The sequence below is a fragment of the Polypterus senegalus genome, chromosome 12 (assembly GCF_016835505.1).
Source record: "Polypterus senegalus isolate Bchr_013 chromosome 12, ASM1683550v1, whole genome shotgun sequence".
NCBI classification, from domain to species: domain Eukaryota; kingdom Metazoa; phylum Chordata; class Cladistia; order Polypteriformes; family Polypteridae; genus Polypterus; species Polypterus senegalus.
The window spans coordinates 125710500-125782588 of NC_053165.1; the positions used below are offsets into that span (position 1 = coordinate 125710500).

At 39.3% G+C, this 72089-nt stretch overlaps 1 protein-coding gene across 3 annotated transcripts; it reads left to right on the forward strand.

Annotated features, from left to right (window-relative positions):
* Positions 1-3866: 3866 nt before the first annotated feature.
* On the forward strand, positions 3867-53783 carry LOC120541598. Of its 3 annotated transcripts, XR_005636042.1 has the most exons (8): positions 3867-4416; positions 8146-8275; positions 17009-17194; positions 36175-36345; positions 37247-37645; positions 40150-40209; positions 40330-43772; positions 53753-53783. XR_005636042.1 is itself a non-coding variant. In XM_039773384.1 (6 exons), exons 1-5 carry the CDS (start codon positions 4270-4272, stop codon positions 37633-37635), a joined length of 1023 nt encoding a protein of 340 aa, XP_039629318.1. In that variant the 5' UTR covers positions 3867-4269; the 3' UTR covers positions 37636-37645; positions 39799-39820. The 3 variants fall into 3 exon arrangements, 2 of the variants coding, with proteins under 2 accessions (XP_039629318.1, XP_039629317.1); XM_039773384.1 differs by lacking the exons at positions 40150-40209; positions 40330-43772; positions 53753-53783 and adding an exon at positions 39799-39820; XM_039773383.1 differs by lacking the exons at positions 40150-40209; positions 40330-43772; positions 53753-53783 and having other exon boundaries at positions 3868-4416; positions 37247-37961.
* Positions 53784-72089: the final 18306 nt, after the last annotated feature.

The window sequence follows — 72089 nt, forward strand, 5'->3', positions numbered from 1 at the left end:
ATTGCATGTTTGAAAGTAAATGGTGAGTTTATGGAATCACATTTCTGAAAGTCACCATCATATTGTAGCATCAACAGTCACCTTTATTTCTGACCCTGGCAAAATCATGAACTCCTCATAGACTAATACGTGTGCTCTGTCTTAAAATCCAATATCCCTTTGTTAAACCTCTAACATGGATCTTGCTTCGGAATTGTGGTGTCCACATCCAGAATTATTGTGTGCATTTTTGATATCTGTGTTACATAAAAAACCATGACAGCACTAGAAAAAGTCCATATTAAAAGCGTGAGGTATAAGTAATGAATGAAGGAGATAAATACAAAAATTAAGAGATAACTTGTTAAAAGTGATCATGAAGAAAACTGAACAAATTCAGCTGTTTCACTCAAATTATTTATTCAAAAATAACATAAGATTAGGTGAAATTTTACACCAATTTTTTTCCTTTACATTGAGAACTATAGGTACGTTAACAAAAAGTGTAGCATAACATAGTACAGTACTTAGAGGACTTTCAAAACTTGACTCGGGTGAAGTTTGGTGAATTCATTAATCTTATAGGGCTGAATGTGCTGTTGTTGTCAAAACATTCATTTTATTCCTATGAAAACTTAAACTAAACCTACACTATACAGCATTATACTATAATATAAATATCATTTCTGATGTGTTATTCCAATAGTAAAAATGCAAAAAGCTTGAATGATTTGTAATTCATAATTCTAATGCCTGTTGTTTACCCAGACCAACCACTCTTGACTACTGGCAGTATATTTACGAGAACACTGTTCCAATGTTAAAATCAGTAAACCAGGAAATATGCTTTTTTCTTAAACAGCTAAACAATTTCTTTTTTGAAAACTAAGAATACAACTGAAATCCAAAAGCAGGAGGACTTGGAGGGCTTAACCATAATCATTGTAAGGAAAGTTTCTAAAATTCAACCACAGCTACAATGCCAAAATCCAACCAAAAACAAAAAAGCAAGAGTCAATACCAGAATTCCAAAAATTTGTCTTTTAGGAACACTTGTTTACTGACTGAATCTCTACCTTGAGCAAGCAATTTATCTGCTTACATCAGTACAGCAGACCCTAGCAATCAGCAAGATCCCATAGCAACTATTATCTATCTATAGTGGCTTTCAAAATTTAAATAAAAAAGATAAACCTGTTATGAACAAATAAATAAAATTTGAACTCCAAAGTTAAACTTTAAAAATATAGAATTAACATTCCCAATACAAAAAGCTCTTTGCACCCCTGACCTAGATGAGTGAGTTAACAGTTATGATTTGTTCAGCTCTCAATAGTTGAAAGTGGTGGTGGGCCTTAAAATGACAATCAGACCAGTAGCCCCACACTTGTCTGAACAAAAAGTATAGTGCTCACCTGCCCAAATCAGCTAGGATCTCAGAGAAGCACGCTTTAATGCCTGAACAGGTCACAAGGAATGAAGGATTTAATTGTCTACAGAAGGGACAACTCCTGGCCCCCAAAAACTAGAACAAATCTGGGATCCTGAGATGGTTTGTCATGTGGTGGGTTCGGCAACACGTTGTATCAGTGCATGTTCCTAACCTCTCTCTCTCTCTCTGTGATATGTTTTGAAACAGTTATTGTACCAACGCACAGCCCGATGTCACAATTGGGACAGTGAAAGAGTGTTTTATTGCATGCTTTTCTTATATTTTTTCTGTTGCTTGCACATTAGAGGGTAAAATGTCAGTGCCTGACCTACTCCCCTTGTATTATTGTAGGCTACCAAAACGCAAGGCTTAGTGACTTTAACATTTCACTGGAAATGGTGGGTTGGTCGGCTATCATCTTGATTGTCCTTGCACTTTTTGCCATGCAGCTACTGTTGCACTATAATTAAGTGTCGTGTGATTGAATTAACCAGACATATCACTGTGGTTTGGTCATATTGTGCTGTATCATGTATCAGATTCACTTTCTGTGTTAGTATCTGATGACCAGTTCGCATCATCATCACTATCACTCAATTCAAGCCATGGTTCAGTTTCAATTCATTATGAAACTGCCTTTCATTTGTCTTTGAGTTTTTAGTTGGAGGTTTCACCACATTCAATAAAATCTATAAGTTACTTTAGAGTGGCAAAATGCATAGAAATATTCATGATTTTTTTGCAGCATAATGTTATTTTATCCACTGGATGGCAGTAGAATACTGTCCTGAGCTGTGGATCATCAAATGTCACCCCGATTATGACTCATAGTTAACTGTAATTGCATAGAATTGCATAGAGTCCAAGTCACTTTATGAGTTAATGCTAAGGAGGTTAACATAATACAGAATCACAAAAAGATAATAAACATTATAAAATTCAGTTAAAAAAAAATCAAAAACATATTCAATATCATAAATCCCATAAAGGAAAATTAAATACAGTAGGTAAAGAAAAGACCCTGGCAATACCATAAGAATATTGTCTTGTATTGTCCATTTTTTGCCTATTTTAGGGTGCAAATATGTTCTGTGCAAGGATTAAATAATTAGAGATGGATATATGATAAAACAATCTGTTTTACAGGAAATGTGCAAAATGGAAGCGCAGACATTTTTGGAATTGGTGGTGTCATGATCTTGTATTCTAAAAATATGAGTACCATAAAAATGAGTACCATAAGGTCACCAGTAAGTACTTAAGTGATAAAGCTTGTCCACTATAAAATTCTGAGTTAAAAATACAAAATATTGTCCTAGATTTATTCTGCATTATAAACTTGCATAGCTCTTGTTTAGTCATTCATATGACCCAGGGTGATGATTTATGTCCACAACAATGCCAAACACTAAAACACAAGCAGGGAGAAAAACAGTGAAAACTGCCAAAGTGCTTCATAACACAATCAAAACAACCCTGAATTCCTTACACATCCCAATAGACAGCTTATTACTTCAGGATCATAACATGAAAGAGCTGGCATAGTTGTGTGGATAAAAAAAGCATCTGTTGAACCATATGGTGTGGGCTGCAGAATTTAAAACTGAAACTTAAAGCAGCCTTTTGTATAGTCCTGATATTGGTTAATTCTATCCTCGCCTCAGATTTATTCTCTAGACAGACAAGTCTGAAATAAAGAGGAGGACTACTGACAAAGATAGACTAAGAAGAGAATAATCTGATGTAGAGCATCTTGGTAAGAAACTGCAACCAAGACAACAGCCTTAACATTCTTTTGAATAAGAGCTCTTATTGTCAAATAACCTTAACTTCATTCTAATTCTCACTGCTAGACTAAAAATGTATCTTGTTCTTTGACAATGAGCTCCTTCGATAAATGATCTTTCACTCCAAGTGTAACACAGTTGTTCCTTTCCTTGCTGTCACATAGGTTTAGTGTCATCAGTGAGAAATGTGAGTGTTCATGCTATAAATACTGCACATGTGCTTAGGTATCAGAATCTTGCAATTCAAAGTCTATGTTAAGGTTTATCTGACCCCTACTCTCTCTTCTGTTTCTTTTTGCCGGTTTCTTTGAGGTGGTGGCCTGCGCCACCTCCACCTACTCAAAGCTTCATGATGCTCCAACAATGATGGATGGATTAAAAGGCAGAAGTCTACTTGACCATCATCATCAAGTCCTTCCGTGAGAACCCTAAATCCAAAGAGGACTGTTTCACTCTTTCACAGAGGGGACTGGGCGGTCTCATGGTCTGGAATCCCTACAGATTTTATTTTTTATCTCCAGCCGTCTGGAGTTTTTTTTTCTTTTTTTTCTGTCTCCCCTGGCCATTGGACCTTACTCTTATTCTATGTTAATTAATGTTGACCTATTTTGTTTTCTTATTGTGTCTTTTATTTTTCTATTCTTTATTATGTAAAGCACTTTGAGCTACTGTTTGTATGAAAATGTGCTATATAAATAAATGTTGTTGTTGTTGAAAGCTATAACAAGTCTACTGTTTGGCTTTTTTCTAATCTCCTTAAACAGTGAATGTTTTTCAAAATCTACCATATGTGTTGTATAAGTTTTATACATTATATTAACATGCAGTATTTCTATATTCTTCTCAATCTTAACTTTTTCACATGAAGAAATTTCCCGGTTAAATATTGCAGTGTTATTTAACGCCACAATTGCATGCACTAATGCCCAGAGGTCATATGGGTGTGTGTGTTTTTTTTGTTTTTTTTATTTCCTTTTCTTTTGTTGCTAAGCCTACTTCCTTGTACAGAACAAACTGGAACTTTTTTAGATTAGACGTCACTATTGCAGTTTCTGAACATTCTGAATAAAAATGGATATATCTACAATCAGGTGGGGCGTAACCGAATACACTTTAAAGGATTTTGTAAATAAGTTTGAGAATTCCTTTCCAAAAATAATTAAAGTGACAGAAGGTTTTTTGGGGCGACAGGAGTTGGACAGCATCAGTTCAAGCACAGTAAGTTTAAATATAAATTTAAAACGAATATGAGGTCCTTTCAAATGTAGGAATCACACTGGGTTTGGGTATTATTTTTAGTCAAACCATGCACGTTCATTTCTCTTGTCTTTGCAATTTTTTTTTATTTTTTTGCATTTGCAATTGTGATAAAGTGTTCTTTAATTTCAAGTGCTGGGCAATTATTTTTACAGATACAGTGTGAGTCACTTTTAATGCAGTTCATGGGTAGGATTATTGAAACATTCTTACAAATATCAATATATAAATACTTTAAATTAGTGTAAGAGCCTTAGAAAGTTAATGTGTAATATTACAGTCATATAAGTGTTTTCTCAACATAAATAGAATATCAGTTTCTCATAATTACATAGAATATAATATAGTCTTTTACCCCCTATAAGTTAACATGAAATATAACTTTCTTTGCCTTATCTCTAAAACTGAGTGTTCATTAAGCCAGTTAGTAAATAATCTCATTGCTAGCATGAATTGTTCAATAAGTTTGTAAATGGGAGATTCACATATAATTTTCTGACTGTTTTTAAAATGAAAGTTCTAGACGAAATACGACTGTATGACCAAACTTAGGGAGAAATGAACCAAGATAAATAAATATTAAACAAGAACTTTTCTTTTCTTTAGTATCAATTTTTTTCTATTTTTGTGTGAACTGTTTTGCTTTAAACTTACTAAAACTTCTAAAACAAAAATATTTAGGCTTAGGAATTATTCAAGAAGGCATCATGATATTGCCAGAACCTATGAAACAAACTAAAAGCTACATGACTTTCATAATTTTGAACAAATGCAGTTACACATAGACAATATTTTGAAATGTGTATTTGATTGCTATATGACTTAACTGAAAATCAACTTTAATCATTTGTAGAGAAGTTAGTGATAGCATGTCAGATGCTGCTTAGAATGTTTTTTTAATATACTGAATGTAACAGAAAACAGAATGATGAAAATACAACACAAAATCAGAAAATGTTGGGACACTATGGAAAATGAAAACAAACAAACAAAAAAAAACTCTTAAATTTACTTTGACTTTTATGTCACTGCAAACACCATGAACCCAAGATTATTTCATATTTAGTCTGTTCAACTTCATTTCATTTGTTAATATTCATCCATACCTGTATTTCAGGCCTGCAACAAATTCCAAATAAATTTGAGACGGGGGCAAATTAGGGTCAGTAATGTGGTAAAATAATTAAATAATGATATGATTTCAAATAGGTGATGTAAACAGGTGATTGTAATCATGATTTGGTATAAAAGCATTATTCAGGAAAGGCTGAGTCTTTGTGCAGCAAAGATAGGCAGAGGATCTCCAGTTTGTCAACAAATGCATGCGAAGATTATTGAAATGTTTAAGAACAATGTTTCTCAAAGAAAGATTGGAAGGGATTTGCATATTTTTTCCCTTTAAAGTGCATAATATCATTGAGCATTGACTTCTCTGAGCCAGGAGGAATCCGGGATGGGCCATCTCAAACTGGAAATGTTTATTATGGTTAGATGAATCAGTATTCCTGATCTTTTTTGGAAGAAATTGACACTGTGTGCTCCAGTCCAAAGACACAACAGACCATCCAGACTTTTATCAGTAACAAGTCCAAACATTAGGGTCTGTCATGGTATGGGGTTGTGTCAGTGCACTTGGCAAAGGTAATTTATATATCTATGATGGCAACATTAATGCAAACAAGTACACTGAGATTCTAGAGCAACATATGATGCTTCAAGACAATGAAAAAAATCACATTCTGCACACTTTACAAAGACATGGCTCTGGAAGAAGAGGGTAAAGATGCTAGACTGGCCTGCCTGCAGTCCTGACTTGTCCCCAGTAGAGAATATGTGGAGAATTTTGAAATGAAAAATGCAACCCCGTACTGTTGCACACCTTAAGATGTGCTTGCAGGAAGAATGGAACAAAATAATACCGAAAATGCTTCATTGCTTTGAATCCTCAGTGCCAAAACGACTTTTAAGTATTGTGAGAAGGAATGGCGACATTACAAAGTGGGGAATGTTTTATCATCCTAACTTTTTTTGGAATGTGTTGCAGGCCTAAAATCCAAAATGGATGTATATTAACAAATAAAATGAAAGTTAACCAGATAAAACATGAAATATATTGGGTTCATAACGTCTACAATGAAATAAAAGTCAAGGTAAATTTAAGAATCACTGTTTGTTTTTTTAAATTTGTGTTTTCCATGCCATTCCAAATTTTTCTAATTTGGGGTTGTATTAATTAAAATATGCAAAAATTATGACACATAAAAAATAATTATGAAGAAAATGAAAAGGAGAATTTTGAGAATCTTTATCAATTGAAATTTCAGCAAACTATTTTCATGTTTTCAAAGATTTAATTTTATTTGATTTACAATATAAGTCTGGAATACTTATAATAAATTGAAGATTAAATTGCAAGATTTGTGGGGAATGAAATTTAATAAAAGTAAATGCAATGTATTACATATAGTAAGTAAACATTTAGATTTGAATACACAATAGGTGGTTTGAAAGTTCACCTGATATGAAGGACCTAAGAGTTGAAGTGCACTGTTCACATAGCCAGACAATGTTTTTATACTGCTTGTGTACATCAAAATTGTTCTCGTGTTTTACGAATTCTCACAAAAATACCAAATCACAATCCACAATTAATTTAACACAAACTTAATATAAATTCAATTCAAGCAACATTAATATTTTACAAAGTAATTATTTATTTGCCTCTTGGTTTTTTATTTTTTGTGCAATTTGAGTTTGCACTTCTAGTCAACTTGTTTGAGAAAAGTTGTTAAACATATCCATTCAGTTTCATTGTTTTGGCAAATCAATCTCTGAATACACAATGTAGCTGAGTATAGGGAGGGTGAAAAGAGGTAATCCTCAATTTAACATAGTTTTGTATTGCATTTTTACAAACTCCCTTTAATTTTTTACTACTTAAGGAGTCTAAGTAACTGTGTAGTAATTTTACAATTACTATGTTTTATTACTAGATATAAGGGTTAGTCCTTTAATTTCACAGCTCCAGGGACCTAGGTTCAGTTTCTAGCCCACTCACCATATGTATGCTATTTGCTTCTATTCCCACACCTAACAGGTGAGCCTGTTAACCTAACTACTGACTTTGTTGCCCTATGGGATTGGAAGTATGAACTTGCTTTTCAATTGATTGTTTTATTCAAGGTTGTTTCCTGTCTTTTACTAAGTACTGCATGATGGTTTAATTGTATGCTTTGGTACAAATACTCTTGATAATTTAGGTTGAGAAATGTACTGTTCCTCTTTTGACTTAAAACTTCATGGATTATTGCATTTATGGGATACTCTTGTTCATTTTCCAATACATGGTGCAAAAACATTGTTAATGAACTTAACAAATTTATGACTTATATTTAACTGCCTGCTGAAGACAGTGCAAAGGTAGTTCCTGTTTTGTATCCAAAGGTGCCAGAATACGGTCAAGCTCCTTCAACCTGAAATTGACTAGCAGGTTTGAGAATGTTATATTTATAAAATTAAAATTAAAAATAAAGTAATTGATTTTAAAGAAATTTCATGAAGCATTTACTTTTCTGTCATTATTCTCCTGGCAAGCAGTGTTTTTCAGTTTCAGTTTTTCATCATGTAAATATCATCATAAGAAGTGTGATTCAAATTAAAATGAAAAGCATCAATTCATATTGTTCACAGATTCTACGTGTCCACTCACTTTATTCTCAAGACAGAGCTGTTGTTGAAAGCATATCTGGAAAAATATTTTCTCTGCCTGCCAAAATGAAGCAAGTGTTGTTCCTTGTCATAAGACCTATTGGAAAGCCAGGTACTTGTATCTATCTATCTGTCACAAATACTAACAGAAATGTGGACTCTATGGTGAACTTTTCATGTTTTATTATTGCCCATATTTATTATTAACAGGTATTTTTTCTGTTGTTCTCTTCAGTTTTTGTGAACCCATTACTTGCTTTGGATATACATTATATACTGTATGTACATTATGCAGAATATGTGTGTATATACACTCACCTAAAGGATTATTAGGAACACCATACTAATACGGTGTTTGACCCCCTTTCGCCTTCAGAACTGCCTTAATTCTGCGTGGCATTGATTCAACAAGGTGCTGAAAGCATTCTTTAGAAATGTTGGCCCATATTGATAGGATAGCATCTTGCAGTTGATGGAGATTTGTGGGATGCACATCCAGGGCACGAAGCTCCTGTTCCACCACATCCCAAAGATGCTCTATTGGGTTGTGATCTGGTGACTGTGGGGGCCATTTTAGTACAGTGAACTCATTGTCATGTTCAAGAAACCAATTTGAAATGATTCGAGCTTTGTGACATGGTGTATTATCCTGCTGGAAGTAGCCATCAGAGGATGGGTACATGGTGGTCATGAAGGGATGGGCATGGTCAGAAACAATGCTCAGGTAGCCCGTGGCATTTAAACGATGCCCAATTGGCACTAAGGGGCCTAAAGTGTGCCAAGAAAACATCCCCCACACCATTACACCACCACCACCAGCCTGCACAGTGGTAACAAGGCATGATAGATCCATGTTCTCATTCTGTTTATGCCAAATTCTGACTCTACCATTTGAATGTCTCAACAGAAATCGAGACTCATCAGGCCAGGCAACATTTTTCCAGTCTTCAACTGTCCAATTTTGGTGAGCTCGTGCAAATTGTAGCCTCTTTTTCCTATTTGTAGTGGAGATGAGTGGTACCCGGTGGGTTCTTCTGCTGTTGTAGCCCATCCACCTCAAGGTTGTGTGTGTTGTGGCTTCACAAATGCTTTGCTGCATAACTCGGTTGTAACGAGTGGTTATTTCAGTCAAAGTTGCTCTTCTATCAGCTTGAATCAGTCGGCCCATTCTCCTCTGACCTCTAGCATCAACAAGGCATTTTCGCCCACAGGACTACCGCATACTGGATGTTTTTCCCTTTTCACACCATTCTTTGTAAACCCTAGAAATGGTTGTGCTTGAAAATCCCAGTAACTGAGCAGATTGTGAAATACTCATACCGGCCCGTCTGGCACCAACAACCATGCCACGCTCAAAATTGCTTAAATCACCTTTCTTTCCCATTCTGACATTCAGTTTGGAGTTCAGGAGATTGTCTTGACCAGGACCACACCCCTAAATGCATTGAAGCAACTGCCATGTGATTGGTTGATTAGATAATTGCATTAATGAGAAATTGAACAGGTGTTCCAAATAATCCTTTAGGTGAGTGTACGTTAAACATTCATAGAATCTTCACACTTCTTCACACTTCAACATATTATATTGGCCAAGTGTGCTTAAAAAAACATTTTTCAAAGTTGTCAGTCTTTACCTCTATTTTTTCTTTGATGGAGAGAAAGGGAGCTGCTGTTTTCAGAGTGACTGCCTTCCTCATTAAATGTATTGGAAAGCATCGAATTAGAGAAGTATCCAAGAAACATCCAGGGTTTCATGGAAACTGAATCATTTGTCATTTTGAGTATAATATTTAGCGAGGTTTAATGGCCAAAATAACATATATTTGTTTGGACTGATAAGATTCAACAACACATGAGTGACCAACCTCTGCTACTCTAAGTGTAAGAAAGATTGTAACTTTCTGAATTTCTGAGCGAGAGAGAGAGAGAGAGAATGAGAGAGTGTGTGTGTGAGAGAGAGAGAGAGAGAGAAAGGAAAACCACACCCACCAATCTTTTTTGTTGGCTGTTCTCTCTCTGATTTATTAGAATTAAAGATTTCTGTTGATTTCCTTTAATCACTCACTGTATTTTCTCTTCACCTTTGGGAAAGTCATTCAATATAGGGAAATCTGTCTTGATACTGGGTGTGTGATAAAGGCACAAGCAGAATTCTTTCAGGATAAATCATCCATCCATCCATCCATCCTCTTCCGCTTATCCGAGGTCAGGTCGCAGGGGCAGCAGCTTGAGCAGAGGGGCCCAGACTTCCCTCTCCCCGGCCACTTCTTCAAGCTCTTCTGGGAGAATCCCAAGGCATTCCCAGGCCAGCCGGGAGACATAGTCCCTCCAGCGTGTCCTGGGTCTTCCCCGGGGCCTCCTCCCAGTTGGATGTACCCAGAACGCCTCACCAGGGAGGCGTCCAGGAGGCATCCTGATCAGATGCCCGAGCCACCTCATCTGACTCCTCTCAAATGCGGAGGAACAGCAGCTCTACTCTGAGCCCCTCTTGTATGACTGAGCTTCTCACCCTATCTTTAAGGGAAAGCCCAGACACCCTGCGGAGGAAACTCATTTCAGCCGCTTGTATTCGCGATCTTGTTCTTTCGGTCACTACCCATACCTAATGACCATAGGTGAGGGTAGGAACATAGATCGACTGGTAAACTGAGAGCTTTGCCTTACGGCTCAGCTCCTTTTTCACCACGACAGACCAATGCAGAGCCCGCATAACTGCAGATGCCGCACCGATCCGCCTGTCAATCTCACGGTCCATATTTCTCTCACTCGTGAAGAAGACCCCGAGATACTCCTCCACTTGGGGCAGGATCTCTCCCACAACCCTGAGAGGGCACTCCACTCTTTTCTGGCTGAGGAACATGGTCTTGGATTTGGAGGTGCTGATTCTCATCCCAGCTGCTTCACACTCAGCTGCGAACCGATCCAAAGAGCGCTGAAGATCTGCAAAAAGCAGATCACCTTATAATTATCTATTCAAAATTTTGTTTAGCAGCAACAGAAAACAAAACAGCACAGTTTTATGAATTATAGAAAAAACTATTTTTAGTTTTGTATCACTCTTGTTGAGCTGCAAATGGCCTTAAATGTGCTTTAAAAATGTGTTTTATATAACATCTGTATTATTTATATACAAGTAGAAAGCTCAGAATACAAAATTATGCAGGCCACCTTTAATCTTATTTGAATCTTTTGAATTTTCTTGTTTTCTTCTTAAGACTCTTTCTGAGCTTAACCTGCTGATATTTGTTTATTAGATTTGACTGTTTGTACAATAGGGTCACGAACTTTCCAGCTCAAAAATATATACTTCAATTAAACCTGTGTTTTTTGGCTTAAAATAATGTATCTCTGCTTTTAATTAAACTGACATTTTTTATTTTGTCAATATATAGTTTTCAGTTTTGCAGGAAGCGCAGGTAAACTATTTAAAGAGGGAACCCCGAAAATTATCTAGATAGTGGCTCACTATAGTAAGTGGCTTAGTTTACCTATATATATATATATATATCCATCCATTCATTATCCAACCCACTATATCCTAACTACATGTTCATGAGGGTCTGCTGGAGCCAATCCCAGCCAACACAGGGCACAAGGCAGGAAACAAACCCCAGGCAGGGCGCCAGCCAACCACAGGGCGCGCACACACACACACACACACACACCAAGCACATACTAAGGACAATTTAGGATCGCCAATGCACCTAACCTGCATGTCTTTGGACTGTGGGAGGAAACCGGAGCACCCGGAGGAAACCCATGCAGACATGGGGAGAACATGTAATCTCCACGCAGGGAGGACCCGGGAAGTGAACCCGGGTCTCCTAACTGCAAGGCATTTGTAAAATATCTTTATTCCTACAGTCGTACGTGAAAGTTTGTGAACCCTTTAGAATTTTCTATATTTCTGCATAAATAACACCTAAAACATCATCAGATTTTCAATCAAGTCCTAAAAGTAGATAAAGAGAAACCAATTAAAAAAAATGAGACAAAAATATTATACTTGGTCATTTATTTATTGAGGAAAATGATTGAATATTACATATTTGTGAGTGGCAAAAGTATGTGAACCTCTAGGATTAGCAGTTAGTTTGATGGTGACATTAGAGTCAGGTGTTTTCAATCAAAGGGATGACAATCAGGTGTGAGTGGGCACCCTGTGTTTTTTAAAGAACAGGGATCTATCTGCTCTTCACAACACACGTTTGTGGAAGTGTATCATGGCACGAACAAAGCAGATTTCTGAGGACCTCAGAAAAAGAGTTGTTGATGCTCATCAGGCTGAAAAAGGTTACAAAACCATCTCTAAAGGGTTTGGATTCCACCAATCCACAGTCAGACAGATTGTGTACAAATGGAGGAAATTCAAGACCATTGTTACCCTCCCCAGGAGTGGTCGACCAACAAAGATCACTCCAAAAGCAAGGCGAGTAATAGTCGGCAAGGTCACAAAGGACCCCAGGGTAACTTCTAAGCAACTGAAGGCCACTCTCACATTGGCTAATGTTCATGTTCATGAGTCCACCATCAGGAGAACACTGAACAACAATGGTGTGCATGGCAGGGTTGCAAGGAGAAAGTCACTGCTCTCCAAAAAAAACATTGCTGCTAGTCTGCAGTTTGCTAAAGGTCACTTGGACAAACCAGAAGGCTATTGGAAGAATGTTTTGTGGATGGATGAGACCAAAATAGAACTTTTTGGTTTAAATGAACAGCATTATGTTTGGAGAAAGGAAAGCACTGCATTCCAGCATAGGAACCATATCCCATCTGCAAAACATGGTGGTAGTAATATCATGGTTTGGGCCTGATTTGCTGCATCTGGGCCAGGACGGCTTGCCTTCATTGATGGAACAATGAATTCTGAATTATATCAGAGAATTCTAAAGGTAAATGTTAGGACATCTGTCCATGAACTGAATCTCAAGAGAAGGTGGGTCATGCAGCAAGACAACGACCCTAAGCACACAAGTCGTTCTACCAAAGAATGGTTAAAGAAGAATAAAGTTAATGTTTTGGAATGGCCAAGTCAAAGTCCTGACCTTAACCAATCGAAATGTTGTGGAAGAAACCTGAAGTGAGCAGTTAATGTGAGGAAACCCACCAACATCCCAGATTTGAAGCTGTTCTGTATGGAGGATGGGCTAAAATTCCTCCAAGCTGGTGTGCAGGAATGATCAAAAGTTACTGGAAACATTTAGTTGCAGTTATTGCTGTAAAAGGGGGTCACACCAGATACTGAAAGCAAAGGTTCACATACTTTTGCCACTCAACAAATATGAAATATTCGATCATTTTCCTTAATAAATAAATGACCAAGTATAATATTTTTGTCTCATTTGTTTAACTGGTTTCTCTTTATCTACTTTTAGGACTTGAGTGAAAATCTGATGATGTTTTAGGTGATATTTATGCAGAAATATAGAAAATTCTAAAGGGTTCACAAACTTTCAAGCACAACTGTATATAAGGCCTATACTTTCATAAATCTGGAATGGTGATCTATACCTACACACTTGCAATTAATGAAGTCGCCAACCTAAAAAGAATTCAAAACACCACAGCAGTAGGTTATGTTGAAAAGCAAATAATCCTGTTTATCAAGTTTATACCCAGTTATAAAAGATCATTTTTAATTAACATTTTATATTAAACAATTATGTGATGTGTTTTTAAGAGCAGACACATGAATCATGTAATCACTTCAGTGTATTTTACAGTATGACACCATAGTTGTAGCTAATTCTGCAGAACCAGAGAGCTAGGTTCAAATTGCTGTGTGCGTCTTAACCTAATGTCTACAATTTAATTTGTGTATTCTGATTTACTTCTCATACTCCATACACCAAGGATAATTTGTGATCCCAAATTGGCCCTTTGTGCTTGTGAATATGTGGGTCAGTGTGTAATAGTTAGAGTATTAAAGAAAATATGTTTTGTCCTTCAGTGGCCTTCTCAAAAACTATACTAACTAAAATTCAGTTGTTTTAGCAACAAAAGACAAAGAAAGCATTTTCCCAAGATGTCTTACAAAGCAAATAATGAAAACAAAAAACAAGATGAAAACAGTGAATTCCATGTACTGTACAAAGATTGACATAAGCAATACAGGAAATGATGAACAGAACTTAAAGAAATGACTGTGTCATTTTGGAGAAGAGATTTAATATACAATAGACACAGACAGGTTCCTATCATAAAACAGGTTTCTCTTGATATGCTACTTTCAAAAGTTTACACAAAGAGAAGGAAATTTGTAGTCATTGCTTTTGGATGGCATTTCTTTATTACAATTATGCAGTTATTATGGAGATCTAAAGTAGCTTTGTCTAGAACCAGACCTGGGGAATAAGGGATAAGCTGGGTGTCATTCATCTCTGTTTTGCAGGTATAGGAATAAGAGAGGAATAAGAATTGATAACCTTAGAGTTCTTAAGATTTCCAGTGCAGTCCCAGACCTCTGAGCATAAGAAGCGGTGATGCTGCTTTAACAGGTTGATCAGCTGTTCTAGGCACAACACTCCTTTCATACTATAGTTGTCTTCTCTAACACTGCTTTACCCTTCAATGAAGGGTAAGTTGACAGCCCCTCTTCTAACCTTAACCTGTGAGAATCTAAAAAAATAAGTTTCTATTCCAAATTTATGTTCAAAAGGGCGTATTTATTCAAGTACACAGCATAAAAACATGATTGCATTAGTTTGTATAGTATAAAAATGATCGTCTTTCCTATATAGCATACCACGTTGCTCCTTTAACACAGTTACGCATAAGTAATAAAGAAAGTAGGTCATACAATACGTATCACTGTTACTCAAAATTTGCCTTTATTTTCTATCTTCAAAGTAAGAATGTGTTGAATGAACAATCTTCTGGTCTTAATAATGAAATTCTTAAATTTTGGTTTTTAAAAACCTTTAATCTTCAAAGAGCACCCTTTTAAAAATATTTTTGTATTACAAGGGTGTTGTACCATGTTAGCTATTATGGATGTACTGAGAAGTCAAGCAAGATGACACCTTTTATTAGTCAATAATAGGAGTCATCTTGCTGGACTTCTCACAAAACACTTTGGTTGTATCTTAGAAACTTCACTACTACCTTTCTCAGGTATCCTTAATTTAATAGTAAGTATGAAAAGCAATCATAATTATAAAGAATAGTTAACTGCATGATTACTGTTTAAAATATGTTTTCTTCATTTTTGTCAATTTTTGTGTTTACAATTAGCAAAAAGTCTCAAGCTTACTAAAGCATGCCAATTTAATATACAAAAATATATTAATTACCTTTTCATGACTTAATAGAGCATAATATGTCTGAAGTAACAGATTATAGTACTTAATAAACTGCAGCACACAAAGGAGGCACTTATGTTCTTGGTTTTACATAATTTGTCAAGGACACTTGTCAGAAATATATCAATAATCTGGCTCAGCATGTATTTGCTTCATCCTAAAACTTTTCAACTAAAACCTCAAAAGCATATAGGCATTCTTTTCTTTTTCATGCACTGAGTATCTTTAATCTATTATTGATCTGAATTGGTCCTGGCCTAAGCCTTTGTTGGTGGACAAAGGTGGCTTGACTTCTTTAAAGCTAACTTTATTTTCCCAGGTTCTTTTATACACTCTACTGAGCCATACCATGGTACCTTTCAGGACACAAACCAAATCTTGTCTATTCTCTTCATAAAAAAGGCACCAAAAGGACAAAAGCTGAAGATAAACAAACCAAGCAGAACGCATTGAAGCCTGGTATGCCTAATAATGTGGAGGTTTTAAACAAACTGAAAGGTGTTTGATTTCTTCTTCGCATTGTTTCAATTACAATATACTTCATGATTTATATGTCCAGCTTTTCAAAATAGAAATTAAGGATTTTGACATGATTCTACCCCTTTCCTTTCTAATGAATTCATTTTGTATTATTAATTAATGACAAAGGGAGGATATCAAAGCAAGTTGTTTTCCTTGAGCACATTTCAGATGGTAAAGCCAGATATTACCTTTTTTTCTGCTGGCCCTGGAAAAGGAACTCTGATTCAGACATTAGCATTGTTCACAGAAGAACCAATATGAGGCCTTCATTGTATTGCATGCTAATCATAGAATCTAACCTGCCCTCTACAGTAGTAGACTATAGAATGGCAATAAAGGATTGGGTGGTCAGTTGGCTTAGGTCATTTAGAAAAATTATTTGTAAATACCGAAGCTTGTGTGCCATTAAAGTCTTGTGAAGAATTAGTAACCAGAAAAAAAAAGCACAAGTGGAAGTAACTTAGAGAAAAACATGTAAATAGGAGTGTGCAAACATCTTTGTCTTTGGACAGATGGGGTCAAAATACTGAAAAAAATTGTCAAGGCCAGAACCATAAAACTAAAGTTATGGTCACAATTACACAGCAAAAATGTCATCACACTGACTTTTTTTTCCCTCTAAACTAACACTAATTGTTGCTGCATGTTAAACAGCGAATTTGAAAATTGAATTATAGAAGCTGTGTGTTGCCATCCTAAATAGGAGGGACGTGATGACATAATGTATCATGTGACCAGGAACGTGCATCACAATCATTAACAACATCACTACAACCATGGAAAGATCATCATAAAATAATGATGAAATAATAATGAGCTTAATTTAAATAAAGAATAGCATCAAGAATCATTATGGACAATAAATAATAGATGGTCAAAACACAGTTTCAAAACGCTAGACTAGTTAAAATGTGTTTTTTCTTTGGTCTGAAATCTTCGAGAACATGTATTATATTTTATAATAGTTTTACATGCAGGGTAAAATTAAAGGAAATGTTTTATTTTCTCTGTTTTTGGACTAGAGGGACCTTTTAATCTGTTGAAAATTCTGGAGGAAAATGTTTTACCTGTCACCATAAGGCCTACACAACCATTAACCTTCCAGGAAATGAACAATCCTACCAGTGCTTGCCACAGGGTGGAACTGCTAACTGTTACTCAAGTCTTCAAGGAAACATTTTTGCTGGGCCACAGTATTAATAGCAAAGGTAAGATGCTTTACTGTGTAATAGCAATGCTAATGTACATAAGAACAAAAGAAATTTAACAAGCAAGAGGAGACCATTCACTCCATCAAGGCTATTTGTTTAGCTAATAGCTAAGCTGTTCTAATATCTCATGCAGATATTTTTAAAGGTTGTCAAGGTTTCTGGTTCAGTTACATGTTTGTTCCAGAGTCCCACAACTCTTTCCATAAAGTGCTTCCTGGCTTCAGCTTTAAATTCACTTCCCCTTAATTTCCACTGATGTCTTATAGTATGTAATTTATCCTTAAGCCGAAAGAATGTTGCTGGATCTACTTTATCAATGCCTTTGAGGATTTTAAATATCTGGATTAGGTCCCCACACAGTCGTTTCTGCTCAGAAATGAACAGGTTTAATTCTCTGAGTCTGTCAGAGTAGGACATGTCCTTAATTCCTGGGATGCACTTGGTTGCTCTCCTCTGCCCAGCTTAAACTGCTGCTGTGTCTTTCTTGGTCACCAGAAATGCACACAATGCTCCAAATGCAGTTTTACTAATGCATTATATAATTTGAACATAATGTAATAGGAAAGGAATATCATATTTCAGCTTATGACATGTTTAAAGATTTAAAAAATATTATAGAGTTATATGTATTACAAGCAACATTGAAAGACATTAATCATAAGCTGAAGTGCACAAAACTTTGCTATGTTTCTGCTTGTCTGCTTACAGCTTTTTAAAGCTGATAAAATACATTTTCTGAAATTGTATCCCCCTTTTCCAAAACCTTAAATACAAATAAAAATGAAATAAAGTCTCCAAAATGCACATGTCTACCAAAAGTAAAGAATTGGTTCAAAAGCATATGAACTTTGCACATAATTAAACTTTGACTGAAAAATACACTCAGATTCATTCAATGCAGTTCTGAATATCCAGTAAACATGAGTGCAGTCAATTAAAAAAGCTGTTATCAAATATAGAAATGAAATGGAAACAACTCCATAAAGAAAAATGAACAAATATGCATGTCAGTGAAATCAAGAAGGAACAACACAATACAAAATAATATATCCAAATTATTAGATTTATTTATGGAAGTGTAAATGATTTTTTGAGAAAAAAACTAAAAACCATACATTGAAGTTCCACAGAAAGAATCTGTCCATTAGACATGATTTAATTTGCTTCACTCTTTATATCATCAGACAGACAGACAGCATAGGAAATAACCTAATACTGTGGAAAATCTTCACTTGACATGGCTCTGCGGTTGAGTCCTAGCTTAGAGAAGATTTCACAAATTCTTTGTTGTATTTCCTGGTCACCTCATCTCACCTACCAAGTGAAAACCCTGGTGGATATAGATAGAACTTGTAGACTCCACACAAATAATTACCAGACTAAGATCCCAAACAGTTTGCAGGAGATAAGTGGAAGTACTATGTATTTTCTGTCTGTAGATAGACATTTAAATATTGTAATACGTTATAGGTCCATCAGTGTAGTACTGCTAGACCTGAGTGATACATGTGTTTTGTTAAGAAGTAGTGTTTAAGGTCATAACATAGCATTTGTCTGGAGCAAATCTGAACTTTCATTTGAGCAACCAATTGCAATGTACAATTGCTTATGTATTTGAGTCATTTTCTTGTTGTACAACCCAGCTGTGCCATTGCTTCAGTTCATGGAAACTGAACTCACTGTTACTAAACACAGTTACTCAAGTATTTATGCAGCAATGCATTCAAAAAACATAACAACACCCCAACTATACTTGAGTGTTGCCATGAAGTTCTTACTGCAAAATGCAGAGTTAGTATATCTTCAGACATACAGGTAGTGATGACCATATTTAGCAAAATATTAAATTTTTAACTCAATCTATAGAGTACTCTTCTCTCACAAACATCATTCTTTTATATTGAGCAGAGAATTTCATCTTGCTGCTCTGCCATCAATCCAAAATTTTATTTACTGCCTTTACCGTCTTTCTGACAATTGTGGAAAAAATAAGTTACAATATTTTAATTTAACAAAAGGAGGTCTTTAATAGCATTAAAGCTGATCCAGAAATTTGCATTAAAGTTCTGAATATCAGTTACTGTATTCTCCAGTTTTTTATAGCTTAGAAGTCAACCCCACAACACTCTTGCCATAAATATTAGTTCACACTAATGAGAGTTAGATCATGTCTGGTAACACTTAGTTAACAAACATTTATCTGCTTTATTGTTTACAGAGATTATTAATTGTCTTATTCTTACTTGCTTGACTTTCGTGATAAGTCAAGCAAAATTACACCTTTTATTGGCTAACTAAAAAGATTACAATATGCAAGCTTTCGGGGCAACTCAGGCCCCTTCTTTCACGCATGCCCATCAGAGGGTCAATTTGCAGGCTTATTAGAGGTAAGCATTACCACCGTGAAACACCAGATGCTGTGATCACTGACCCTTCTGTCTCTTTTTTCACCTACAGCTCTGATAAGATGCCCACTGAGGGCAACTGACCCTACCCCATCTAGTCCACAAGATATAAAAGCAAGGAGCATATGGAAGGAGGTGTCCTTCCCTTAAAATACAGCCTATGTCTACAATTTGCTTTTGTTTCTTTGCCAAACAATCTGGCTTTTGTTAATCTGAGCCAATTTTATAATCCCAGTAAACACCTGGTTGGCACCCCAACATTTCATCTTCACTCCTGACTCCAACAATAAACAAAAATGACATATATATTGCAGTATCCCTTCCCAGGCAGGCAAATAAATCTCACAAGCAAGTGGTGGTAATTGTCCAAAAAAAACCAATGGTTTTATTTCTTTTCTTCTGACTTAACTGACTCAAAACAGCATAGTCATGACAAACAAACAGGCATTCAACAAAAACCACATACAAGACCGAGTCAAACACATTCTCTAACAGAACCTCCTTCCCAAAGTCCCTCCTACCCCAGCACCCCAGAGGCTGCTTATTAAGAGTAGTTGTGTCTCCTCTGCCCGCCCCTCTCCACAGCACTCCGCGCAGCCACTTTTTAAAATTTTTAAAACACACTGCCACAGTGGCAATTTCTTTCCCAGACCGTTACACTGCCCCCCATTATTTCCTGAAGACAGCGGGCATACTCAGGTCTAGACTACTGTTCTCCCCTTTCCAGTGGCAAACCATATTCGAGAGAGACTGGGGTTCTAAATTCCTGGCACAGCATCAACATGGCAGGGGTGCATTGCGTAGACTCCTGCACCGCTGTCCGGCATGCCAGGAGAGCCAAGGGCAGTTGCTAATTCCAGTTGCATTGGTCCTTGTTTACCACCATAGCAAACTGAGCAGATAAGGTACGGATGAATTGCTCAGCCAAACCGTCACTCTAGGGGTGAAGCGGAGTGGTGTGCGTGTTTTGAAAGTGTAGGAGGTCGCACACATGATGTAAAACTTTACTTTCAAAATTATGCCCCTGGTCTGAATGGATTTCTAACAGAATACCAAATTTACTAAACATGCCCTCAAACAGGGCAGTGGCCATGGTTTCCGTATCTTGGTTAGGAATAGGGTACGCCTCCAGCCACTTGGAGAAATAGTCTACCTCAACAAGGATGTACCTGTTCCCCTGTCGAAAATGGGGAAAGGCCCCAATATGTCTACCGCAACCTGCTCCATAGGTAGACCAACTTGATATTGCTGAAGGAGGACAAGTGATTGCTCAAAGGGTCCTTTTTGTGTGGTACACACATCGCAACAGCGGCAGTGATCTTCAATAGCTTGTCGGCACCACCCCCAGTAAAACATCTGTTGGAGCTGCTTAAGCGTCTTACTGACCCCAAAGTGGCCTGACCCCACACCCCCATGCACCGACTTAAGAACATCATCCTGTTTCCCCTTTGACACCATCACCTGCCAAGTGACCTCTCCAGTAGCAGGGGCTTGCTATCTTTTCATCAGCACCCTGCTGAAATAAGCAACTACTCATTCTCCCTGGGAGTATAGTTGTGACAGGACGGCCCCTTTCTTTGTTAGCCAGTGGAGGGGTGCAGCCTCCGTAGCGAACCCAGGAACAAAATGCCGGAAGTAGGATGTCAATCTGAGGAATCCTCAGATTTGCTGTACATTAACTGGAGTCATGAATCGCTTGAGTCATACTGTCTTCTGTGGCCCACCCCCTGTCACTTACTCGGTGCCCCAATTAGGTGATTTATATATATATATATATATTGTGGACGCTGGCCCGGACACAGACAGACGGACATCGTATGTTCACCCAACACACTCATTTATTTATAGTAATATTTATATTTACAGCCAGTGCACGTCCCAGTGCCTCCAGTAATGTTCCCCCAAAGTCCAGGGCACACAGTCCAATTGCTTTTCCTTCTGGCCGCCTCCAGTCCTCTCTCCAGCTCCGTCCTCTTCCACCCGACTTCCGCTCTGAATGAAGGGAGGCGGCCCCTTATATAGGAACCCGGATGGGCTCCAGCTGCTTCCCGGCATTCCTCCGCAGACACGCCCCAGTGTGGCGGAAGTGCCAGCTGCGCACCCGGAAGCCCTCTGGGTGTCCCCTGTCTTCTTCCCCTCAGCACTTCCTGGTGTGGCGGAAGTGCTGGGCTCCAGGGTTGTTAAGGCACCGGGGCGCCACCTGGTGGTGGCCATGGGTTCCTACAGGGCTGGGCTTCCAAGCCCTCTACCCGTGGCCCCCAACGTAACCAGGGCGGTCGCCCCCTCGCGGTCTGGAGGAGGTACAAGCCCTCCTTCGGTCCTCCTGGGCGTCCCGGCCGGATGCCACAATATATATATATATATATAACTGCGCAAAAAAATGAAAGGAACACTTGAAAACACATCAGATCTTAATGGGAAAAAAATCATGTTGGATATCTATACTGATATGGATTGGGTAATGTGTTAAGAATGAAAGGATGCCACAACGTTTGATGGAAATGAAAATTATTGACCTACAGAGGACTGAATTCAAAGACACCCCGACAATCAAAGTGAAAAAATGATGATCCAGGCTTGTTCATTTTGCTGAAATTTCATTGCAGCAACTCAAAATTGTACTCATTAAATTGTATGGCCCCCCATGTGCTTGTATACATGCCTGACAATGTCTGGGCATGTTCCTAATAAGACGATGGATGGTGTCCTGGGGGGATCGCCTCCCAGATCTAGACCAGGGCATCGCTAAGCTCCGGGACAATTTGAGTTCGAGGTGCAACCTGGCGGCACTGGATGGACCGAAACATAATGTCCCACAGGTGTTCTATTAGATTTAGGTCAGTCGAGTGTGGGGGCCAGTCAATGGTATCAATTCCTTCCTCCTCCAGGAACTGCCTGCATACTCTCGCCACATGAGGCCGTGCATTGTCATGCACCAGGAGGAACCTAGGACCCACTGCATCAGCATAGTGTCTAACAATGGGTCCAATGGTTTTCATCCTGATACCTAATGGCAGTCAAGGTGCTATTGTCTAGCTTGTAGAAGTCTGTGTGTCCCTCGATGGATATGCCTCCCCAGACCATCACTGTACCCAACACCAAACCAGTCGTACTGAACGATGTTACAGGCAGCATAACATTCTCCATGGCTTCTCCAAACCCTTTCATGTCTGTCACATGTGCTCAGGGTGAACCTGCTGTCCTCTGTGAAAAGCACAGGTCGCCAGTGGTAGACCTGCCAATTCTGGTATTCTATGGCAAATGCTACTTGAGCTCCACGGTGCCAGACAGTGAGCACAGGGCCCAATAGAGGACGAATGGCACTCAGGCCACCCTCATGAAGTCTGTTTCTGACTGTTTGGTCAGAGACATTCACCCTAGTGACCTGCTGGAGGTCATTTTGAAGGGTTCTGTCAGTGCTCATCCCGTTCCTCCTTGCCCACAGTAGCAGATACCAGTCCTGCTGATGAGTTAAAGACCTTCTATGGCCCTGTCCAGCTCTCCTAGAGTAATTGCCTGTTTCCTGGAATCTTCTCCATGCCCATGAGACTTTTCTAGGACACACAGCAAACCTTCTGGCAATGGCATGCATTGATGTGTCATCTTGGAGAAGGAGCCTCTATCACCTCATGATACCAGTAGTGACACTGACTATAACCAAATGCAAAACTAGTGAACAAACAGTCAGAAAAGATGAGGAGGGAAAAATGTCATTGGCCACCACCTGTCAAACCATTCCTGTTTTGGGGGCCATCTCATTGTTGCCCCTCTAGTGCACCTGTTGTTAATTTCATTAACACCAAAGCAGATGAAATTGATTAACAACCCCCTCTGCTACTTAACTGACCAGATCAATATCCCAGAAATTTCATTGACTTGATGCTGTACTCTGATTAAAGTGTTCCTTTAATTTATTTATACAATTATACAAATTTTCCTGTAGGTCTTTTGCTGTCAAACAGGGGTTTCAATTTGCCTTTCTAGCAATCCAATGAGCAGTTTTTCCAGAAAGCTTTCTTGGTTTTCCAGACTACAACTTGAACCTCCACTGTTTCTGTTAACTTCCGTTTCTTAGTAACACTACAAACTGAGGAAACACCAACCTGAAAATGGTTTGCTGTCTTCTTGTAGCCTTCCTCTGCTTCCAGAGCATCAATTACTTTATTTTTCAGAGTGCTAGGCAGCTACTTAGAGGAACCCATGGTGACTGATTATTGGGACAAGGTTCGAGGAGTCAGAGAATTTATACAGCTTTGCAATCACATGGGGTTTTCTAATGATGACTGTGAACAAGCCGTAGACCTAACAAGCTAATTAAGGTCTGAGACCTTGGTAAAAGATATCTGAGACCTCAAATATATTGATGCACCCAAACATTTCCATGATGCTTGTTTCCTTTTTTTCACTGCACAATTTCACAAAACATAAACAATACACTCATCTTGCATAAAATGTTGAATAGAAATATATAATTTTTTATGTTATAAGTTTTGGTGATCAGTTCATCTCCTGTTCACTTAAGTATTCTCAGTAACAGGCATTTTAAGCAAGAATGTCCAAACTTTTGCATGTCACTGTACACTTAAAAGTATCTGGATTGAGATTTGATGCCATGCTGTTTATGCTGTTCATCAGCAAACCTGAGTGAGGGAAGAGTAAAGGGCTTCACAAGTGTCTCCAAAGGTATAGGTGCAAACCTGTTGACTACTCTGTTTTAAAACATCAAGCATTTGAAGTTAATGCATGCTACTACAGTGAGCCAAAGTTAATGATCTGAAAAGAGGAGTGACAAGACAGATTCCTTTGTTAAATTAAGGTTGAGTTTTCTTAACAAAATTACTATCAAGCCCTTTTACAAATGCATTAGTAAACGTTGAGCTCTTTTATCTTACTCCTACCCACCTCTTGTCATGCTCTAGAAACGATGGTATTAACCCTAGAGTTCTTTTCTTTTGCACCTCACATTGCCACTGAAGATCACATGAATAACCAATATAGTCCACATACAAAACTGCAACAATGTGTGTATGTACAACCAGTATGTTTCATACGAAAAACCGGTATAGTACCCAAATAAAACCTGTTCAATTCTCACATGTTAATGGATTTAGTACATACATAAAAGTGCATAAGCAAAACCAATATATTACCTACATGAAACCAATATTGCGCATACACAAACCATTACTAGACAATCAGACCAGTAGTATATGAACACAAGCCAATATAGTTCATACTTAAATCAATAATATTCATGCAAACCAATGCAGTTCTCTCACAAACCAGTAACAAACATACCTGAACCAGTGATATACAAGTTCAAATCAAAATAGTTCATATGCAAACCAGTATACATATACAAACTGATAAAGTTCACATCAAAACTGATAAGATAACAAACACAAAACAATACAGTTCACATGAATGAAACCAGAATTGCATGTCTGCAAACCAATGAAGTATGCATGAAGACAGTAAATATTCATACGCCAATAGTGTTTGCATATAAACCAATAGATTCTCTACTAAAATATATGACAGATGCCCTATTTGACCCCTCATAAAACACCATCATCTATGATATCAATTAACATTCACCAGAGGGCAATGACCATTTTCACTGTGCCATTGTGCTTCAAGGAGATCTTATCCCCCATACTGTATATGACATTTTAAGGGTTTTTTAATTGTCCAATATCTGCCTGACTAAATAATACTGCCATGGAAATACCCATACAATATCAGCATCGATTTCACTTGTACCTCTGAAGAAAGATTTGTTGAGCATTTTGGGATTCCATGAACATTCTCTTACATACACTGCACAGACTATTGCCTCCCTTCATTTTATTATTAATAATAAAATTGTATAGTCCCTTGAGTTTAAAAAATATTTACTGAGTTGTGCCATTTTACAGAGATAAGAGTTTTAGAGTACTGTACTGATACACTAAAATTTCCTTTAAAGGTCAGTCAAAGATTGCATAAAATAGAGAACTTAATAATAGGTTAGGTTTAGAAATGTACATGAAGGGATGAAAAATGCATAGTCATGTAAATTCTACCTCAAAGTTTAAGTGCAAAAGTAAAATAAGTAACACATTAAAGACAGATTTCCCTAGTGCTACAAGTATTAAAAAAACAAGTAAGATGGAGCTGTGTGTAGCTAAGCATAATTATGATATTATAGACAACTAGCCAAAGCTCGCCGTAGCGTACAGCAGTGTAAGAATAGGAACGGAAAACGGTGAGAAAGGGATTCAGTATAACAAAGGCTTAGGAAACCATCGTCGCAGTATAACGAAAATAGCAAGGAGCGAAACCAATGCCAATGGTTGAGGGAGTACCTTCCTGTATCGGGCTAAGGAAAACATAGACATATATAGATAGATGCCGCATTCACTGTGTTGCCCTGTCGACATGATAAGTCAGCACGTCCACTCTATTGCGAGTGGTAAAAGTGCCATTTAAACTAATACAGGTAGACGTGGAAACCAGGTTTTCTCATGAAAAAACAATAACGTTTTAAACAGTACCGTTTACATACAACAGATTTTGGTGAATCGTTTACATGCAATTATTTATATCCATTTATACACTAAATGCTTGCGTATCCCATGGTCTTAGAGTTGGTGGGCGGAGCTCTGTGAGTTGGCGGGCGTGGCTCTCTGTCTTGCGTGCGCTCTCTGTCTTGCTTGCCCTTAGTTATAGTTGGCAAGCGGGGCTCTGTGAGTTGGCGATCGTGGTTCTCTGTCTTGCGTGTGGTGTAAAGTCAACGTTGCTCAGAGGTGCAGTTGGACTTTTGCACAGACGAAAGTGACTGAGGCTGTGTTTGGTGAGTTGTTGTGTGCCTCGAGTGTGACGCTGGACTCGGGAGGACGGTTACAGTTGGCGTGCGTGGCTCTGTTGTGCGTATCCCATGACGCGGTAGGAGGGTTAGAGTTGGCGGGCAGGGCTCTGTCTTGCTTGCGCTCACCGTATTGCATGCCCTCAGTGTCTTGCTTGCGCTCAGTGTCTTCCGTGCCCTTAGTGAATTATATATATAGATAACAAGGATGGAGAGGAGTATAACATGGACTTATTTTGTTTTGTTTTTTATATATTTTTTTTGTTTTAGGAATGTAGACAGAAAAGGGGGGGAAGAAGCGTAACTGCAGAATTTAAATGGTTGATGAAGCACATCTTAATGAGGGTCTGGATTCATCTGGAAAGAATTAATAATAGAGGGCTTTTTTTAGGATTGTGCTATAGACCCCTCAATGCAACACTGATTTAAACACATATCTTTTTAATATTATTAAAAAAGCAAGTTTTACAGGAAGATATTATAGTCATAGTGGACTTAAACTACGTGGATATTAACCAAGCAAATAACAGAGTACAAAAGCAGGAGTTTTAGAAGGAAGCAGTGACTGTTTTTAACACAGTAAGTTAAAGCAGCAACATGAGGGGAAGCCTGTCAAGATTTAGTATATTGTAATAGCTAGGATAGAGTTCAGGGTGTAGTGGTGATTGAACCACTAGATAGATAGATAGATAGATAGATAGATAGATAGATAGATAGATAGATAGATAGATAGATAGATAGATAGATACTTTATTAACTAGGGTAAACTGACCATAGTATTTTATAGTTTTCAGTGTTTTGACAGAGTGTAGATGCAAAGACTAAAACTATTAACTTTAACTTTTTAACTTTTTGAAAATAAAAAAAAAATCTGCACTGGTTAAATAAGGAGTTGAAAAAAACAGCTCTATAAGGTTTGTAAGACTAACTCCAATGAGACAGGATAGGGCATGTGAGTGAATGAGGGCAATTGTTAATAAAGATATTAGGTAAGCTAAAAGACAGGTAGGAAGGAATATAGCAGATAAAGCTGTAACAATTCAGCCCGCCACGCTGACATGAGACAATCGTTACTGCTAACCTGTCCTAATTTGCGGCAGATGATAAAAAGGATAGGCCAATATCAAACCCTGTGGAGCCCTCCATACACACCTAATTTTAAAATGTCAGTCAAATCTGATGCCGGAGCATTTATAGTCTGAGACAAAAAAAAAGACTAGTGGTCAATATCCATAAACACATGAAGAATACATTACATCACAGAAAAGACAGGGGAAAAAAAACATAATAATCCCTTCCATCTGCCCCCCATCCCAAAATTACCCTTTTATGTGACAATACAAAAAATATATCTATAAACAATAAGAATATCCCTCCCCCAGTTCCCCTTCCAGAGCTAATAAGTAAGTCCACAGTTCCAGCCCCTGTGGGCAGCAGGTGAAACGAAAAGTACTAATAGGTGCTGACTCCTAGCAGCAAAAAATCTTCACGGTAAAAGCTATACAGACAGTCTTCCTCCATGATAAAGAACAATAAGGTCTTCAAGAAGCTCACCCAAGTCTGTGGGAAATAGTGGAACACCCAATTCACCAGTCAAAAAAGAATTACTGACTTCCACCTAACTGGCAGGACTTTAGAAGCTCCAGCACTTCATTTCATGGCCTACGCCAATGGTGTCCAATTCCAGTCCTGGTGGGCCACAGTGGCTATAGGTTTTCATTGTAACCATCTTATTAATTAGTTAGCCATTTTTGCTGCTGATTAACTTGATTTGCCTTAGTTGTAATTGATGTGATTCAGACCCCTTAGTTGTTTCTTTTTCCTTAATGAGCAGCCAAACGATAATGAGACCCAAAACAAGCCACCACATGAGCAGCTAACCTGATAATAAAGAAAGGTGAAGGTCTCGGTCATGTTGGTCTGCTCAGGTCACCAAAACATCTTCACGGTGGTCTTAGAAAAACAGAAAATCAACAGTCTACTATGGCAGAATGAGAGCAGCAACAAGTAATGATATTCAGTAACTGCTTTAATTAAAAGCAAAGAATTGGCTTCTCATTAAGACACTGGTTAGAGTGAAATCGACTGGAGTTTGACATTCCAATATAGCCGGTCATCTGTTGGCTCATTTCACATCTCATTTCTGTTTGGCTGCCATTTAATGAAGAAACAAATCAATTCAAAGGACTCAATCCTTAAAAACAGGGCTATTAAAGTGAAGGGAAAAGGAGTTAATTAGCAGCGAAAACGGCTCGCTGATTAGGAAAAGGATTAGAATGAAAACCTGTAGCCACTTTAGCCCAACAGGACTGGAGTTGGATACCCCTGGCCTAGGCAGATGTTGATCTGCTTTGTTCGATTTTCCCCCTTGGCTGTCTCCTCTCCCTTTAAACGGTGTGCTTTATGCAAATTTATCCCCAAAAATGAAAAAAAGGAAACTGGAAGTCCCATCTCTGGGGCACCACTGTCAATGTCAGTCTGTAAGTACAATCCCCACAAAACCCGATCGACAGCAGAAAAATATATTATTTTTACTTATGTGGCAGCGCTACAAGGCGAAAGATGACCAGAGAGATTCTATCAGTATTTTAGTAGTAAAACAACTGCTAAGAAGGAGGGGAAGTGTATCGGAAATAGCAAAGGGGAATTAAAATATACAGACAGTAAAATAGCGAATGCTGAAAACTTTTTTGAAGTCTTCACATCTGAGGAAGTGGATAACATCCCAATGGTAAAAGAGACTACTAAAGAGATAATTACTGATTTGTAAATTGCAGAGGAAGAAGTAGTGCTTAGATTAAATAGGTTGGACTCAAGCAAATTACCAGGACTCGATAATATTTATCCTCGAGTGCTTAGAGGAGTTAGTGAGTACATACAGTATATAAACCCTTGGTGCATATTTTTAGGAATTTATTACACAGTGTGGAAATTCAGAAGGACTGGAAAATGGGATAATACCCTTAACATGCATCACAGGTAAATTAATGGAAAGAACTATGAAGAAAAAGATTGAGCAACACATGGCAAGAAAAGGAGTTTTGATAAGTCAACATGGGTTCAGATTAGGGATGTCATGTTTTGCTAACATGCTAAAATTCAATGAGGAAGCAACAAAAGGCTATGATCAAAATAGTGCATATGGTATTAACTATCTTGATTTTCAGAAAGCATTTCATAAGGTTCCGCATGCAAGATTGAGCAAAAAACTAAAAGTGCTTGAAGTTCAGAGTGCAGTGTGTTCATTGGTGCAGAATTGGCTAAAACAGAGGAAGCAAAGGGTTCTGGTGCAAGGAAAATGATCAGAAATGGGTGTCCTGCAGGGGGCAGTGCTAGAAAGCTGCTATTTTTTAACAAAGATCAAATGCCATTAAAGTGAATTATTTTTAATGAAATCCTTGTTTTAACAAATTTTGCTTTTGGTCCTGGCCAGTTTCCTATAGAACTAATGTTAAAAAAACTCATTACAGCAAAGTCAATTTTATCTGCAAAATTCATTACAACAAAGTAATTTTTCAAAAGAAACAAGCAAAACATGCCAAAAATTACAATCTAGGGGCTCCGCTCAACAGCCAATTAGATTGCATGTTTATGTCACTTGGCTTAGTCAACAATTGTCACAATCTTGCATCTGCAGAGTTCAATAAGGATTACTGCAGGCCATAGGCATTGTGGGTGTATATAGGGTCAGGATAACTGTCAATTAAATTTGACCTCAGCTGTACTTGCAGTGCTCTGAGGGTTCACCTTAGCTATATTCTGTTGCTTATTTCTGAATTTCTTGAGGTATATTTTGACTTTGCTGAGCACATAATCAGGTTGAAGAATAATTTTTGGTTCCAATGTTCCAATTCCATTATTACAAAATCCCCATTATAACAAATTATTTTTGCAGTCCCAAGCACTTGCTTCTAACAGAATTTGACCTGTGTATGTATAAATGATTTGGATAGGAATATAAATAACAAGTTAGTTAAGTTGGCAGGTGATACCAGGCTAGATGGATTGCCAGATAGTCTAGAAACCATTGAATTGTTACAGAGAGACTTTGACAGCATACTGCCCTGGATAAATTTATGGTACATGAAAAATATTGTAAGTACAGTAACTGTAAAGTATTATACATAGAAAGTGAATACAAAATAGGAGGTCTTAAAATTGAAAGTACTCTTATGATAAGTATTTTGGAGTCATAGTGGACTTGCCACTTTCATCTTCTGAAAGTGTTCAAAAGTCATGGTGTGGCCTTAGTAATGGTTTGGTCCCCAGGATACAAAAAAGTCATAGCAGAACTAGAAAAAATCCAGAGTTATGAGGAAAGATTAAAAGACCTGAGCCTTTTCAGTTTAAGCAAAATAAGATTAGGAAAAGACATGATTGAAGTGTTTAAAATTATGAAAGGTATTAGTTTAGTGGATCGAAATTGTTACTGTAAAATGTGTTCAATATGATCTTTGGGAAACAGATGGAATCTTGGTATTAGTAAATTTCACACAAATATTAAGAAGTTATTCTTCACACAGAGAATCACATGAACTAAATTACCAAGTAGTGTAGTTGAAACTAAGACTTTAGGGACTTTTAAAACTAAACCTGATGTTATTTTGGAGGAACTGAATAGATTGGACTGGTGAGTTTTGTTGGGCTCAATGGCCTGTTCTCATCTAAATTGTTTTTATGCTCTAAAACAGCAATGCTTCAACCAAAACCAATATTTTTTATACGAGGGGAAGTCAAAAAGTAAAGGGACATTTGAGAAAAGGGGCATTTATTCTAATGATAGAAATATGAAACATACCTTATTTTTCTACATAACCTCCCTGGACTTCAATGCACTTTTCCCAATGTTTCGCAAGTTTTTTGATTCTGTCAGAAAAAAAGTTTTTCGGTTGCATCTGCAACCAATTTTGCACCGCATCAATGACTTTTTCATCACTTGCAAATCTTCTTCCCCTTAGCGCTTCCTTTAGTTTCCAAATCATGCTCGCAGCCTTACTTTCCAGTTCGTGATGATGAACCCAAGTTTCATCTACAGTAACGATTTGCTGTAAAAATTCATCTCCCTCGCCATGATAACGGGCCAAATGTTTACGAGCGATGTCCAGCCTTTGCGCCTTATGCTGTGCTGACAATTCTTTCGGGACCCACCTTGCACACACTTTCCGAAAATTTAGCCTGTCGTGTACGATAATAAGATGATATGATATGTAAAGTATTGGCGATTTCGTCCACTGTGATTCTTCTGTTTTCCTTCACCATAGCCTCAACGACTATCACATTGTCCTCAGTGGTTGACGTTGATGGCCTGCCCGATCTTTCTTCGTCACATAAAGAAGTTCTTCCCTGTTTGAAGCGCTCTATCCATTCGTAGATCTTTCTTAACGATAAACAGTTGTCACCATACTGTGCTTGCATTCGACGAATAATGTCATTTCCTCCTTGGTGCAGATCGACAATGGAGCTGTCATGTTTAACGGTCTGCTACACTCCAACGAATAACGCGGGAATAAGAGTTACATGTTGTATAGAAGTGTTGGCGACTACACTCATTCAGTGCTGGATACAAGCAGTGTTACCAAACTCTGAAAAGAGAAATAAAAAAAATCTCTTTACTTTTTGACTTCCCCTCGTATATTACTTGCCCCATGTAGGTTGTAATGATGGCTGGGAAAAAAAACTCATGTTTTTGTGGAGAAAGGAGATAATAATTATGATACAGTTGAAGCATATGGTGACAAATGCTAAACAACAGTAAACAAGATCGTAAATCTCATTTTGCACATGTTGCATTATACATATGTCAAGTCATCCAGTCATATGCTTGTAACATGCAAAACAAATGCAATTTTTTTTTACTTTTATTGAATGTAATTAAAGCATGTAATATTCCATATAATCAAGTCAAACTTAACAAACATAAAAAAACTAAATTCAATTTAACCCCCACCCATGAGAAAGAGAGAAAAGCCAACAGCCTGAGTAAAACATTTGAGAGTAGTATAAAGGGAAAGCAGTCTTTCTCCCCAAAATAACTGCTTATTCTAAAATATTATTGATTAGATCCTGCCAGGTTTTTAAAAGTTTTGAATAGAGAAAATTAGATTTTTTTTCTAATTTCAAATAGTATATAACATCAGTTACCCACTGACCTAACAGAGGTGGGTTAGGATTCTTCTTCTTGCTAATAGTGAAAAGCATGCACTTTTTGCTAAAATGATGTACAGTACAGTAAATACCTCAGGAAAATGAAAGCAGTCTACAAATAGGAAGCCCCTTCACATGGTGTCACACTTTGGAATTGAAGGCCTTACCCTCTCAGCTGCTTCCTTTTCTTGTCAAGAATTCTGTGTTTACTTCAAAGGCATAATCCTGTGTGTTTGCACACCATAAGCATATGGCTGGATGACTTGCTTTGTGAGTTACGCAACACAAGTAACAGGATTTTTTTATTTATGTTTATGTTTGTTGCTGTCTGGTGTTGGTCACCATTAGCTTCCATTCTTTCAGAAACATTATTATCTTCACTAGCCAACCCGCGATGTACCATACGCCGCATAATCAGGCCGGTTTTTTAATGATTTTTAAGCACAGGGAGAAAATTAACATTTGAAAAATCAGTAATGTAATAAATCAGCAAGAAAAGCAACATTGTAACAATGCACAGAACGAACCAACACACAATCATCCGTGACTGAAAACTGGCGGACCGCCATCGCGCCTTCTCCTCCCAGATGGAGGGATGGGGGTGGACGGTGCTCAGGCGCGGAGGGTGGAATGGGAGGAGAGGAGAAGGACGTCCATTCTGCTCCCTCCATCATGCTAGTCTGCTGATTTCTTGTTCAGCATGCACTGCCTGCTCATGTGCCCACCTCCAACTCATCACTTGAGTCGTTGTCGTCTTTGCACAGTCCAGATGCACCTGTGACTCACATAGACTTTTCATTGCTCTGTGCGGTTTTGGCTGCTTTTCTATATATAATCCACCAAGACACCCGACGCATGTAAAACAGTTTGCTATGGTGCACACAGTCGTGCGTCGTAACTGAAAACTGTTTTTAAAGACTGCTTACTTCATTGTGTTTTAACCTCAGTTGTAAAGGATTGTTTTAAGGATCTCATGGGATACCTCTCGAAAAACCGTTTTACACGCTGCATATGGCGACTCACCTCTGCGAGAAACATGCCTCTATGAATACTCAACGTGGCTCGGAGATGCATGTGGCCTCTACGACAGACGAATATAAATGACTCCGTTTTTTCTGTGTCATCGTGTCCGAGTTGGTGGGCGTGGCTCTGCGACTTGTCATCGTATCCAATGGTCTTGGAGTTGGTGGGCATGGCTCCTTCCTGCGTGCGCCATAGGTGTCTTACTTGTCGGCGGCTTAGTGAATCCACGCCCCTTCCGGCGTCTTGCCTTTGTGAATTATATATATAGATTCTCTGTGAAAACATGGGATTAAATATTTATGTTGGTCATCACTACAAACTAGATAGATAGATAGATAGATAGATAGATAGATAGATAGATAGATAGATAGATAGATAGATAGATAGATAGATACTGTATTAATCCCAAGGGGAAATTAATTCTACAAGTGGTACATAACATATTAAAAATATTTTCAGGTGGGGTACACTTTTAAGATACACAAGAGAACAGCAAGAACTACAAATTATCAACATTATCTGTTCGATCCCTGGCAGAGCAATAATGATACTGTATTTATATTTTCATTTCATTCCGGATTTACAAACCTGAAGGAACCTGTTTTACTTGTGCTTTTTGCTTTTATGCTACTTTCTCATAGAAGAGAGGCTTCAATAACACTTGACATTCAATAATCAAGAGTCTGTGGTTTTAGTTCTAGAGCTTTTTGATTATGCACTGCATATCCATTTATATACACTCCCACCATCATGCTTCACTTTTGGCTTGCACACACCCTGCATTTTCATTTATGATCAGTACCATGGTGAGTGTTTCTATAAACTTTATTCTTAATACTTAACTTTTCCTGTGCCCTGATTCTGTTATAATTTATTAAATAAATTTTCTTTTTTTAATTTGGCAACAGCAGATTGCTAATTAATATGCACAGAACATTGTGTCTCTTGTCTGTAAGAATTTCTCTAAAACACAGAAGACAGATAAATGACTGCAGGTATTACATTTTGAAATAGAGCTACCTGAAAGTTGCAGTAGAGGAATTATGAAATTAATCATTCATTTAGAGTTAGGAAAATAAAACCATCCAGAGAATATCCTCAACTCTCTTCTTTCTGAAGGTTTATGTAAGACTACAACAAAGAGAATAAACAGACATTCAGTAAACAATGTAATTACACACAAATGTGAACTGCCTTTTTAACATTTTCAAATGGTTTATATATCTTCTGGATACTTTTTAAAAATAAATAAAAAGAAAGATTTCTGTAGAAACATAATTAAAGTGACTCCGAAGCAGAAAATCTGACTTTTTTTAAATAGTTAGTCTTGGTCTTAGTACTTCATGACATATGTAACAATTTTTCATATTAACTTCCAGATCACTTTTGATATCTGCCAGTGCCATATTTATCATTTAATTTCAAACAGCTGTTTTTGATTTTATTGTTTAATGTTGATTGTTTAATACTATATTACCCCATGACCCAGAACTGAATTAAGCAAGCCTAAGAATGTTATCTTATATGTAAACGTCTACGCGTGGAAGTGTGTGTGTCTGTCCAGCCCAAAAGTGAGAGGTGGAGTCGGGGTAAGGGCTTCACCTCAGAGAATACACAAGCGAGGTCAGCACGTCGGCAAAGCAAAGCCTCCAAAGAATCACTTGCTTAATGTTTGACTCAGGAAGGCATAAATGCTTGGATAGACTTCCCTGCAGATGACTCTGGTGCTGCTCATTTGCAGGATGGAATGTCAGCTCATACTGTTAGTGTTCATCACAAATGCCATCCCCAGGCAAATGAAATTTCCCCATTACAATAAAAACAGCTGCATCTTTTTTTATACTTTTTTTAATAACCCTGAAAATTACTATAGAAGCTTGGTTACTGCTCATCTTTGCTTACAGATAATATTTTTTAAGTGGCTGAATTTGTCTAGTGACTTTTTAAACCAACATTAACAGCTACAGAGTAATGGCTAAGGATATTTTTTTCAGTTTTTATACACACCACATAACAAACACACACTTTAAATCATTATTGTTTTTTATAACCTAAACAACTATTTTACTCTTTCAAAATTTAGTTACACCACCATTGCAAAACATACAGTACATTTAAATTGAAGCAAGCTTATTGGCTTACACATTATACAGTAAATCCTTTTGCTGCTCTAAAATGGGAAAATTAGCTTAACAAACAGCAGTAAGTTTTCTTGTGACATGAATAATCCTTTATTAGGACAACTTTCTTGGAAGGAAGGAAAGAAAATGAGACTGGTATGTAAGGAATTTTAAGTTTCCACTCTTCATCACAGAAATATGAATCTTCCAAGGTATGAAACAGTGACCTGAGCTATAAGCTGTGTAGGCATAGTATTTGTAAGTTTAGTTTTTACATTTATTTTTCTTTTCCTTTTTCAGCAGATATACACTTACAACATACAGCAAAATTTTAAATAATTTCCAAGAATAATGAGTAGCATTTTGCATTTAAATAATGAAGTCCAGAATACAGAAGAAACATTAAAGATTTTGTATATTTTCTCTGCAATGCTTTAGGCTTCTTAGAAGTGCAGACACCATTGGTTCTTCCAATGTATATGAAACAAGTGCGTCTAGCCTTGGCAGAGGGCTTGGAAGATGATAATGAAGAGAAATGGGATGCAGCCTGCACAGAATACAGCCAGACAGTACAGCAGAAAGCAAACATGGGTCACTTCATCTTTGAAGGTTGGAGATTACAGATTATCATTTCACTATGTCTCCACACAATGCCTTTTAACATTTTTGTATAGAAAAATGCATACGATATTTTAATCATATAAGTTGTTTTATCTTATGTTAGTGAACAGAAGTGTGCATAATATGTTTAAAAAAATATTTAAAGAAATTAGTTGTGTATGTTTTCAAAAGGCTAGCTTCAAAAGAAAAAATAGTTTGATAGAGTTCAACAGCTCCTTGAGAGTAGACAAAATGGTACTTTGAATAATCAAAAAACATTTGGGAGTGTTTTAAACGTTGCATTTCAATTGAATATGAGTGACCTAGAGCTCATTACCCTCCCAAAACATTCTTATTGTGCTTGTCATTTTCACAGAGTTCCTTAAAAAGAACCTACTTTACATAGAGTAACCTATTAATTGTCTGATCCCACTTTGTGTTTGATAAGATCAGTCGGTTAATTTAGAAAATGTTTGAACTTCAAAAATTAATTCAAACTCTTTCATAAAAATTATTACTGTGCATACACACACAACAACAGTAAAAGGAAAAAACATTAAGTTAACAGTCTAAAGTTAATCTGACAGAAAACAGACTAAAAATGTATTCCGCAAAAAGGTAATACTAAACTCCAAAATGGCTTGAGTCGTAGGGAAACACAAATTCATGGTTACCCATGAAACTTTTACTAAAGAACATGGTACTCAAATTTTAATAAATCACTATATTCCTCAATTGCTTATTTGTTTATTTCCAAAATATTTCTTATAAAAAATGTCTATCAATATTTGAATACTTTGTTTTACTTTAATTTGTAGATTTATTATTATCTTAATTTTTAACAGAACATAGTTTTTTACAAGAATCATTAACATTTGTACTAATAGTTTTCATGCATTTTGTTTTATAGAGATTTCCTTACTCGATAAGCAAGAAATAATGAAACATAGGAATATGTATTCAGAGGTTGAGCCCATTTACATGGATCTCAACAAAGAGTTGAAAAAACCAACCCCACCACCCTTGCCTGAGAAGAATGTAGCTTGCAAGTTTTTTAGATTTGCTGATGTGCCCAAAGATCTACATGAGGCCAGCGTGGATGAAATATGTGACTGCCTTTTGCTACTCAATTTAAACCAGTATGTTCAATCATTCCGCACAGAACAAATTGATGGACAATTTTTGTATGACCTGGATGAGGCCTTAATGCAAGAAAATCTGGGAATGAGTAAACTTCATGTAGCCAAGCTATTACGCTTCAGAGATGGCTGGAGACCCCGACTAGAGGAAAGCATTTAGCTGGGTACATGTATGTGTGCAGAAGACAACCTTAACATTAGATCAGTATTTATTGTGAGGAAAAACAAGCATGGTTTATGCATGTTTAAAGGTTAAATTCTTATCTTAAAAATGTTCAATTCTTTCTGTTCAGTTTGATTCTCTTTGTTGGTAATTCTGCTGTTTCATTATTAACAACGAAAGAGTATATGCAAGTTCTAACACTCCAAGAATGTCCCAGAACAAATGGAGGTATTGTGACAACCTTTTACGACCAATGTTCCAAAAGTTTCCACACTTTTTTTTAACTCTATTTTTTTAAGAATTTCAAAAGCAAAATACTTCACTTTTCTACATAGTAATCTTTGTTTGTGATGCAATTTTCCCAGCGTCGTACCAACTTTTTAATGCCCAATTACTACTCCTCCCGCCTTCACCATTTCTAAAGAAAATATAAGGAAAGTGTGGAAACTTTTTGAACTTCCCTCTTATTTGCCTTTGAGTGCCTTAGAAAAGCATTGATATAAACAAAATTAAAAAGTTGTTCAGTGCAATTGATTAACCTTTACTTAACTAAAAATAATACAGAGTTTGCTTTTATTCAATTCACATTATGGATAATCATTAAATGTTTTGTGCAACCTTATAATCACATACTACATTTTGCTTAATGAGCAGGCAGAGTGAGGACCCTGGAGATTGAATTCTTTTTTTTTATTTCACTGAAATCTGAACTATTTCAACTATTTTCACCTCTCATACACTGTATATCTGCTTAATGTATTGTAGCTGACTGTAGATTTGCATTACTGCCGCCTTGAACTACTGTAATTTGGCAGTGTTGCTCAAAAATGAAAGACATTGTACTATTAATATACTTGTACCATAGTAGAAAATTAAAGACACACAATGTCTTTTATGTAATTTTGCCCACTTCTTAATATCTATACTTTCTATACATTAAAAGAAGATAGGTGTATTGAAGAATGGGAAAGAATACATGTATGCACACAGTCTAGAAGGCAGACAGTGGCACTGAAAAAAAGCATAATTAAAATAATGGAGAAAAAGCTTGTCTTCTATGAATAATTACAAGACACTCACAGGAGCTGGATCCATTTTCTTCTGCAAAATAGAGACTCAGGCAAAATTCCTACCAATGACACATGTAGATCCCCTACAAACAGGTGCTTCCCCATGACATGATATCTCAACCTATGATGTGTTAAAGGTATGAGAATAATTAACTTCTAAATTCTACTTCTTGATATACTTGGGCTCAAACTTGCCATTTCTTGTAAGCAATATTCAAAAGGAAAAAACAAATCAAATGTCAAGTCAAGTCAAGTTGGGGAGCATGCACTGGCACAGTGCGTTGCCACACCCATTACATGGCAAAACAACTCAGGATCCCAGTTTGCAACCCCCCAGACAGACACGCGGTCCAGTCCCACCCTCTGGAAATGACCCTCTATCTGCCACAGCCAGGTGTTATGTGGGCGACCCCTTGGCCTGCTCCAGCCACTCGGGTCCTCAACAATGAGGATCTTACGAGTCAGATCACCCTCTGGGAAATGCGCCACATGGCCATAGTGACATAACTGACGCACCCTCACAATGCAGGTAATGTGCCTCATTCGGGACTCCATGAGCAACCGCTCATTCGACACAAAGTCAAACCAACAGTACCCAAGGATTTTCAGGAGAGACACAGTACCAAAGGAGTCCAGTCTTCGTCTCAGGTCACTGGATAGCGCCAATGTCTTGCAACCATATAGCAAGACAGGAAGCACCAGGACTCTATAGACTTGGACCTTCGTCCTTTTGCATAGATATCGGTAGCACTTCCCACCACTTTCCAGCCACCTCATGACCCCACATGCACTCCCAATCCGTCTACTGACTCCACAGGAAGAGTCACCAGAGACATGAATGTCACTGCCAAGATAAGTAAACTTCTCAACAAGGTCAATACTCTCTCCGCAAACAGATACACTGCTGAAGGCTGTGCCCAAGAGGTCATTAAAGATCTGGATCTTAGTTTTTTTCAGGACACTCGCAAGCCCAGAAACTCAGACACCTCACTCAGTCTTTCGAGCGTCCCGATCAGAGCCTCCATTGACTCCGCAAAGGTCACAGCATCATCAGCAAAGTCAAGATCTGTGAATCTTTCTTCACCAACAGATGCTCCACAGCCGCTGGACCCCACAACTTTGCCCAACACCCAGTCCATACAAGCATTGAGAAGCAAGAACACACCCCTGACGAACCCCAGAATAAACTGGGAAAAACGTAGAGGTCCTTCCTCCACTCTGCACAGCACTCACAGTACCAGTGTAAAGGCCAGCCATGACATCCAGCAACCTCGAGGGGATCCCGCGAACCTTCAGGATGCTCCACAGGGCAGCTCAATCAACTGATCAACTGCATTCAGAATCTTCAAGATGTGTTGAAAAGCATTTTTATTTGTGTTTTATTTAAATATGCATTATAATGTATGCAGTATACTAAAACTGTCTTTTGCTCAATCTACAGACATCCTAACACCAACCCCCATGAATTCCCTGCAAGTTGGAGGACTGCTTACAGGGCCAGGTGCAGTTTAACATCATACCTAGGACATAGTAACATAGTAATAATAATAATAACTTAACATAAGAGGGTTAACAATAGAGTATCTTGTGATTCTAAAAACGTTCTTTATTCAACATGCAGAAGGACTGTGGGAAGAAGCTCCTTCTCAGTCTCATGAACTGGACTTCAAGCAGTACCATTTACTTGGCTGCAGCACCAAAAAGAAGCCATTGCTCGGATGGCTAGTGTCACAGATAATTTTCTTTACCCTGGGCTTTCAACTGACCGCACTACTTTCTACAAATCCTTGCAATCCAGCTGTGTACTTATTCTAAACCAGGTGGTTATACTTTTTTCCATGATACTTCCAATGTTGGATGAGTAAAAGTTCTTTAGTATCTGGGTGGGCAGCCCTGAAATCCCAGAGGCATATGAGGTTATAAAGATGTTGCTCTGTCTTCTTCACTAAGGTGACGATGTGCTTGAGCAGGCCAGTTGCCCTGTGATGTGGATACCAAGGTATTTAAAACTGTCCACCATCTCCACCTGAGTACTGTTAATAATAAAGGGGGTGGTGATGTTGTTTTCTCCCGAAGTCCACAATCAGCTCCTTTGTCTTGCTGACATTAAGTACTGAAATGTTGTCCTGGCACCAGTGTGACAGATTCTACTTCATACAGGTAAGCTCAGTCATTTTTGTTAAATATCAGGCCTACCACAGCTGAGTCACCAGCACACTTAATGATATTAGAGTTACATGCAGCAATACATCATATATGTAGAGGGAGTACAGCAGAGGACTCAGAACATAGCCCTGTAAAGCACTTAGAACATAGAGCTTTGGAATACCTCTGTTGACATTGAGAGATGATAAGGTGTGGCCACCTACTCAAAGAACCTGGGATCTGCGTGTCAGGAAGTTAAAAATCCAGCTCTACAATGAAATGCTCAGATATAGGTCCCTTCATTTTGTGATGCGTTTAGGGGGATTTATTGTGTTAAATGCAGAGCTATAGTACAGTATATAGCATTCACTTATCATTTCCTCCATTGTTTTCCTGGTGGGCTAGTACTATACGAAGGATGAAGATGACTGAATTCTGAGTGGACCAACTGGAGTGATATGTGAACTGTAATGAATGCAGTTCTTTTGGCAAAGGAGTGCATAAGTGATTTTTGACTAGCCTCTCAAAACACTTCTGTGCGACAGAACAATATTCATTCAGGCAGGTTGGATGTGATTTCTTAGTTACAGGGACAATGATAGATCTTTTAAAGCATGTTGGTATGACAGAGTTAAGGAGAGTTTATATATTACCATAAACACTGATGCAAGCTGATCAATACTTATCTTGAAAACACAACATGCAATCATGGTGTTCACTTTTCTGAAAACTCTCTTTACGTTGTGTTCCGACAAGGTGAGCCCTGTTACTTCACTGAGCTGTTCTCCCGCCACAGATGTGTTGGACTGCTGGCTAGCATTAGTAGCATTCATAGTGAAATGTGCATAGAAATTATTACGCTCATCTGCCATAGAGGTGTTGGAGAGAGCATAAGGAATATCACTGATAGAGTAAATAACTAATACAGTTAAATTTTGTACAGTATATTATTGCATCATGCAAAATGTACATCTGATGATAATAACTCAGATAAAACATTATATGCCCTTATATATAGAGTTCTTCTAGCTGTTACTTTGAAAGATGTCAAAGGTTATCCTGTATGCTTTGAACCCTGTATTGCCCCTTAATGACATGCCAAAACAGATGAAAGGTTAATTATTTTCATGAGCATCCACTCTTTGAATGGTAGCTTAACCTGTTCAAATTTGATACCCTGGAAATTTGGCCTGTACATTTGCAAATATGTACCTGGCATCTGAAGGCATTTATCTGAAATAACTTACAAGGGATGAAATCTAGCTGAGTAACCATCTGTCAGGATATATATGTCTAAAAGGGCCAGACAACAAGCTACCTAAATAAGCAAAAGCAAGAGGGAAATGAGGGAATTAACAAAGTACTATACAATGGAATATTTCACTATACAGCAGCTTTATTACACTTATAAAGAAGTACACTGTCATTATTTTCTATTATATGTGGTCAAAGTGTAGTGCTTGCCAGTGCACCTGATGCACTGAGGGGCAGCAGAACAGCTCAAGTAATGGGAGAGGAGACACCTGCTCACCTTAATGCTCAGGCTCCTGTAATAAATATTTCCATCTTTTTCTTTTTCTCATTATCACCATATTACTATTATTATGATTGAACACATATGTAGAGGAAATGTGTGTCTTGTTTTATGTGTATGACAGAAAGGATGGTAAAGCCTTGAATGAAACTCAGTATTGATGATAAGTGACAAATGACAGAAGGTGCTTGCATTGAGTAACTTGACATGTAAGAGACAGGAGAACGTTAAATGTGTCAATGACTGGGAGTACATAACTGGAAGATGGGTTAAGATTGCAAAAAGGATAACAGCTCAGTCTTTCATTAATTATATTAATATAAATTATTTATTCTGCTGTGCTGCAGTTTGGACGACTTCGTATTTAATGTTCTCTCCCCTGCCTTTGACGAGATGCATTCAGAAGACAATGATGTTGCCAGCAAAGTCAGGTGCCTTTTTGATAGTATGGTTCTAGATGTGCTTATCCAGTGGCCTCTTCTTGCCAGTTACTGAGCGATCCCTACATCTACCTCTGTGTGAATCGCAAAGTTTCTTCTCAACCTTTTTTGTGCCTTTAACTCAGAAGTCCCAAGGCTTCTACAAATTACAGAAGATACTGTCAATAGCACTGATTCTATTTGAAAGACAATTGTAATTAATTATGCAGAAGACACTTTTATTCATATTACTTTTGGAAATGAACATATTACATATCAACTACAAAATATCCTCAGTAATTTGATCAAAATTCTATGTAGACATGACTCCACACCAAGGAACAAGGTGTCACACAAGAATCTTTCATAATGTCTTATATTTCAAATATTTGTTAACTTATAAATAAGTACAGTATTACATAACTATTTTTTAAAATGTCTTTAATTTTGCTTAAACAGTACTTATGGAACTATGGGGATATGCAGATGGGGAAGGGCCACTGTTTTTACTTTTGAGACAGGGAAGAAAAACCAACTGGTTGACCAAATCGGTCTCTGACCTTGTGGATGTCCATGACATCATGCTGCTAGCACGCTTCAATATCACATGACGGGTGCATTCGAAACAAGCCTCAAAGCGGCACTTTGAACATCAGCGGTTCTAAAGCTCGTCCCAGTGTCAACATGTCAGTATGGAGTGGCCCATCACTATTTGTCTTTTTTGTTCATTTTGTGTCCTTTTGTTTATGCTAATATTACTAATTATGTTTATTGTTTGCATTATTCTGTATGTAAATTAGTTTGTGCATTATTTAATTTCTATGTGTTAATGCTTTTTCCATGTTCCTTGTATTTTATGATTGGTTGCCCAAAAGGTGGGGGCCACCTGTCCATCACCATCAAGGAAGTGTCCCATCTTTATAAAGGCAAGGGGAATACAGAGTTCCTTGTAGTACATTGTATATGGTAGGTGTTGATGCTTTTGATAACTGCTGTATTTTTCTGTTCACAGTGTTTTTATGTGTTTGCATTGTTTTTTGACCTTTCTTTTGGAATTATGTACTTGGGATTTGTTTGACACTGGATTGATTATTTATTTATTTATTTATTTATTATTAATTTTATTGCAATCAGTCCATACAAATCAATCAATTTTTACAAGAAGTAAAATTGAGTTAAGAACAAATCGAAGAGAGAGAGCAAGGCAAACGGCGTAAAATTTAAGGCTTGTAAACATACCTAGAATAATAAGTTTGATAAGCCAATATGATGAATGCAGAAGACAAAGAAATACGGAAATAATTGCTGGATTGCTTATTTTTAAAGGCAACTCATTTTGTGCCTTTTGTGCTCTGATCTTCCTTTTCTACAGGGCATTTTTCTGTAATACACCTTTTGTTTTATAAAAACTAGGGGCCTCTGCCCCCTGCTCGCTTCGCTCACCCACCGGTTTACCAGATATACAATTTAAAGAGACTGTTATTTTAATCAGAATTGTTACATATGCATTATTTTCACTTTTTCTTTAAAACGTTTGTAAAAATAATACTGTACTTGTCCTTTATTTCCGGCACCGGGCATGGTTAAATTCCCTTTCTCGTAGGACGTCCTTTTGCCTCTTTGCGTCTCTGCCAGTCGTGTTGTGACGGGGGATGCAAACACTCTAAGGAGAAGCATTCAGATCATCTGCTGGCTTGCTGCTGCTGGTGAGCTGCGTGTTCTGCTTGTTGCTTGTCGTTGTTTTTTGCTTTGGTGTGTCTGCCAAAAGCATTCCAACAACTGCTAGGTTAGATGTCCATGAACTTGTTTTAAATGTTGTCTCACGTGATGTTAAAGTGTCTCTCACGGGACGTCAAATTGTCTTACGAGAAGATCACGTCTCGTCTCCATAATCTCCCTCCCTCTCTATTTTTTTATAATGGAGAGATTTGTTTGCCCTTTTGTTACACAAGCTAAAAGCTGACATTGGCCTTTACTCTTGTGGGTCTTTTTTAACAACAGTATTTGGAAAATAAATTGGCCAATTACGTATTTTCAGGGCCTACTCCCTGGCTACTTTGCAGGCCTATTCTTGAGGTTTTTGTTAAAAGGAACTCCCCAGTTCACAACAGAATGTACTGCAAAAAACAAAAACATAACCTTTGTAGCAGCATAGTACAAATGGACCTGAATTACATGAAGAAATCCATGGATTCTGTGGGTTTCTGTTTCTATTTCTGGGATTACAGTGATGCCTTGAATGATATTTTGTTTCTAATTGTATGCTTTATTAAGGATCCAAGCTCTTGCATACCTGTGACTGAAATCATATCTCCAAAGTTGTCAAGTTTGCCAATGAATTGCTTATTTTTTGAAGGCAATTCCTTCTGTGCCTTTTGTGCTCTTCAGAGCTTCTTTTGCTATTGAGCATTTTTGTGTAATAAATCTTTCATTGTATAAAGGTTCTTCGTATGCCCCTTTTTTAACACAAGCCAAAGGTTAATGGGCCTTTCTTCTTTTGGGTTTTTTGTAGCACTATTTAGGACTTTAAATTATATTGGTCATTTTGAGAGACTGATTTTTTTGGAGCCCTCTTTTTGGGGGTTTGTTTAGAGAAACTCCCTAGTTCATAACACTACTGACCACTGTGTCAGACTTCCTGTCATTTTGTGCTATTTCTTATTAAAGTTGTTAAGATCTGCCCAGTATTTACTATGAATCTGTTCAGCAGCGCTTGGTTTAGTAGTGAACGAGATACTATTTTAATCGATGCTTTGTTTTTGACTCATATTTGATTATTTTATGCTAATATGTTCTGGAAATTCCAGCATTATACCCCTTCTTTACAGATCTTGTGGCATGCAGGGCAAAATTACATTTTTTGAGTGAGCTCCAAAAACCCCCTATTTTTACTGTTCCCATATATATTAAAATTCAGGTTTGGTGTGTACCTTCTAGAGCTCATCATACCACTGTTGCCACGAATTCTGTTTGGAAATAGATAGAGAAGTTGAACATATCTATTCAGAGAAGTTATATAGTCCTGCAAACAGACTTAAAATTATTTAAGAAAGCACAAGTTGAAATTACCAGAGAGTTTACTTTGATTAAACAGAACATCAAATACCATAATAAAGAAGTCAGTGCTCAGAATAAGCAACTCAAGGCTCTTCAGGATAAAACAGAGGACCTCAAGAACAGATTGATGTAATGTGCATCTGATAAATGTTGAAGAATCTATCAAGGGCTTTAATATTTTTGGTTTTCTAAAGACAGTCTTCCAAAATGTCTTCCGTTGATTTGTCATGACCATGAACTTGGAACAGTACCTAGAATTTAAATGAAGACAACTGACTTAGTTCAACCCTGTCCTATTATCTTTAAGATGCTCCACTCCTTGGATTCAGACCTTATTCTAAAATAAGCCTACAAGAAAGGGAAGATCATATTTAAAGGAAGGCAGATCTACTTCTTTACTGTCAATGACCAACTCACAAGAGCCACTAAGGCTTTTCTCCTTTTCCCAATGATGATAAAGCTCTCCAAAGATAACACCCAAAAATCTTTCACAGACCCCCATGAAACACTAGCTGTGCTGGATACACTTTCATTTAAAGGCAAGTGGTGATATACAGTATCTTCAAGAAACCATCCAGATTAAATTCTGGTTGTTTCATCTCTTGTCTTCTTTAAAGCAATTTTTGCTAAAGATATTTATTTCCAACACTTAGTTTGCTATAATATTGGAGTTTGTAGGGAACAGTTTTTAAGCTGACTATTTAGCTGCCTTACAAAGGAATGTTATATACATTTGGTTAATATGCACATGGGCTTTAAACCAGGTGTCTATTTGGTGTCTTACACTTCACCACAGTTTCTGGGTTTGACTATGAAGACTTGACTTTGTGGATCCTCCTCATGGGCTCTGTTTATGCTCATGCTTCTCAATTTTTAAATTAAAAATTTGTTAATAATCACTTTGCAAAAGTTATAGTTCCACATTTGTGCTTTTCAATGGGATTTAATTTTGTATAAAATATTCTTAGGATGTAAATGCAGCTCCAGGCTTTTTAAATCTCTGTTTTACTTGATTTAGATAAGTAATCTGTTGTTAACATACTTTTGGGAGAGGTTTTGGAGGAAATGACGATAATATTGTAGGCAAGGGTTTGAAGTTTGTCTATATATAGACTTTTGGTTTAGTAAAAACTGAAATTGCTAACAAACATATTCCCATGGGTGGGGTTAGGAAGTAGCTGGGAATTCCCTTTTCAGAGAGTGTTGTGTGCTTGGCTGTTTGTCTGCTCATTTTTTATGCTACAGCATCATTATTAACCCATTTCTGGTTAGACTGTGATGGAATGGTCGGGGGGAACCAGGTGGGTCATTTAATTCTTTTGGGTAATTGTTGTGCTGGAACAGTTGTTCTGTTTGACTATAGAGATTCTTAAATCAAGGTGCCCAGTGGCCATTATTGTATTTAAATACAGTGCATTCCTGCATTATTGAAGAGATGTTCTTTTTTGACTATTTGATTTCTATGGGATGAATAGGATGCAGTAGAGAGCTCCTTTAGGTTGGAACATGAGGGGGATGCAAATGCAGGAAAAACAAGTGTCTCTAATTATATGCACCATTTAAAAGCAGATAATTGTTTAATTGAAACATATTTGAGGAATGCAAACAGAAAGGCATCATTGCACTTAAGGTGATGGCATTTTCTGCCAGGACTTCATGTAGATGGGGCATTGTGATACTTGTTTGGTGGTACATTCAGATTAATATCACTGATTTGGGTTCAGATCAGGCTAGCACTTTTTGCTTGTTTTGGAAATAGCTGCAGACTAGCATGTTGTTGCATTATGTACCAACACTATTTGATTCCAGGTTCTTCAAGAGTTTTTCATATTATTTTCAGGATACAAGCTGGTTATTGCTGGCGATATAAATGCAGTCCTGGATTTTTTCCAGGGCTGTTGGCCCCTAAAGGTGCATCAGCATGTCCCTGCCACTACTTGTGCCTTTTCAAAATTTTTAGCTGTGATCAGTTTAGTTGACAGTTTTATAGAGAATATTCTTATTTTTCTCTTAGACATCAATCTTTTAGACTGTATATACAGTATGTATCTAAGTCATTGGCAAGTTTATGTTCTAACTCTTTAATTCTGCATGTCTCTCACTCTGATCATATTCTATATTCTTTAGCTACAGAAAAAAAAAACTGTCAATGGTGTTTTAATACATCATTCATTATGTCTAATGAACATGTTTGGACTACTGAACTCACATCTGGCAGGAGTTATCCAGATATGCTAACATGTGCAGATGGTCCAGAAAGCAGTGGCCCATCTTGTATTTAATCAGCTGAGATGGGCTCATGTCACTCCTCTCTTCAGGTCACTACGTTGGCTCCCTGTAGCAGCATGCATTAAGTTCAGATCCTTGATGTTTGCCTACAGAGTAGTCAGTGGGTCAGCACCTGCGTATATGGAAACATTGGTGAGGTGGTATGCTCCTCCTTGCCCACTCAGGTCTGCCAGTGCACAGTGTCTGGTGATGTATAGTATCAAGTCTCAATTCAGACTCTTTTCTTGTGTAGTTCCTAATTTGTGGAAAGAGCTGCCCACCTCCATCTGAAATGCTGACTCCTGCAATGTATTTAAGAAGCAATTAAAAACCCATCTGTTCTGTGAATGTCTGTCTAATTGATTAGGAAAACAAACTTTGCTCTGTGATCTTTCATTTTGTTGGTTGATTTGGTTGATTTATTGTTACATTAATTTTAATTACTTTATTTATTGTTAATCTATGATTGCAATGAGAAGTCAAGCAAAATTACACCTTTTATTGGTTAACTGAACAGATTACAATATGCACAATTTTTGAGGTAACTCAGGCCCCTTCCTCAGGTAGTTTGATTGTTCATGTATTAGTTTATACATCGTTGCACTTGTAGTAATCAACTTTTGCTACCTGTCCTACAATAACTGAGCAAACAAGCCCTAGCCTAATGTTACCCAATAATGTTTACCTCTTTTGTAAGTTGCTTTGGAGAAAAGCATCTGCCAAGCAAATTAATGTAAATGAACCCTTAACATTTGAATTAAAATAGTGGATTCCATTATTATAAATCTCCCATCACTAACTGATTCCACTTTTGTATGGCTAGCTGTTAAAGGATTTGTAAAAGACTATATGAATCTTGTCTGAAAAACTTAAGAAGCTCAAAAATGGAGATGCACTTGATGATCTAGTAAACTTTAAGCGTTACGGCTTTACAGGAAGGAATCTTTGGAAAAAATATCTGTTATTAAAACTAAAAAAGGCATACTAACTAGCAGTCCTAAATTGATCAATGACAGATTTATAAAAATTTACACAGAGTTATTTAATTCAGGAGATAAAATCTCATCTGATTTTGATAACTGAGCGTTTCCACTTTAGGCTTCATCTTCTATAGCTGTCAGTAGAAGAGGCAGCAAAATTAGATGTTCTTAGTTATATGTTCTTTAGTTATATGTTTGATATGGTAAACTCAACCGTATGCAGGGCTGGGTGTAGGGTGTAGGCTTATTCCCTACAGATAGTCAATCCATGTTTCCACTATTGCTGAAAATGTGTAAAAATGCAACTGAATGTTCAAATCCTTGGCTGAATCCTCTTATAAATAGCATTGTGAGGATATTTGCAAAAGTACTGCCTGCCAGTTTGCAGAAGATGATTGATAATTTTTTTCATTCAGATCAAACTGAGTTTATACACAGTGAGAAGACTGTTACATCTAATTGACACCACTTCAGGTCTTTGACTGCATTACATTTTCTGGATCTGGAGCACGTTGATGGCATTGGGGTTTGAGACTGATCTGTGTATTTCTATATCTTGGCAATCTTGTTACTGGTATTCCAACAATAATCTGTGTTTTTCCAACTTACAAATGCCTTTGGTGTTACAAAATTAATTGATCATAGTTTGCTTTCATCCACATTAGTCATTTAATGACACCCTACTGTATATCCATTATCAGATCATTTATTTATTTAGAACTTACAATTTCTATCTCTGCGAGTGGATTTTCATTGGTTAATTACAGGAGCATTATCAAAGCAATAAAAGACTCAGCTTGTGCTTGAGGTGAACTGAATTTATATTTTCAGACATGATTATCAGTTATTAAAATGAATGTTACCCTATTTAGATTTTATTAACATGATTATTCATTTGTTGCCACCCTGTAGTTTCTAAAAGAGTTTAAGTTTGTGTTATTGAGATGTTTATGAAAACAAAAAGAGACCAGAACTTACATATACCTTATTGACTTGTGTTAGGGTGGAATCAGGGCTTGATATTGGCAATGGTATACTAAGAAGGAGATGGCCCTATCCTGGTTAACCCTGGAACAGAATTTAGTACCCAATATTTACTTACATTTTCTGCCTTTCTATGATATTTAATTAGAGTTTTTTTCTACAGCTCTCACTCATACTTAAATTTGGGTTTAGGTGGAGCAATGCTTAACCCCATTTCATAATGGTGCTCATATTCTCCAAACTTTTAACAATCTTGCCCTTAAAGCCAGGGGTCTTCCAATCTCTCTTTCCCTGCGTGGTCTGATTCAGGCATATGTACGTCAGGTAACACTGTTGATTCTAGTGGCCTTAAATATGTTCCGTAAAATTGTCAGAAATTTTCTATTCCAAACTCTTTCTTCAAAACAATCTTCAGGTAAGATTGACTATTAGAGCTTTTAGAGAGCATTGTTCTATCTGCATCTCCTTACATACACCCCTTAATTAAACTTACCTTTGCTCTTAACTTCAATTACACACTAGTTTCTGAAATTTGCGCCATGCTCTGTAGTGCTGCAGCTGATCCACTATCTATTCAAAGAGTTTGATAATGAGATTTGTTGTCTGGTGTAGAGATTTGTTGGGATACCATTTTTGACTGCATTGAAGCATCCTCTAAACATCCAGTTTATCAGTATGTGCAATTTAGATTTCTTCATTGTACAAATATTGGGTAAGGCTGATTGTCTGGAATGTAATTTTGTCAATCTAAGTAAATGGTATATTTCTGTATGACTTTTAAGAATACCCCAGGGTGTGGGCTTTTTGCTAGTGCCCTATCTTTTATTCCTTCATTCTTTATATTAAAATACCAGTATCATTTCACTTACTGATTTTATCAGATTTCTCAGTTTACCTTTCTTTCACATGTCACCTACACAAAGAGGTTATTTCCATTGTCTCTATTGCCACAAAATATTTGAAAGTGTGTTGATGGAAAGGTCCAAATAATGTATCCTTTCAGCACTGGAAGTTTTCATTTCATATTTTAATGCTTTTGGAGGCATCAGCTTCAAGAATTAATGGGATATTGATAAATAGCATTAAGTAGTGGGAGGGTATTACTAAGAGAGTCAAAGGCCAACTATGCAGTGTTTAGGGTTTTTGCTTCTATTTTGATTCATATATTATGGATGATTGGTAGTTTCTGTCCTGGGTGAGTAGGTATCTTAGGGTTACAGCCATGAATTCTTTTTTTCTGGGGGGGTTGAGTTTTGGATGACATGTTTATGACCTATCAGTAATGTATAAAGCAGGTCATTGATATTGGTCTATCAGACCATTTTCTTCTACTTTTAATATAGAAATAATGATAAAAAACACCCATGAGAAGCATATTGTTAAAAAACGCTTCTTTGACTCAGCAGCAGCTTTAAAACTTACAAACATTCTAAGCAATCAGTCCGTTTATAGTGCCAACTATAATAGCGAGGATAATGTAAATAGTAAGGTGGAAAGATTTAATACCAAAGTGAGAGCTGCTGTTGACATAGTTGCACCTGAAAAGACAGTGAAAAAATCTTCTAGCATTGGTATACCATGGAAGACCCAAAGAGTGTCGGATTTAAAGAGAACATGCCGTAGAGCTGAGCGTAAATGGAGGAAGACTAAACTTACTATCCACTATGAAATATTAAAAGTTAAAATAACAGAATACAATAACATTGTCCGTCTTGAGAGGCGCTGCTATTTCTCTAAGATTATAAATAACAATGCTAGTAATCCCAGAGTCTTATTTTCTACGATTGATCGCCTGCTAAACCCAGGTAACTCAAAGGAATGCCTCCTAAGTACTTCCAGCAAAACCTGTGAGGCTATCGCTGTATTTTTCAATCAACAAATTAATGATATTAGAAATAACATAGTATATCCCTCCAACACTAAGGATCCTCCAAACCCCAGCATTCTGTTATGAAAAAATTAAACTCTTTCACTAGGATAGATTTACCCGATTTACAAAAAATAATATCTGTTAAAACCCTCCACCTGCGTCCTTGAACCGATACCAACAAGGTTTTTCAAAGAAGTTTTAGGCGTGCTAATTGATAATGTTCTGGACATAGTAAATTCGTCATTAGATACAGGGGTCTTCCCAGACTGTCTTAAGACTGCTGTAGTTAAACCCCTTCTTAAGAAACATAATCTTGACCCTCGGCTCTTGAAAATTTTAAACCCATCTCCAACCTACCTTTCTTAAGTAAAGTTCTGGAGAAGGCAGCCATTATGCAGTTAAATGACCACCTAAATAAACATGCTATTCTTGATAAATTTCAGTCAGGTTTTAGAACAAATCACAGCACAGAAACTGCACTCGTTAAAGTAGTAAATGATTTGTGAGTGAATGCAGACAGAGGCCATTTATCTGTTCTCATCCTCTTAGATCTGAGTGCCACATTTGACACCATTGATCATAATATTCTTAGAAATCGCCTTAGTCAATGGGTGGGCCTCTCTGGCAGTGTCTTAAATTGGTTTGAATCCTACCTGACAGGGAGAAAATTCTTTGTTAGTTGTGGTAATTACAACTCGAAGACACATGATATCCGATATGGTGTTCCACAAGGCTCTGTCCTGGGTCCGCTGTTATTCTCAATCTACATGCTTCCGTTAGGTCAGATTATCTCAGGGCACAATGTGAGCTACCACAGCTATGCTGATGACACACAGCTGTACTTATCAATAGCACCTGATGACCCCGATTCTCTTGATTCACTAACACAATGTCTGACTGGTATCTCAGAATGGATGAATAGTAACTTTCTCAAACTAAATAAAGAGAAAACTGAAATCTTAGTGATTGGCAATAATGGATACAATGAGGCTATTAGAAATAAACTGGATACATTAGGATTAAAAGTCAAGACGGAGGTAAAAAGCTTAGGGGTAACTGTTGACTGTAATCTGAATTTTAAATCGCATATTAATCAGATCACTAGGACAGCATTTTTTCACCTAAGAAACATAGCAAAAGTTATATATCTTTGAAAGATGCTGAGAAATTAGTTCATTCATTTGTTTTCAGTCGACTAGATTACTGTAACGCACTCCTCTCAGGACTACCCAAAAAAGACATAATTCGGTTGCAACTAGTGCAGAATGCAGCTGCTAGAATCCTAACTAGGAAAAGAAAATCAGAAAACATTTCTCCAGTTTTAATGTCACTACACTGGTTACCTGTGTCATTCAGGATTGACTTTAAAATTCTGCTTATGGTTTATAAAGCCTTAAATAATCTCGCCCCATCTTATATATCGGAATGTCTGACACCTTATATTCCAAATCGTAACCTCAGATCCTCAAATGAGTGTCTCCTTAGAATTCCAAGAACAAAGCTTAAAAGAAGTGGTTAGGGCGGCCTTCTGCTGCTATGCACCTAAAATCTGGAATAGCCTGCCAATAGGAATTCGCCAGGCAAATACAGTAGAGCACTTTAAAACACTGCTGAAAACACATTACTTTAACATGGCCTTTTTATAACTTCAATTTAACTTAATTTAACTTAATCCTGATACTTGGTATGTTCAATTCTTCATAAAAACTATTCATGGTGGTTCTAAAATCCATACTGACCCCTACTCTCTCTTCTGTTTCTTCTGCGCCGCCTCCACCTACTTAAAGCATCATGATGCTCCAACAATGATGGATGGATTAAAAGGCAGAAATCTACGTGACCATCATCATCAAGTCCTTCTGTGAGAACCCTAAATCCAAAAAGGACTGTTTCATTTATGTTAGGTAGAATGCCCAGAGGGGACTGGGCAGTCTAATGATCTGGAATCCCTACAGATTTTATTTTTTTCTCCAGCCATCTGGAGTTTTTTTTGTTTTTTCTGTCCCCCCTGGCCATTGGACCTTACTCTTATTCTATGTTAATTAATGTTGACTTATTTTGTTTTCTTATTGTGTCTTTTATTTTTCTATTTTTTATTATGCAAAGCACTTGGAGCTACTGTTTGTATGAAAATGTGCTATATAAATAAAAGTTGTTGTTGTTGTTGTGTAACATCCTAAATATAATGCTTTTCATATATATTTTTTGGTAATTTTTATTTTCTCATACTTATATGTAATTGTTTTCTTTTATAAATATTGTTATGTATAATATTTTAATCTTATTACATAACTGATTTAAAAAAAAACAGGCTCCTTCTTGATATTATTATTAATTACTATACTACAGTGCATTTACAGACACCACTTCTTATACTCTCAATGACCCTATTTGATTAATATAAATGTACAAAACATTGCACCAAACCTCAAAGGCTACCTGGCCATGTCCTACAGACATCATGCTGATGTCGTGATGATGAGAAGGGACATATTTTACCTGGCATGCTGACTATGTGCAGGTTGTTCTTTTTAATAAAACAGTCTGAAATCCAATGTTGTTGAAAAAAATCATCAGAGCAGTCTGACCTTACTCCTGCTAATGTAGGTTGTGGAAGAAAAAGTAAGCAACAATATTGATTAACAAAAGTAGATCTTTTTACTTATAAAAATTCATATGCAAAAGTAGAACTAACATGTATAACATACATAAAACATACATGCTAATTTATAGGAATTTATTCACTTTTTTACATATATGTCTGAGAATGCTAAACCCATATATCATGTTTTCCCAGTTATTATAAACAATGAGAATGGTTTTAATTCAGGGAACATATGAAAAGAAATAGTTCTTCCTGTTTTTCATAATTTTACAGACTCGTTACAAATCTACAAAGTAAAATAAATAGTGTGTATTTAACTTCCACAAATGCATGTTAATTGTATCAGTTTTAAATTTACTATACCTTTTAATCCTTCATTTCTCTTTTTTAGTTCCCCTATAACAGTTGGCAACGGTCTGGTTTCTCAACATTATACAATATTTCTCAGTAATTTTGACAGTGAACTGAAAATACCTCACTAGTAATTATATGATGTGAAGGCAGATTTTCACAACCAATTATATCTTTGGATACAATTTTCAAGAATACATCATTATGCTCTACTAATCCAAATCAGTAGTATTTTATCTGACACACCAAGACACTCTGCAATGAAGTTTCCTTCTGACCCTCTATGTCATAATTGCTCTTCAGGTACTATAACAGGTGCTCTGAAGAAGGGAGCTTGAGACTGGTTTAGTCATTTTACTTTGATGATATCTCTCTTCTTGGGAATTTCTGGAGGGGATAGGTGGAAGTTCTCTTGGCCTAACTCGCTTGCACATTTGCTCCCACTTTCACTCACAGCTGGAGACAATGCAGCAATGTAACGTCCTAGGAAGTCTGTGCTTTCACCTATCTGTTCCAGGTCAGTCTCTGGCAGGCTGTACCTTGAGCTTGAACTTGATGCCTGTCTAGGCTTGGATGGATGAAGATTTATCTATCTTTTCCGTTTCTGAGCCCTTTTCTGCTGCTCATGTTTATATATGCTTGCATATACTATAATTGAACCTCCTCTGGTTGAGTAAATACAGGATACCTCGGGATGATAAAAAAAGAGAAAAAATAACACAGGTGCTAACAGATTTCTGCTTCTGACGTTCATCTCCCATAAAGGACAAGACCAACTTTTCATTATTTTACATGTCATGCACATTAACCTTACTGGTTTAAAGTTTCTTGAATCTCCTGATCATACGTTTTATATAATGGGAGAATATTTGCCATTTGCAAAACCTTTGGAATTTCCCCAGTTCATAGTGACTTCCTACAAATATGCGTCAGGAATTCATATGTACTCATTAAACATGTTATGAACTCAAGGACAAATATCATGTGGTCCTGGTGATTTGTTTGATTTCAGCCTATTTAGTCTGAGAAATACTTCCCCCTCTACAAATTCCAAATCATTCAGTACCTCCTTATAAGTCCCTTTAACTGCTAGAAGGTTCTCCACTTCCTCAAATATTAAGACCTCAGAAAAATGTAAGTTTTGAACATCAGCTATTTCACTTTCAGTATTTTTAATTTCCCTTTACTATCCTTGATGCACTTCACCTCCTCTTTGACTGTTCTTTTATTACTAAAATACTGTGTCATACATGTGTGCAGGGGAGGCAGCTAAAAGGCTCAAATTAAGGTAATAAGGAAATTTCGCCTGCATGTGATGATGTCACTTCCAGTTCCTGACTCAATGACATCACTTCCCCTGCCTGACTTTAAAACTGCCATGTTTGCCTGTCTGTTTGTTCGTTTTTTGGACTGAGATCTATTAATACCAGTTTAATTTGAACCAAACCTTCATCTTTGGCAGCCATACTTCAAGTATATGGGCTTGCCTTTTAGCTTCCCCTAATATCCTTCTTAATGGTTGCCCTAATGCATTCGTATGCTCTACGATTCACAGTAGAGTTATTATTCTTATATGCCTTATTCAACTGTTTCTCCCTTTGCAGCTTCTGTTACAACTATTTATTAACCCACTGTGGAGATTTTTTTCATTTCCAACTAATTCCAAATGTTGGTATCTGTCCTGCAATACATGTAAAACTTTCTAACCTTTTCCATTCCTCCAAGACTGTCTCCAAATTTAAAAAATAATCCCAGTTAATCCTCCTTAGACCTTGTTGGATCTGCTCAAAATTTTCACTATCACAGTTAAACTTAACAGATTTGGTCTTTGCATCCCTACACTTCCAAAAAAATGAGAGTTGCATTATATTATGGTTACTTGACCCTAACGGTTCAATCACCTCCACACCCTCAATACCATGCTGATTATTACAAAATACTACCCCACTCCATGTAGATGCTTTAACATACTGTGTTAAAAAACAATCACTAATTACATGGAAAACCTCCTGCTCTTATGTTATGCTAGTGTAAGAGCAATTAATATTTGGGTAAAGTCCCCCATTACTATAATATCCCCCTGTAAACTTGCCTATTTAATATTACTAAAAGATGTGAATTGAAATTACTGTGTACTTTGGGGGACCTAAAGCTTACTCGTAAAATAAGGCCTCTTTCCGTAATGCTTTCCAGACAAATCCAGAAATCATCACTAAGATGGGAGTTTCCCATCTTTGTTATTTAGCCAGGTTTCTGTTATTGCTATAATATCATAATTATGCTCAGCTACATACAACTCCAACCTAATTGTTTTATTTATGATACTTAAAACAGTAATGCAAGCTACAGTGTTTTAATGTGTTATGCATTTTACTTTTGCACATAAACTGGTTTAGAATTTACATTATGTTACTACACATATTTATTTATTTCATAGATTCTGTTTACTTATTGTTTAATAGGACTTTTTTGTTGTTTCAATAAAATTTAAAAAAATCCCAAAAATTGATTAATGATAAACTATAAACCTTGAAAAATTCTGAACACAAATCCAGTGGTGCCTCGTGATTCGAACGATTTTAAATTTGAATATTCCAGAGTTTGAATGCTAAATTCAAGAGAAATATATTATCTGGAGTTCGAACGATGCTTCTATGTTTGAACTGTGTGTGCAGTGAAAAAAGGCAGCAACAGATGAAGCTTACACAGCGAGCATAAATGTCATCTGTTGTGTACAATCAGTTTTAGTACACAAGCTGTTGTTGACATACAGGCATATTCTCCCCTCCCCTCCCTTTTTCTCCGATCCTGTCCTTCTGGTGTACTGTGCACCTTGCTAACTCAATAACTGTATCAGGAATGAGTGAATGAAGCAAGGTCTCTGTAATTAGCAGAAAGCCAACCGTCCTTAACGATCTTATTCGATGTGACCTGTAGCTTCAATTCATCCATCTTATTTGTGAGGGATCTTACATTGGTGAGAAAAATGCTAGGAAGAGGCATCTTGTGTGATCAGTACACTAGCCCTATGGCCCTGTTTCTGCCTCCTGTCCCTGTGCGGGGGTTAGGGAAGCTATGCGCAATGCCATACATTTAATTTTATACAGTATTTACGTATTTTATTGTTTTCTTGTTTTAATTTATTATTTAGGGCATTTAATTCTGTTATTTTTTCCTTAACTTATGTGTGTTTGTTGTTTAAGTTTGTCAAAATGGTCATTTTTAGGGTTTGGGAATGTATTAATGTATTTATTAATTTCAATTATTTCTAAGGGGGAAAACTGATTCGGACTTTGAATAATTCTGAGTTCAAATGTTCTCCTGAAACGCATAAAGCTTGAAGTATGAGACACTACTGTATGTGAATATATTTGATTTATTATAGTCAATGTTTTAGCTTATCTGATTTCTATTTACTGTTTTGAAAAATAGGTACAGTATGTTATATGCTTAGGCTTTAAGCGTTCATTCCTATGTTTGTATAGCAATATAATATACTAGCTTTGTAAGCCCACGCTGAAAAAAGCCTGGGCTCCTAGAAACTATTGAAATTGTCAGGTTGAAATACTTAGTCGCCAGTTTTGTTTTGCGCACGTGCTCGCCCCCTTGTCTATCAGCAGCTAAGTGAGTTCCTGGTCCCTGGTTCACCACCCACTTAATGGGCAAGGCCTCCCTCTCCACTGCCGCATACCTGGTCTCTCGGTCCAGCAGTTTCAAGCTTAAGTACATCACGGGGCGCTCGACACGGCGCCCAGGCCTGTGTCCGAAGCGCTGGTCTGGAGAATAAAAGGAAGACCAAAATCGGGTGTCCTTAGTACTGGTGCCGATGTTAGGGCCTTTTTTAGGTCACTGAATGCATGTTCCGCCATGTCCGCCCCGGCTCGGAGGACCGCGAGCTAATGCTCAAGGACTTCCAGGAGTCCTGGCATGTCCTTATAAGGATGGCGCCGGACCTGCTGGGCGAGGGAACTGGGCATGGTGTTGACCAAGCCCTCACAGGCCACCTGCTCCACCACCTTCCGGGATTGGGGTCCCTCAGGCCGTAGCCAACGCCCCATTTTGCCCCAGAAGTTGAAGGCCTGTGCTCAGGCTGGCTTGTCTGGGTTGAATTGACAGTTCCGCCACTCACTCGCCTGCTGGCCCGGCGTGATGCCGTAGCGTGCCAGGATCTCCTGTTTTAGGAGGTTGTAGCTCGCGGCCTCCTCCTCGGGAAGATCATAATAAGCCCGCTGCGCGGGTCTCTTCAGGTAGGGCGCCAGAATGGACGCCCACTTGGACCGCTGCCACTCGTTCGAAAATGCCCAAGTTCGACTTGATGTCGTCCGCATCAGTCATGGGTACCAGAGGCAGAGGCGTCAGTCAAGGCGGATTGGGTCTTACCCTCTGGGCTTCTGCCAACCTGGCCTTCGTTGCCTCCAACTCCCGGGTGGTAGCGGCTTGCGCTTGCTGCAGGGACAGGATCTGGGCGTTCATCCCCTGCAGCACTGTGTTGAGGTCCTGTCCTTCCGTCATTCTTTCGGAGCTAGTATCCTGCTGACTACGCCACTGTAACAAACGAATCAACACACAGCATAAAGGTTTGGGGTTTCCGGCCCCGTATACAGTAAAGTTATCCACAGCAAAAATAAATCAAAGGTCAAATACATGAACATAAAAGCTTCACATATGCACGACGCCAAAGATGGCGCCCGCAGACATTTTATGGAAGAGGAGCTGGAAGTGGAGGAATGCTGGGAAGGAACCGTGGGGGAAGATGGGATCGATGATGTCAGGAACAATGGACGTAGGAAGGGCAGAAGTAATGTGCTGCGGGAAGAATGAGGCTTATGGCGGCGGAGCGTCTTTTTTTCTGCAAGAAAGAAAAGGAGAAAGCTTAGTACCCGCCACTCCCTGCCGGTGAATGTCTTCCCAAGCGTATTAAGGTCCGTCCGCGGTCCCCTACTCACGCGTGCGTGACTATATATATATATATATATATATATATTGTCACACATGTGACAGATGGCCAGGGGCCTTGTCCGGTCAGGACATCCTTCTGATTGTTGGACTGGGGTAGAGGACATGTCCACAGCAATACCTCCCTCGGAACACGAAAGGGCAATCCCTCTGGATAGCAACAGGGCCACAGACTTCGAGGTTAAACTCAACCCAGCTGGGGCCCGTGGCCACCGCCTGAGGGGCACCTGGACAGTTCCAGATGATCAAAGAACACCTGGACCACTTCCGGATGCACTATATAGGAGGCCACCTCGCTCCATTTGAGAAGCCAAGGAATTGTAAAGTGACTTTTGGGACACCCTACATATAGTGCACACACTCACACATCAACAATTTTAGAAAGGCAAAAAAATAATCCACAAACTTCTGCAAAGACGCAAGTTGTTCAAAGAAAAATAAAGATAAAAATTATATACCCAAAAATATGGCTTTATCTACAAAGGCAATTTTCCCTCTGGAAAAAAACTGCCTGACCACTATTTTAGAATTAAGGCTCTGAAGCAGTCTTAAATAATTTAGCTCCTCAAACTACAGAACTATAAGAAGCCTGAACTGACTAAAAGGAGACTGTTCTCTCCACAGAAGCAGTCAGACAAGAGCCACTCACTCGTTACTGATGGATCATGAACACCGCTTTAATTCTAAGTCAGTTAACCGACCCCTAGCAGACAATGTCCCACACCTTATAAAGCTGATAGCACTTTTCTCTTGGACTACACTGCTGCTGGACGAAATTTACTGTATTCCCTTAAAGGGGAAAATAGCCTAAATGCGTCACAACCAAACTAGACCTAACCCCACTCAATCAAAACAATAACATCAAAACCAATATCATTTTTGTACATCTGTGATCTCAATAATAAGAAATGCAAAAAAAAAATGTTATACCAACATAAATTCAATGCCTTTAAAAGACCTTGGGGTTTTTTTCCAAATTCCTGAGCACGGCTCGTGCTCCTGTCCAAAGCGCCAGGAGATGGCCATAGAATAAGGAGCTGTGATAACCCCCTTCCTTCATGTACTAATGACGGATGGTAAGTCCTCATATTTAAATGCCTTCATTCTCAGCTTTTCCTTGTTACAATAACTGTGCTGTTTAAATACCTCATCATGCCGCTGTGTGATCAAAGTCGTGCCATTTTCAGCTGTAAGTTTCTATAGGGTCGTGTCTCCGTGTCACAACATATACCTTGTATACACAAGCACAAGTCATTTTCCCCTTCTTCCTCTCTTTACTCCACTGCTGTCCTCTTCCTTCCTCCCAGCTCCAGCTGGCCTAGACAAGGCAGTACAGTGCCTTTTATTGAAGACCCGGGGGTGCTTCTGGTGTCAGGGAAGTTGCCCATTAGAAGCACTTCTGGGTCACACGGAAGACCCACATAATGGGGAATACATCTCCCTGCAGCACCCTTTAGCAGCTCCCACTGACCCCAGCAGGGCTACAATTTCCGGCATTCCCTGATGGCTAAAGAATGGGCAACGGTAATGAGGTGATGATTTAGTGACTAGGGGGAATAAACAGCCCCTCCCCGACCTCCTCTTCTATCCTGACCATAGATGGGGATACACATATGTCCAGTTGGAATGCCTGTCCATTTATTTGGGGCTAATGGTAAGGAGCCATCTTCTCTATTGGGTGGGAGTTCCAGTCATCCATTTGGGGAGCTTTATCCAGGTATGACATCCTTCGCTCTCTTGGCCATGATGCCTGTCTGTCCACTTGGGGCTTCCTTTCTGGGTAACGTAATTTCCCAACTCCTTGCCGCACTTTAGTGCATCCGGAAAGTATTCACAGCGCATCACTTTTTCCACATTTTGTTATGTTACAGCCTTATTCCAGAATGAATTAAATCTATTTTTTTCCTTAGAATTCTACACACAACACCCCATAACGACAACATGAAAAAAGTTTACTTGAGATTTTTGCAAATTTATTAAAAATAAAAAAGCTGAGAAATCACATGTACATAAGTATTCACAGCCTTTGCCATGAAGTTCAAAATTGATCTCAGGTGCATCCTGCTTCCCCTGATCATCCTTGAGATGTTTCTGCAGCTTAATTGGAGTCCACCTGTGGTAAATTCAGTTGATTGGACATGATTTGGAAAAGCACACACCTGTCTATACTGTATAAGGTCCCAACAGTTGACAGTTCATGTCAGAGGACAAACCAAGCATGAAGTCAAAGGAATTGTCTGTAGACCTCTGAGACAGGATTGTCTTGAGGCACAAATCTGGGGAAGGTTACAGAAAAATTTCTGCTGCTTTGAAGGTCCCAATGAGCACAGTGGCCTCCATCATCCGTAAGTGGAAGAAGTTCAAAACCACCAGGACTCTTCCTAGAGCTGGCCAGCCATCTAAACTGAGCGATCGGGGGAGAAGGGCCTTAGTCAGGGAGGTGACCAAGAACCCGATGGTCACTCTGTCAGAGGTCCTCTGTGGAGAGAGGAGAACCTTCCAGAATGACAACCATCTCTGCAGCAATCCACCAATCAGGCCTGTATGGTAGAGTGGCCAGACGGAAGCCACTCCTTAGTAAAAGGCACATGGCAGCCAGCCTGGAGTTTGCCAAAAGGCACCTGAAGGACTCTCAGATAATGAGAAACAAAATTCTCTGGTCTGATGAGACAAAGATTGAACTCTTTGGTGTGAATGCCAGGCGTCACGTTTGGAGGAAACTAGGCACCGCTCATCACCAGGCCAATACCATCCCTACACTGAAGCATGGTGGAGGCAGCATCATGTTGTGGGGATGTTTTTCTGTAGCAGGAACTGGGAGACTAGTCAGGATAAAGGGAAAGATGACTGCAGCAATGTACAGAGACATCCTGGATGAAAACCTGCTCCAGAGCGTTCTTGTCCTCAGACTGAGGCGAAAGTTCATCTTTCAGCAGGACAACGACCCTAAGCACACAGCCAAGATATCAAAGGAGTGGCTTCAGGACAACTCTGTGAATGTCCTTGAGTGGCCCAGCCAGAGACCAGGCTTGAAACCGATTGAACATCTCTGGAGAGATCTTAAAATGGTTGTGCACCGACACTTCTCATCCAATCTGATGGAGCTTGAGAGATGCTGCTAAGAGGAATGGGCGAAACTGAGCAAGGATAGGTGTGCCAAGCTTGTGGCATCATATTCAAAAAGACTTGAGGCTGTAATTGCTGCCAAAGGTGCATCGACAAAGTATTGAGCAAAGGTTGTGAATACTTATGTACATGTGATTTCTCAGTTTTCTTTTATTTTTAATAAATTTGCAAAAACCTCAAGTAAACTTTTTTCATGTTGTCATTATGGGGTGTTGTGTGTAGAATTCTGAAGAAAAAAATTAATTTAATCTATTTTGGAATAAGGCTATAACATAACAAAATGTGGAAAAAGTGATGCACTGTGAATACTTTCCGGATGCACTGTGTATATATATATATATATATATATATATATATATATATATAGTGGCAGTAGGCGGCGCTAGTGCTCCCTTGAACCCTCAGGGATGACTCCAGACACCAGGTAAAAGTCCAAGACCTTTAATTTTGGTTCACAGTGCACCAAGCACCTTCCACACTATATATAAACCACAAACTACAATAAACCAAATACTCTCTCTCCTCGCCCAGACACTTTGCTCCTCTCCCACCCAGCACAGCTCAGTGTCTGGACTGAGGCACCGCCCTTTTATAGCCCCTGACCGGAGGTGTTCCTGTCCCAACAGTCCACAGTTCCTTATTCCTTCTGGGTCAGGGCAAACAGTCCTTTTCTTCAACCCGGGAGCACGTCGTTCCTTCCTGTCAGATGACCGTGACGTACTCCCGGGTTATTTGGCACACAAGAGCCCATGAGCCCCCCTGCAGTGACTCCCGGTGGTCCCCAAGGTATCCAGCAGGGCTGTGTAAAAACACTACATAGTCCATAAGACCCTGCTGGAACTCGGGGCACGATCCTGCTTTCAGGAGAGCTCCACCTGGCGGCCTGGGGGTGCGGACTGGCATGGGAAGCCGGCAGTCCTCCACAATATATATATATATACAAAGTATATATACAGTATATATTGTAATATATGGCCGGCATTAAATCCACCCAAGCCGCCAGATAGAGCCCTCCCTGTGACGTGGAGATGCCCCACAATCCAGCAGGGCATCATGGTATGTGGAATTTTAATGCACAGCCCTGCTGTATAACGTAGGGTCCACCGGGGGATGCTGCAGGGAGGCCCAGAGACTTATATTTTCAATACAGCCCAGAAGTACGTCACAGTCACGGGGACAGAAGAAACAACATACTTCTGGGTTGAAGAAAAAGAGTTTCACCTGACCCGGAAGTGCTGGATAATCACATGGACTGAGGGATCAGAAGAACTTCCAGGTCAAGGACTATAATGGACTGTGGGGGATCCCAGACGGGTGAGCTGAGTTGGGAGGAAGGGAACAACGCGTCTGGGAGTGGAGGATTATTGTGTATTGATTGGTTATTGTGATTTATATGAGTATTGTGGAGTGGAGGGTGCTTTGTGCACTTGATTATTATAATAAAGTCAAGAATTGGACTTTTATCTGGTGTCTGGCATCTGATCTGAGGGTTCAAGAGGACGACAGCGTCCCCTATCTGTCACAATATATATATACATGTATATACAGTGGAACCTCGGTTTGCGAGCATAATTCATTACGGAAACGTGCTTGCAGTCCAAAGCACTCGTATATCAAAGTGAACTTCCCTATAAGAAATAATGGAAACTCAGAAGAGTGTCCCAATGCAATCACAGTCTCCCAACGCTATAGCAGTTTGCCGTAAAAGCAAATCTGAAAAGATTGTGGACATGCTATAAGCGCCTGCTGTCGATGGGTGATACAAGGAACATTATAAATGCGCAGGGCAAAGTATTACTTGGCAACGACCCTGCCTGACTGCTGTGTCTGTGTATAGGAGAGTGGCAGATCCCACTACAATAAATAACTGTGCTGTTGCTGTTTCAAGCTGAATAAAGCTGGTGTTGCTAAAGTACTGAGACTCAGCTTCGTGTTTTGGGGTGCAAGACTGGGACTCTCGCACGCACACACACACATTTACACACACACACAGTCACAATGCTGTAGTAAACAGTATACGCTTGTACGGATGTTGACTATATGAGTGAGGCAAGCCGACTCAGATGGAGAATAGGAGATTATTGCCCACTAGAGAGAGAGAGAGAGACATACACACATGCGTGCGAGAGAGAGAAAGAGAGAGAGAGACACACACACACACACACGCGCGCGCGCGCGCGAGAGAGATTCTTCAGCTCAGCTGTGATCACATGACACTCAGCAGACAAAGCGTATCCATACTACTCGTATTGCAAGACCTCGCTCGTTTATGAAGTCAAAATTTATTAATAATCTTAGCTCATCTTGCAAAACACTCGTAAACCAAGTTACTCTGTATACATATATATATATGTATGTATAGATATATGTATGTATATATATTTATATATATATTGTGGCATGCAGCTGGGGGTGGTACCCAGCCGGGACGCCCCAGAGGACCTGTAGGAGGGCTTGCGCCTCCTCCAGACCACGAGGGGGCGACCGCCCTGGTTGCGTTGGGGACCATGGGTGCAGAGCTTGGAAGATCAACCCTGTAGGGGCCCGTGGTCACCGCCAGGGGGTGCCCCAGTGCCTGGAGAGCCCTGGATCTCAGCACTTCCGCCACACTCAGAAGTGCTGGGGGGAAGAAAACTGGGGACTACTGGAGTGCTTCCAGAGAAGCACCTGGAGCCCATCTGGGCTTATATTAAAGGGGCCGCCTCCCTTCAGACGATGACTGGAGTCGGGAGAGGAGTCTTACTGGCAAGGAGTGGAGGTGGCCTGAAGAAGGCAGGCACTGGAGAGAGAGGCCTGGACTTTGGGGGATTGGTGCAGAGGCACTAGGTTGTGCATTAAACTGTAAATATTAGGACAATAAAAATGTGTCTGCTGGGTGACAAAACGTTGTCCGTCTGTCTGTGTCCAGGGCTCGTTCCACAGTGGCGTAGTTGGCAGGATGCGCTGCCTGGTTCAAGGCAGGGACCTGCATCGAAAAATCAGTCTTTGGACGGCTCGGCACAGCAGCAGAAACCACACACATGCTGCAGGAGCGGTGCACGCACAACCCCACGGACCACCACCAGTCCGCAGAAAGGCCATATTCCCCGAGTGCGGAGGAACGACAATGAGCGTTGCCATTGTGCAGTGAGCTCCGATAGACATGCTGTCGCAAAGGACGGCCAGGATGGCATCGCGACAAGAAAGGCCACACCGAGGCAGGTGCCTCAGAGTGGCAGGATCCAGGAGGTAAGTGCCCTGCCCAACGGCGGTCGGCCTTGCGGAGTCGGACTCACCTTTTGTGTTTCAGGCAGAAACTGCCCGGTTCCGCGTCTGTGGCAAGGGCACTCCCATCCACGCACCATCGTCAGTGCAGAGGTGGCAGCAGGAGACGCTGCAAAGATGGATTCGCTGCAGCTCCAGAGGCCGTGGCAGCTGCGAGGCTGCCCGAAGGCACACTACCGCATCTGGAAAGGGGGGGGACATGATGGCCGCGGACCGGAAGTACCTCCCTGTGACAGGCACGGGATTGGATGGTGTGTCTTGTGTGCCCGCCAATGACTGTACAGAGGCGGGACCAAGGAATGTCCATTTTGTGCCAGTAAGAGACCTGACTGGGCCAGAGGAGAAGGCCCACAGAAAGCAGCCGGCGGCTGATGCTGACAAGCAGGTAAGGTCACCGCCAGCTTGCTTTTTGTCCTTGTGTGCGGCTCTGCGGGTGCTGGTGATTTGCCTTCGGTCCGTAGAGTCGCTTCCACAGGAGATATAGAGGTGCAGAAGCTGGAGGGGAAGGCAGTTGCGTCAGGGCAGAAGCAGATGGAACAGATCGATCCTTCGACCGAGTGGTACAGCGGGGACGGTAAGTAGAGCCGACCCCGTAGAGCATGCGGGAGGTCCCACTGAAAAGGCCCATGAACCTCGCGAACAGAACCAAGGAGGGGGATCTCCGACAGAGGATGCGGCGGCAGGTGCTGCGCGCATGACGAGAGGAGAGACAACGAGGGGGCTGGCAGGACTCGGGCTGATGTGTGCCCCGGGTCCTAATGCCCTCCGCTCTGAGTCAGCCACTGCCTTGTGTCGTTCTACAGGGACACAGACAAATCAGGGGCTGCGCTTTTGCCATAGGCAGACCCAGGCCGTCACGGCGTCCCAGAGGAAAAGGAGGAATCAAGAGAAGAATGCCCGTGGTCACCGGGCTTGTATAAAAGGGGCCACCTCCCTTCAGACGATGACTGGAGTCGGGCGAGGAGTGGACGAAGTCTTACTGAAGAGGAGCGGAGGGGGCCTGAAGAAGGCAGGCACTGTGGAATGAGCCCCGGACACAGACTGACGGACAACGTTTCGTCACCCAACGCACACATTTTTATTGTCCTAATATTTACAGTTTAGTGCACAAGCCAGTGCCTCTGCACCAATGCACCAAAGTCCTGGGGCCTCATGTATAAATGGTGCGTATGCACAGAAATGTTGCGTAAGAACTTTTCCACGTTCAAATCGCGATGTATAAAACCTACACTTGGCGTAAAGCCACACACTTTTCCACGGTACCTCATACCTTTGTCGTACGCAAGTTCTCCGCTTGGTTTTGCAGACTGGCGGCACCCAGCGTCAAAGCAGTGCTACTGTTCCTGTGTGGTTACACCTTATTTTCCTGATGCGGCTTTATAAATACACTGAAACTAACCGCATATTGTTTATTAGTGCAACGCATCTGATTGTAATTAACTTGTAACAATATAATGGTCCAGGGAATAGCCATAGTATTCCAAATACCATAACTGCTTTAGCGTTGTTACTCTAACTGCATCTTCTTCTTTCAGCTACTCCTGTTAGGAGTTGCCACAGCTAATCATCTTTTTCCATATTACTCTCACTGCACCACTCGGAGTATTTATATCACTGTATCTGAGTGTGAATCACAGCAGCAGCTGATCGGAAAGAGAATTATCAGTATACAGCTTCAAGTACACGCTGTCTCAGCCACGGCAAAACTTTTCAAAGCCTTTCTTGTACGGATCTCGCAGTTCAGAAACAGTTTCATCCCAAGAACTATAAACGCACTCAATCAATTGCTCCTTGTAGAACTGTTTGTACTTATAAGTACAATTACCTCACTGTAAACTTGCACTACAGTTATAATATCGCACAACCTGAGCCACTTTATAAAGCGCATATTTACATATGATGACAATATCATTTTAAGGTGAAATGCAGCAAAATATGTTTATTATATCTATACTAATAAAAGGCAAAGCCCTCACTCACTCACTCACTTACTCACTCACTCACTCACTGACTCACTGACTCACTCACTGACTCATCACTAATTCTCCAACTTCCCGTGTGGGTGGAAGGCTGAAATTTGGCAGGTTCATTCCTTACAGCTTCCTTACAAAAGTTGGGCAGGTTTTATATCGAAATTCTACGCGTAATGGTCATAACTGAAAGCAGTTTTTCTACATTTACTGTAATGGAGATGAGCTTCAACGCCGTGGGGGCGGAGTTTCATGTGACATCATCACGCCTCCCACGTAATCACGCAGTACATAGAAAACCAGGAAGAGCTCAAAAAAGCGCTTAAGAAAACATGCATTATATAATTGAGAAGGCAGCTAAACAATAAGAAGCGAGCGAGTGACATATACAACCATATTCATGAGTTCTGCTACTTCGGAAACAAAGCACGATGTAAACCTACACTTTAAATTAAGTTCATAGACAGGCTGCCGCTGGCGTTTGTAATTTAGTGCCTGCCCATATAAGGCCGTCCGTCAGGGGCAATCCAATAGCAAACTGCCACGGGTAAATATTCACGGGTGAAGGACTGTGCTGGAGAGGAAGATGAGATGGTCAGGGTGGTGTTTGACACAAACTCAGCGAAACTGCGAGAGAAAGTTTTAAGTGCCAGGACTAAGGTAACATTAAATACAGCCACGGACATAGCACGAGATGGCACCAGCACAGCTGGGAACCTTCGATGCATGTACACCGAGCGGCTCACGTGAACTGACGCAGTGCACAGATAAAGGCAACAGTTCCAAAGAGGGCTGAACAAAAACTGAATTACACAATTGAAAAGGCAGCAAAAATATGAAGCGTCTGATAAGCATATTCATAAATCCAGCTACTGCGGAAACAAAGCACACGGTGGAAAAAGTCAATGTCCCGCTAAAGGAAGACAGTGTAAAAAAAACCCGTGCATGCAGTGTGTCAGGTCTCAGATAAAGAAGAAGACGAGCTGTTTATTGATGCAGTAAGAAACGAATCGATGAATGAAATCTCTTATCTTTACAACGATTGACAAACACGGAATGTAACTTGAACACAACACATCCTACAAATACGAACCTGATTGAAAGAAATAATGATAATCAATTCCTTGATGACAGCAACACTCAGTAACACTCACAAAACAAATACTGTATATTTTCAGTCATGTTACGTTATTTTTAAAATGTTCCCTTTTCTTTTCTACCTTTTTAACACACTACTTCTCATGCGTACGCGGGTATATATATATATGTATTTATATATATCCCGCTCTACATACTCGAATAATGGATACTTTATTAGCCATCAATGATTGTTTTGGTAAAGCCATACTCAGTGTATTCATTAGATGAACGGTAAAAAAGTAAGAGCGAGGGGAGGATGACTCATTGAGGCATGCAGGCTGTAGTCTTGCGTCAACTCTATCTGAATTGCGCGATCACATTTGAAAAACATATCTTTTCAAGTTCTATTTAGTCAATATGTGTCAAACTCAAGGGTCATGGCCACATCCGCCCGCGTGTAATTATATCCGCCCATGAGATCATTTTATATACTGTATTATTGTTATTAAAGCCCGGGTATATGAAGCGCTCATAACACAATAAACTACAGATCCCATAATGCAGCGCTTCAGCTGCCTTGCATCAGGGTAACCTGAATGCAATTCAGAAGATACAGAAAACAGCATAATTAAATAAGAATCTGACACTTCAGCGGACGTTTTAACCCGTGCACAATCACAAAGTGATTTCAAGTGAAGCTGCTTTTATGGGAGACACAAATGCACCAGTTCACCTTGCCCCACTTTCCCTGTTGCCAAGTACTGTTAAACCAAGTCGTCACTACGGTGTTCCCAAATACGCACTTTGCTGATAAACTGAGCGCACTGCGCACTGAGTTTGCACGGCGCTTTGGTGACTTTGATGAACAAAAAGTCCGTCTACATGCGGCTCGAACCTTGTGCATGTTTGGTAGCACATATCTGTGTGAGAAGCTCTTCTCAGTGATAAAGACTAACAAAACAGCACACAGGAGTCGCCTCACTGATGAGCACCTGCAATCCATCCTGAGAATCTCCACAACACAGAACCTCACACCAAACAGAAACGAACCTGTGGCCAAAAAAGATGCCAGCGTCCAGCTCTAAAATGACATATGAGCAAAGACAACTGAATGATTTGATTTGTTATTGCACGTAAGAGCGGAGTCAACCGTTTAACAAACAGCGTATTGCACTGATACGAAATAGCTGTGTGTGTATTGTCACGCACGCGCGAGTAGGAGGCCGCGGATTGATTCGACAGCACCTGGGAAACCACTCGCCAGGGAATGGTGGGGTATTAACTTTCTCCCTCTGCTTCCTCATAGGAAAAAGACCGCCCTGCACCATAGGCATGGATGACCGCAGTGCGATACTTCCGCCCTTCCTCCGCCATCTTGCCCTGACGCCATCCTTCCCATCCTCCCTTGCGGTCCTTCCCGACATTCCTCCACTTCCGCTCCTCCCCAATAAAATGGCGCGACGCCAGGAGTCGGCGCGCGCATTATGAACTGTTTGTTTATAATTTTGACCTGTTTTTGTTTGTTTACAATATACGGGCCGGAAAACCCCAACCCTTGCTACTGTCTCTCGGTCCTTTACAAGTGGCGAGCGGCAGGATAAGAGATCCCGGAATGACGGAGGGACAGGACCTGAACACCGTGCTGCAGGGAATGAACGCCCAGCTCCAGGCCCTGCAGCAAGCGCAAGCCGCTACCAACCGGGAGCTGGAGGCCACGAAGGCCAGGTTAGTGGAAGCCCAACGGGCGAGACCAGACCCGCCCAGGCAGCCGCCTCCTCCTATGGTACCGATGGGCCCTTCGAGGACGTCGATGCCTACCTGGGCATGTTTGAGAGGACGCCCACCGGAGCGAGTGGCAGCGGTCCGAGTGGGCGCCCATCTTGGCGCCATACCTAAAGGGACCAGCGCTGCGGCCTATTATGACCTCCCTGAGGAGGAGGCCGCTAATTACGACCTCCTCAAGCCCGAAATATTGGCCCGCTACGGCATTAGCCGGGCCAGCAGGCGGCGAATGGCGGAACTGGGTCTTTGACCCGAAAAGCCGCTTCGCGCCCAGGCGCTCGGAGTTCTGGGGCAAGATGGGCCGCTGGCTACGGCCAGAGAGCCCCGACGGGCGGAAAGTCGTCGAGCGGGTGGCCTGTGAAGGCCTGGTCAATGCAATGCCCAGTTCCCTCGCCCAGCAGGTCCGGGGGCACGCTTATCAAACCATGTCGGGCCTCCTCGACGTCCTGGAGCGTCAGTTGGCGGTCCTCCGACTTGGGGGGTCAGAAAAGCCTGCTCGCGGGAACCGGCAGGGACGGGCGGCCACCCCGAGCCCCTCGACGCTGCAGAAGCGCCAGCCAGAGCCAAAGAGAGGCCGGGTCCGCGCTGTTTCAAGTGTGGCGAGACCGCCACCTGCTGCCAAACTGCCCCATCACATCGCCCGGAGCCTATGGACTGCAGCTGGACATCACGGAGAGGTATTGTACCCGCCGCATCCCTTGGCGAGTCCAATCGGGAGTGGTGTTGCTAAATGGGCACGCCGTGGTGGCTTTGTTTGATTCCGCAGCAACATTACCATTGTTGCTCGCCGCTTGTCTTACCGCAACAGTGGTTAAAGCAACATTTGTTGGTTACCTGTGTACATGGGGGACTAGGTCATATCGTTCCGCCACTGCTATCTTACCTGGAAGGGGAACCAATCCAAATGACGGTCGCTGTGTTACCTGACCCCCTTCCCAGTGATCTGGGGACAAGACTGGTCTAAAAGAATCAGCGGTAAGCCATTCGCGC

Excerpts from the sequence above, each read along its gene's own strand:
- LOC120541598 (XM_039773384.1), top strand. The coding sequence starts at position 4,270 with ATGGATATATCTACAATCAGGTGGGGCGTAACCGAATACACTTTAAAG. Across the intron at positions 8,276-17,008 it reads AAGACCTATTGGAAAGCCAG|AGGGACCTTTTAATCTGTTG; the intron begins GTACTTGTATCT and ends TTTTTGGACTAG. Across the intron at positions 17,195-36,174 it reads CCACAGTATTAATAGCAAAG|GCTTCTTAGAAGTGCAGACA; the intron begins GTAAGATGCTTT and ends GCAATGCTTTAG.